Below are 72,089 nucleotides of genomic sequence, written 5' to 3'. Positions count from 1 at the left end.
TACATAAAGTAGTGGAGAATCACCAGGAAGCTGAATAAATCTCATAGGAGTTAGGATGAAGAAGCTATCCCACTTTCAAATCAGGTGATCCCAGTTTTCCTGTTTGGGAATATGACAGCTTCTTTGTCATTCTAATCAAACCAGGATGAATCGCGATGTAAGAAGCTTGATTTTGATACATAAAGTAGTGGAGAATCACCAGGAAGCTGAATAAATCTCATAGGAGTTAGGATGAAGAAGCTATCCCACTTTCAAATCAGGTGATCCCAGTTTTCCTGTTTGGGAATATGACAGCTTCTTTGTCATTCTAATCAAACCAGGATGAATCGCGATGTAAGAAGCTTGATTTTGATACATAAAGTAGTGGAGAATCACCAGGAAGCTGAATAAATCTCATAGGAGTTAGGATGAAGAAGCTATCCCACTTTCAAATCAGGTGATCCCAGTTTTCCTGTTTGGGAATATGACAGCTTCTTTGTCATTCTAATCAAAACAGGATGAATCGCGATGTAAGAAGCTTGATTTTGATACATAAAGTAGTGGAGAATCACCAGGAAGCTGAATAAATCTCATAGGAGTTAGGATGAAGAAGCTATCCCACTTTCAAATCAGGTGATCCCAGTTTTCCTGTTTGGGAATATGACAGCTTCTTTGTCATTCTAATCAAACCAGGATGAATCGCGATGTAAGAAGCTTGATTTTGATACATAAAGTAGTGGAGAATCACCAGGAAGCTGAATAAATCTCATAGGAGTTAGGATGAAGAAGCTATCCCACTTTCAAATCAGGTGATCCCAGTTTTCCTGTTTGGAATATGACAGCTTCTTTGTCATTCTAATCAAACCAGGATGAATCGCGATGTAAGAAGCTTGATTTTGATACATAAAGTAGTGGAGAATCACCAGGAAGTCGAATAAATCTCATAGGAGTTAGGATGAAGAAGCTATCCCACTTTCAAATCAGGTGATCCCAGTTTTCCTGTTTGGGAATATGACAGCTTCTTTGTCATTCTAATCAAACCAGGATGAATCGCGATGTAAGAAGCTTGATTTTGATACATAAAGTAGTGGAGAATCACCAGGAAGTGAATAAATCTCATAGGAGTTAGGATGAAGAAGCTATCCCACTTTCAAATCAGGTGATCCCAGTTTTCCTGTTTGGGAATATGACAGCTTCTTTGTCATTCTAATCAAACCAGGATGAATCGCGATGTAAGAAGCTTGATTTTGATAGATAAAGTAGTGGAGAATCACCAGAAAGTCGAATAAATCTCATAGGAGTTAGGATGAAGACGCTATCCCACTTTCAAATCAGGTGATCTCAGTTTTCCCTGCTTGGGAATATGACAGCTTCTTTGTCATTCTAATCAAACCAGGATGAATCGCGATGTAAGAAGCTTGATTTTGATACATAAAATAGTGGGGAATCACCAGGAAGCTGAATAAATCTCATAGGAGTTAGGATGAAGAAGCTATCCCACTTTCAAATAAGGTGATCCCAGTTTTCCTGTTTGGGAATATGACAGCTTCTTTGTCATTCTAATCAAACCAGGATGAATCGCGATGTAAGAAGCTTGATTTTGATACATAAAATAGTGGGGAATCACCAGGAAGCTGAATAAATCTCATAGGAGTTAGGATGAAGAAGCTATCCCACTTTCAAATAAGGTGATCCCAGTTTTCCTGTTTGGGAATATGACAGCTTCTTTGTCATTCTAATCAAACCAGGATGAATCGCGATGTAAGAAGCTTGATTTTGATACATAAAGTAGTGGAGAATCATCAGGAAGCTGAATAAATCTCATAGGAGTTAGGATGAAGAAGCTATCCCACTTTCAAATCAGGTGATCCCAGTTTTCCTGTTTGGGAATATGACAGCTTCTTTGTCATTCTAATCAAACCAGGATGAATCGCGATGTAAGAAGCTTGATTTTGATACATAAAGTAGTGGAGAATCACCAGGAAGCTGAATAAATCTCATAGGAGTTAGGATGAAGAAGCTATCCCACTTTCAAATCAGGTGATCCCAGTTTTCCTGTTTGGGAATATGACAGCTTCTTTGTCATTCTAATCAAACCAGGATGAATCGCGATGTAAGAAGCTTGATTTTGATACATAAAGTAGTGGAGAATCACCAGGAAGCTGAATAATCTCATAGGAGTTAGGATGAAGAAGCTATCCCACTTTCAAATCAGGTGATCCCAGTTTTCCGGTTTGGGAATATGACAGCTTCTTTGTCATTCTAATCAAACCAGGATGAATCGCGATGTAAGAAGCTTGATTTTGATACATAAAGTAGTGGAGAATCACCAGGAAGTCGAATAAATCTCATAGGAGTTAGGATGAAGAAGTTATCCCACTTTCAAATCAGGTGATCCCAGTTTTCCTGTTTGGGAATATGACAGCTTCTTTGTCATTCTAATCAAACCAGGATGAATCGCGATGTAAGAAGCTTGATTTTGATACATAAAGTAGTGGAGAATCACCAGGAAGCTGAATAAATCTCATAGGAGTTAGGATGAAGAAGCTATCCCACTTTCAAATCAGGTGATCCCAGTTTTCCTGTTTGGGAATATGACAGCTTCTTTGTCATTCTAATCAAACCAGGATGAATCGCGATGTAAGAAGCTTGATTTTGAAACATAAAGTAGTGGAGAATCACCAGGAAGCGAATAAATCTCATAGGAGTTAGGATGAAGAAGCTATCCCACTTTCAAATCAGGTGATCCCAGTTTTCCTGTTTGGGAATATGACAGCTTCTTTGTCATTCTAATCAAACCAGGATGAATCGCGATGTAAGAAGCTTGATTTTGATACATAAAGTAGTGGAGAATCACCAGGAAGCTGAATAAATCTCATAGGAGTTAGGATGAAGAAGCTATCCCACTTTCAAATCAGGTGATCCCAGTTTTCCTGTTTGGGAATATGACAGCTTCTTTGTCATTCTAATCAAACCAGGATGAATCGCGATGTAAGAAGCTTGATTTTGATACATAAAGTAGTGGAGAATCACCAGGAAGCTGAATAAATCTCATAGGAGTTAGGATGAAGAAGCTATCCCACTTTCAAATCAGGTGATCCCAGTTTTCCTGTTTGGGAATATGACAGCTTCTTTGTCATTCTAATCAAACCAGGATGAATCGCGATGTAAGAAGCTTGATTTTGATACATAAAGTAGTGGAGAATCACCAGGAAGCTGAATAAATCTCATAGGAGTTAGGATGAAGAAGCTATCCCACTTTCAAATCAGGTGATCCCAGTTTTCCTGTTTGGGAATATGACAGCTTCTTTGTCATTCTAATCAAACCAGGATGAATCGCGATGTAAGAAGCTTGATTTTGATACATAAAGTAGTGGAGAATCACCAGGAAGCTGAATAAATCTCATAGGAGTTAGGATGAAGAAGCTATCCCACTTTCAAATCAGGTGATCCCAGTTTTCCTGTTTGGGAATATGACAGCTTCTTTGTCATTCTAATCAAACCAGGATGAATCGCGATGTAAGAAGCTTGATTTTGATACATAAAGTAGTGGAGAATCACCAGGAAGTGAATAAATCTCATAGGAGTTAGGATGATGAAGAAGCTATCCCACTTTCAAATCAGGTGATCCCAGTTTTCCTGTTTGGGAATATGACAGCTTCTTTGTCATTCTAATCAAACCAGGATGAATCGCGATGTAAGAAGCTTGATTTTGATACATAAAGTAGTGGAGAATCACCAGGAAGCTGAATAAATCTCATAGGAGTTAGGATGAAGAAGCTATCCCACTTTCAAATCAGGTGATCCCAGTTTTCCTGTTTGGGAATATGACAGCTTCTTTGTCATTCTAATCAAACGAGGATGAATCGCGATGTAAGAAGCTTGATTTTGATACATAAAGTAGTGGAGAATCACCAGGAAGTCGAATAAATCTCATAGGAGTTAGGATGAAGAAGCTATCCCACTTTCAAATCAGGTGATCCCAGTTTTCCTCTTTGGGAATATGACAGCTTCTTTGTCATTCTAATCAAATCAGGATTAATCGCGATGTAAGAAGCTTGATTTTGATACATAAAGTAGTGGAGAATCACCAGGAAGCTGAATAAATCTCATAGGAGTTAGGATGAAGAGGCTATCCCACTTTCAAATCAGGTGATCCCAGTTTTTCTGTTTGGGAATATGACAGCTTCTTTGTCATTCTAATCAAACCAAGATGAATCGCGTTGTAAGAAGCTTGATTTTGATACATAAAGTAGTGGAGAATCATCAGGAAGCTGAATAAATCTCATAGGAGTTAGGATGAAGAAGCTATCCCACTTTCAAATCAGGTGATCCCAGTTGTCCTGTTTGGGAATATGACAGCTTCTTTGTCATTCTAATCAAACCAGGATGAATCGCGATGTAAGAAGCTTGATTTTGATACATAAAGTAGTGGAGAATCATCAGGAAGTCGAATAAATCTCATAGGAGTTAGGATGAAGAAGCTATCCCACTTTCAAATCAGGTGATCCCAGTTTTCCTGTTTGGGAATATGACAGCTTCTTTGTCATTCTAATCAAACCAGGATGAATCGCGATGTAAGAAGCTTGATTTTGATACATAAAGTAGTGGAGAATCACCAGGAAGTCGCTGAATAAATCTCATAGGAGTTAGGATGAAGAAGCTATCCCACTTTCAAATCAGGTGATCCCAGTTTTCCTGTTTGGGAATATGACAGCTTCTTTGTCATTCTAATCAAACCAGGATGAATCGCGATGTAAGAAGCTTGATTTTGATACATAAAGTAGTGGAGAATCACCAGGAAGTCGAATAAATCTCATAGGAGTTAGGATGAAGAAGCTATCCCACTTTCAAATCAGGTGATCCCAGTTTTCCTGTTTGGGAATATGACAGCTTCTTTGTCATTCTAATCAAACCAGGATGAATCGCGATGTAAGAAGCTTGATTTTGATACATAAAGTAGTGGAGAATCACCAGGAAGCTGAATAAATCTCATAGGAGTTAGGATGAAGAAGCTATCCCACTTTCAAATCAGGTGATCCCAGTTTTCCTGTTTGGGAATATGACAGCTTCTTTGTCATTCTAATCAAACCAGGATGAATCGCGATGTAAGAAGCTTGATTTTGACAAAATAGTAGTGGAGAATCACCAGGAAGCTGAATAAATCTCATAGGAGTTAGGATGAAGAAGCTATCCCACTTTCAAATCAGGTGATCCCAGTTTTCCTGTTTGGGAATATGACAGCTTCTTTGTCATTCTAATCAAACCAGGATGAATCGCGATGTAAGAAGCTTGATTTTGAACATAAAGTAGTGGAGAATCACCAGGAAGCTGAATAAATCTCATAGGAGTTAGGATGAAGAAGCTATCCCACTTTCAAATCAGGTGATCCCAGTTTTCCTGTTTGGGAATATGACAGCTTCTTTGTCATTCTAATCAAACCAGGATGAATCGCGATGTAAGAAGCTTGATTTTGATACATAAAGTAGTGGAGAATCACCAGGAAGCTGAATAAATCTCATAGGAGTTAGGATGAAGAAGCTATCCCACTTTCAAATCAGGTGATCCCAGTTTTCCTGTTTGGGAATATGACAGCTTCTTTGTCATTCTAATCAAACCAGGATGAATCGCGATGTAAGAAGCTTGATTTTGATACATAAAGTAGTGGAGAATCACCAGGAAGCTGAATAAATCTCATAGGAGTTAGGATGAAGAAGCTATCCCACTTTCAAATCAGGTGATCCCAGTTTTCCTGTTTGGGAATATGACAGCTTCTTTGTCATTCTAATCAAACCAGGATGAATCGCGATGTAAGAAGCTTGATTTTGATACATAAAGTAGTGGAGAATCACCAGGAAGCTGAATAAATCTCATAGGAGTTAGGATGAAGAAGCTATCCCACTTTCAAATCAGGTGATCCCAGTTTTCCTGTTTGGGAATATGACAGCTTCTTTGTCATTCTAATCAAACCAGGATGAATCGCGATGTAAGAAGCTTGATTTTGATACATAAAGTAGTGGAGAATCACCAGGAAGTGAATAAATCTCATAGGAGTTAGGATGAAGAAGCTATCCCACTTTCAAATCAGGTGATCCCAGTTTTCCTGTTTGGGAATATGACAGCTTCTTTGTCATTCTAATCAAACCAGGATGAATCGCGATGTAAGAAGCTTGATTTTGATACATAAAGTAGTGGAGAATCACCAGGAAGTCGAATAAATCTCATAGGAGTTAGGATGAAGAAGCTATCCCACTTTCAAATCAGGTGATCCCAGTTTTCCTGTTTGGGAATATGACAGCTTCTTTGTCATTCTAATCAAACCAGGATGAATCGCGATGTAAGAAGCTTGATTTTGATACATAAAGTAGTGGAGAATCACCAGGAAGCTGAATAAATCTCATAGGAGTTAGGATGAAGAAGCTATCCCACTTTCAAATCAGGTGATCCCAGTTTTCCTGTTTGGGAATATGACAGCTTCTTTGTCATTCTAATCAAACCAGGATGAATCGCGATGTAAGAAGCTTGATTTTGATACATAAAGTAGTGGAGAATCACCAGGAAGTGAATAAATCTCATAGGAGTTAGGATGAAGAAGCTATCCCACTTTCAAATCAGGTGATCCCAGTTTTCCTGTTTGGGAATATGACAGCTTCTTTGTCATTCTAATCAAACCAGGATGAATCGCGATGTAAGAAGCTTGATTTTGATACATAAAGTAGTGGAGAATCACCAGGAAGTGAATAAATCTCATAGGAGTTAGGATGAAGAAGCTATCCCACTTTCAAATCAGGTGATCCCAGTTTTCCTGTTTGGGAATATGACAGCTTCTTTGTCATTCTAATCAAACCAGGATGAATCGCGATGTAAGAAGCTTGATTTTGATACATAAAGTAGTGGAGAATCACCAGGAAGCTGAATAAATCTCATAGGAGTTAGGATGAAGAAGCTATCCCACTTTCAAATCAGGTGATCCCAGTTTTCCTGTTTGGGAATATGACAGCTTCTTTGTCATTCTAATCAAACCAGGATGAATCGCGATGTAAGAAGCTTGATTTTGATACATAAAGTAGTGGAGAATCACCAGGAAGCTGAATAAATCTCATAGGAGTTAGGATGAAGAAGCTATCCCACTTTCAAATCAGGTGATCCCAGTTTTCCTGTTTGGGAATATGACAGCTTCTTTGTCATTCTAATCAAACCAGGATGAATCGCGATGTAAGAAGCTTGATTTTGAAACATAAAGTAGTGGAGAATCACCAGGAAGCTGAATAAATCTCATAGGAGTTAGGATGAAGAAGCTATCCCACTTTCAAATCAGGTGATCCCAGTTTTCCTGTTTGGGAATATGACAGCTTCTTTGTCATTCTAATCAAACCAGGATGAATCGCGATGTAAGAAGCTTGATTTTGATACATAAAGTAGTGGAGAATCACCAGGAAGTGAATAAATCTCATAGGAGTTAGGATGAAGAAGCTATCCCACTTTCAAATCAGGTGATCCCAGTTTTCCTGTTTGGGAATATGACAGCTTCTTTGTCATTCTAATCAAACCAGGATGAATCGCGATGTAAGAAGCTTGATTTTGAAACATAAAGTAGTGGAGAATCACCAGGAAGCTGAATAAATCTCATAGGAGTTAGGATGAAGAAGCTATCCCACTTTCAAATCAGGTGATCCCAGTTTTCCTGTTTGGGAATATGACAGCTTCTTTGTCATTCTAATCAAACCAGGATGAATCGCGATGTAAGAAGCTTGATTTTGATACATAAAGTAGTGGAGAATCACCAGGAAGTGAATAAATCTCATAGGAGTTAGGATGAAGAAGCTATCCCACTTTCAAATCAGGTGATCCCAGTTTTCCTGTTTGGGAATATGACAGCTTCTTTGTCATTCTAATCAAACCAGGATGAATCGCGATGTAAGAAGCTTGATTTTGATACATAAAGTAGTGGAGAATCACCAGGAAGCTGAATAAATCTCATAGGAGTTAGGATGAAGAAGCTATCCCACTTTCAAATCAGGTGATCCCAGTTTTCCTGTTTGGGAATATGACAGCTTCTTTGTCATTCTAATCAAACCAGGATGAATCGCGATGTAAGAAGCTTGATTTTGATACATAAAGTAGTGGAGAATCACCAGGAAGCTGAATAAATCTCATAGGAGTTAGGATGAAGAAGCTATCCCACTTTCAAATCAGGTGATCCCAGTTTTCCTGTTTGGGAATATGACAGCTTCTTTGTCATTCTAATCAAACCAGGATGAATCGCGATGTAAGAAGCTTGATTTTGATACATAAAGTAGTGGAGAATCACCAGGAAGCTGAATAAATCTCATAGGAGTTAGGATGAAGAAGCTATCCCACTTTCAAATCAGGTGATCCCAGTTTTCCTGTTTGGGAATATGACAGCTTCTTTGTCATTCTAATCAAACCAGGATGAATCGCGATGTAAGAAGCTTGATTTTGATACATAAAGTAGTGGAGAATCACCAGGAAGCTGAATAAATCTCATAGGAGTTAGGATGAAGAAGCTATCCCACTTTCAAATCAGGTGATCCCAGTTTTCCTGTTTGGGAATATGACAGCTTCTTTGTCATTCTAATCAAACCAGGATGAATCGCGATGTAAGAAGCTTGATTTTGATACATAAAGTAGTGGAGAATCACCAGGAAGCTGAATAAATCTCATAGGAGTTAGGATGAAGAAGCTATCCCACTTTCAAATCAGGTGATCCCAGTTTTCCTGTTTGGGAATATGACAGCTTCTTTGTCATTCTAATCAAACCAGGATGAATCGCGATGTAAGAAGCTTGATTTTGATACATAAAGTAGTGGAGAATCACCAGGAAGCTGAATAAATCTCATAGGAGTTAGGATGAAGAAGCTATCCCACTTTCAAATCAGGTGATCCCAGTTTTCCTGTTTGGGAATATGACAGCTTCTTTGTCATTCTAATCAAACCAGGATGAATCGCGATGTAAGAAGCTTGATTTTGATACATAAAGTAGTGGAGAATCACCAGGAAGCTGAATAAATCTCATAGGAGTTAGGATGAAGAAGCTATCCCACTTTCAAATCAGGTGATCCCAGTTTTCCTGTTTGGGAATATGACAGCTTCTTTGTCATTCTAATCAAACCAGGATGAATCGCGATGTAAGAAGCTTGATTTTGAAACATAAAGTAGTGGAGAATCACCAGGAAGCTGAATAAATCTCATAGGAGTTAGGATGAAGAAGCTATCCCACTTTCAAATCAGGTGATCCCAGTTTTCCTGTTTGGGAATATGACAGCTTCTTTGTCATTCTAATCAAACCAGGATGAATCGCGATGTAAGAAGCTTGATTTTGAAACATAAAGTAGTGGAGAATCACCAGGAAGCGAATAAATCTCATAGGAGTTAGGATGAAGAAGCTATCCCACTTTCAAATCAGGTGATCCCAGTTTTCCTGTTTGGGAATATGACAGCTTCTTTGTCATTCTAATCAAACCAGGATGAATCGCGATGTAAGAAGCTTGATTTTGATACATAAAGTAGTGGAGAATCACCAGGAAGTCGAATAAATCTCATAGGAGTTAGGATGAAGAAGCTATCCCACTTTCAAATCAGGTGATCCCAGTTTTCCTGTTTGGGAATATGACAGCTTCTTTGTCATTCTAATCAAACCAGGATGAATCGCGATGTAAGAAGCTTGATTTTGAAACATAAAGTAGTGGAGAATCACCAGGAAGCTGAATAAATCTCATAGGAGTTAGGATGAAGAAGCTATCCCACTTTCAAATCAGGTGATCCCAGTTTTCCTGTTTGGGAATATGACAGCTTCTTTGTCATTCTAATCAAACCAGGATGAATCGCGATGTAAGAAGCTTGATTTTGATACATAAAGTAGTGGAGAATCACCAGGAAGCTGAATAAATCTCATAGGAGTTAGGATGAAGAAGCTATCCCACTTTCAAATCAGGTGATCCCAGTTTTCCTGTTTGGGAATATGACAGCTTCTTTGTCATTCTAATCAAACCAGGATGAATCGCGATGTAAGAAGCTTGATTTTGATACATAAAGTAGTGGAGAATCACCAGGAAGCTGAATAAATCTCATAGGAGTTAGGATGAAGAAGCTATCCCACTTTCAAATCAGGTGATCCCAGTTTTCCTGTTTGGGAATATGACAGCTTCTTTGTCATTCTAATCAAACCAGGATGAATCGCGATGTAAGAAGCTTGATTTTGAAACATAAAGTAATGGAGAATCACCAGAAGCTGAATAAATCTCATAGGAGTTAGGATGAAGAAGCTATCCCACTTTCAAATCAGGTGATCCCAGTTTTCCTGTTTGGGAATATGACAGCTTCTTTGTCATTCTAATCAAACCAGGATGAATCGCGATGTAAGAAGCTTAATTTTGAAACATAAAGTAGGGAGAATCACCAGGAAGCCGAATAAATCTCATAGGAGTTAGGATGAAGAAGCTATCCCACTTTCAAATCAGGTGATCCCAGTTTTCCTGTTTGGGAATATGACAGCTTCTTTGTCATTCTAATCAAACCAGGATGAATCGCGATGTAAGAAGCTTGATTTTGATACATAAAGTAGTGGAGAATCACCAGGAAGTCGAATAAATCTCATAGGAGTTAGGATGAAGAAGCTATCCCACTTTCAAATCAGGTGATCCCAGTTTTCCTGTTTGGGAATATGACAGCTTCTTTGTCATTCTAATCAAACCAGGATGAATCGCGATGTAAGAAGCTTGATTTTGATACATAAAGTAGTGGAGAATCATCAGGAAGCTGAATAAATCTCATAGGAGTTAGGATGAAGAAGCTATCCCACTTTCAAATCAGGTGATCCCAGTTTTCCTGTTTGGGAATATGACAGCTTCTTTGTCATTCTAATCAAACCAGGATGAATCGCGATGTAAGAAGATTGATTTTGATACATAAAGTAGTGGAGAATCACCAGGAAGTCGAATAAATCTCATAGGAGTTAGGATGAAGAAGTTATCCCACTTTCAAATCAGGTGATCCCAGTTTTCCTGTTTGGGAATATGACAGCTTCTTTGTCATTCTAATGAAACCAGGATGAATCGCGATGTAAGAAGCTTGATTTTGATACATAAAGTAGTGGAGAATCACCAGGAAGCTGAATAAATCTCATAGGAGTTAGGATGAAGAAGCTATCCCACTTTCAAATCAGGTGATCCCAGTTTTCCTGTTTGGGAATATGACAGCTTCTTTGTCATTCTAATCAAACCAGGATGAATCGCGATGTAAGAAGCTTGATTTTGATACATAAAGTAGTGGAGAATCACAAGGAAGCTGAATAAATCTCATAGGAGTTAGGATGAAGAAGCTATCCCACTTTCAAATCAGGTGATCCCAGTTTTCCTGTTTGGGAATATGACAGCTTCTTTGTCATTCTAATCAAACCAGGATGAATCGCGATGTAAGAAGCTTCATTTTGAAACATAAAGTAGTGGAGAATCACCAGGTGTTGAGTTGAGCTGAGTATATGTATGAAGAGCTAAGGAGTTGAAGAGGAAAGGAGATGAGGAAGCTTAAGGGAGTTTAGGGAGAGCATGGTACGGACGCCGTACTGTTGAGTTGAGCTGAGTATATGTATGAAGAGCTAAGGAGTTGAAGAGGAAAGGAGATGAGGAAGCTTAAGGGAGTTTAGGGAGAGCATGGTACGGACGTCCGTACAAGGCCGTACAAGCCGTACAGTCCGTACCATCCAAGCCTCAACCAAAGTTACCTTGCACAAGTGAAACGGTAACTATGGAAGAGTTACTCAAGAGGAGAAGGATCAGACCGTTTAAGGGATAAGGGACGCGCATTGCCAGGCTGGGACAGGCTGGAAAGCTAAAGCAACTTAGTCCAAGATGCCATAAGCGTGTGATGCTTATTAGTGGTTGATTTGAATCCTTAACCTTGACCTCACATGCTTTCTCTTTACCTTTGCGATTTGTAAACCCTAGTAGCTCTCCTATATATTGTAACTCATCAACACTAATAAAGATTATGCAGTTTGAGTCTCTCTAATCTCTTAGACACTATGGTTTTCTCTTAGACTCTAAACGGCTCTATCTAGTATCTTAATCTCTCACAAACTTCTCTTAATCACTTCTTAAACACTCTCTTTATTCTGATTACTCTAAAGATCTCTTAATCTCATATGGTATCAGAGCCAGGTTCATTTGAATCTGGGGTTTGATCTTTAGAGAGTTACAAGCTAACATCTTTGAAGCTACACGCGAGTAGTCTTGGAGGTGTTGAAGCTGTGGTACGTTCTAGTGAAGCTGTGCTACGTTCTGTGGGTTTGCGTGATTCTAGACTCAAGGTTGGTGTGTACAAGATCCAAGATTCAAGTTTTCAAGTCAAGCAAAGATGGAACATGGGATGAACATGAGGATGAAGGTAGCGGTTACTTTCAAAGGTAGCAACTACCTTGTGTGGTCTCGGATGGTGAAGACTGCGGTGGGAAGTAAGGGTTTGTGGGGGCACATCACAACAGGGGAGGCTCCGAAACTCATTACTCAGGGAGGAGATCAAGAAGAGGTCTCCAATGAAGCGGCTGTGGAGAAATGGCAACAAGAAGACATGCTGGTGATGACGGTTCTACACGCATCCTTGGACCCAGCTATCTTGGATGCTTACAGCTACTGTGAATCAGCCAAAGAGCTGTGGGACACGCTGAAGAAGGTGCATGGGAACACTTCCAACCTCAGCCGTGTGTTTGAAGTGAAGCTAGCGATCAACCGTCTTGCACAAGAGGACATGGAGTTCACTAAGCACTTGGGGAGGTTCAGGTCCTTATGGTCAGAGCTGGAGATGCTGAGGCCGAGCACAACTGATCCAGATCAGCTGAATGAAAGGCGCGAGCAAGACAAGGTCTTTGGGTTGCTTCTCACACTGAACCCGGCCTACACTCAACTCATTCAGCACATGTTGAGGTCAGACAAGCTTCCGGACCTTGAGGAGGTGTGTGCGCAAATCCAAAGGGAGCAGGGATCTATGGGGTTGTTTGGAGGAAAGGGGGAGCTCTCTCTTGCCAATCAAGCAGCTCATGAGGACTCGACCGAGGCTCCACAAGCAAACAAGGCATCTCACGGGAAGTATGAGGACAGGAAGTTCAATGGCAACTGTGATCATTGCAAGAAGCATGGTCATAAGAAGAGCCAATGCTGGATACTACACCCACACCTCAAGCCGGCCAAGTTCATGAAGGAGCGTGAGGGAAGGGCAAATGTGACTGAAGGTTCAAGTGGAGCTAGCACCAGCAAGATGAGTGAAGTGGATGGGCTTGGAGGCAATGATGGGAATGGGAAGTCTCTTGTGGCTTACACTGGCGCCTCAAGCTCACGCAGCAATGATGACTACATCAAGAGATCAGACCTTGATGCACTCTTCAAAATGCTAAAGGAAAACGGTAACACTTATGGTTATTCCTTTGGAGCTTCTATGATTGCATATAAGGATGATCACTTGATTAGAGAGCTAGTAAAACGGTTAGAAACTAGGAATGAGTATAGAAATGCCCACATTGCTAGAACTGATAGGATGCATCCATTACTTAGTAATCTATGTCATAATGCTAAACGAGTAGGTAAACCATTGATTGTTGATTCTGGTGCATCACATCATATGATAAGTGATGAGAACTTGATTAAGGATATAGAACCTACGCATGGGCATGTGATGATAGCAAATGGGGATAAGATACCTATTAGAGGAATAGGAAAGCTTAAGTTGTTTAACAAAGAATCTAGAGCTTTTTACATGCCTGAATTCACATCAAACCTATTATCTGTGAAGAAATGTACTAATGATTTACAATGCAATGTTATCTTTAGTCCTAATGATGTGAAGTTTCAGGATATTGAGAGCAGCAGATTGATTGGGAAAGGGGTGACTAAGGGAGATCTCTATATGCTTGAAGAACTCACTTCTGTTCCTGATTATAGTTGCTCGTTTACTTCTGCTTTGTTGAATAAAAATGCATTGTGGCATGCTAGAGTAGGACACCCTCATGTTATTGAGATGAAGACCAAGGAGAGACAGTAACTTTAGAGTTTTACTGTGGTAACTTTATTTTAACCACAGTAACTACTTGGGAAGTTATCTGATGAGATGAGAAGGTAACTTAGTGAAGAGAAGAAGGTAAACTCGACCAAAGAGGATAAGGAAGGATAAGGGAGCACTTTGACAGCCTGTATGATGCTGGAAAGGAGAGAATGCTTTTTCACTAGTGCAAGCATGTGAGAAAGCACAGCCAAGTGATTCAAAAGGAGTTCCAGCCTGTCCTTTGACTACACATGCTTATACATTTCGAAATTCCTTGTTGCTCTCTCTTTATATACTTGTAAACCCTCATCAGTTATTAATTAATGGAGTTTTGAGTCTCTCTCTCTTTATTCTCTCTCTAATCTCTTAATCTCTTTAATCTTCTCATCTGATTATCCCTGATTAGTTGAATCATGCTCTAATACACAAAAGTGTATATGGTATCAGAGCCAGGTTGCGCAAAGTGGGAGAGTGTGATTCCTTTTTCTTAAAAATCTTGAGTGTTCTTGAGTGTTCTTGGTGTTCTTAACTTCTGGGTTTCATTATCTTGGTGGCGTGAGAGGTTCTGGTGAATCCAAATCATCTCAACATGGATATGGAGCACAGACCTGAGTCAACTGTGAAGACTGAAGAGGAGAGGCATGGCGAGTGGTCAAGGTGGGCCAAAAGAGCTTTGGAAAGCTGTGGGTTATGGAGTAGTCATGGAAAGGGGAAACCTTTCATGGAAATGGCTACTGAAGAAGGTCAGACAAGAGGTCTGAAGCTGGGAAATGAAGTTGTTCAAGGAAACACTACAAAGAGTGAGATTGAAGCAACTTTAGGCAAGTCCAAGCTTGTAAGAGCCGTTGAGGACAGAGGGGTGATCCGCGGCTTGAGACAAGGAAAGGATGAGTGTTATCAGCTTGTGGGAAGGCTGAGAGAAGTATGGTCAGAGTTAGATGTGGTGAAGGCACACACATCAAATCCGAGATGTTGTCAAGAAAGGAGGAAGCAAGATGTGATCTTCAGCTTTCTTATGGAAGAGGTATGTGAGCTTGTTAAATATACTTGTGATGTGTGGGAAATGAACAGGAAGCCAGAAAGATGGAAGGGAGGTATAAGCTGTAAACCCTCATCAGTTATTAATTAATGGAGTTTTGAGTCTCTCTCTCTTTATTCTCTCTCTAATCTCTTAATCTCTTTAATCTTCTCATCTGATTATCCCTGATTAGTTGAATCATGCTCTAATACACAAAAGTGTATATGGTATCAGAGCCAGGTTGCGCAAAGTGGGAGAGTGTGATTCCTTTTTCTTAAAAATCTTGAGTGTTCTTGAGTGTTCTTGGTGTTCTTAACTTCTGGGTTTCATTATCTTGGTGGCGTGAGAGGTTCTGGTGAATCCAAATCATCTCAACATGGATATGGAGCACAGACCTGAGTCAACTGTGAAGACTGAAGAGGAGAGGCATGGCGAGTGGTCAAGGTGGGCCAAAAGAGCTTTGGAAAGCTGTGGGTTATGGAGTAGTCATGGAAAGGGGAAACCTTTCATGGAAATGGCTACTGAAGAAGGTCAGACAAGAGGTCTGAAGCTGGGAAATGAAGTTGTTCAAGGAAACACTACAAAGAGTGAGATTGAAGCAACTTTAGGCAAGTCCAAGCTTGTAAGAGCCGTTGAGGACAGAGGGGTGATCCGCGGCTTGAGACAAGGAAAGGATGAGTGTTATCAGCTTGTGGGAAGGCTGAGAGAAGTATGGTCAGAGTTAGATGTGGTGAAGGCACACACATCAAATCCGAGATGTTGTCAAGAAAGGAGGAAGCAAGATGTGATCTTCAGCTTTCTTATGGAAGAGGTATGTGAGCTTGTTAAATATACTTGTGATGTGTGGGAAATGAACAGGAAGCCAGAAAGATGGAAGGGAGGTACAAGCTGTAAGAAGGGAAGGTTGAGAAAACTTTCTAAGGAGTGGTTAATGAAGAGAAGGGCATGGAGAAAGGATAGCAAGTCTGAACACTTAAGTGACAGGATGAGTGTGATCTTGAAGAGAATCAAGGATGTACTTCAGCAGATGGTTATAGGAGAGTGTTCATACTCAGCTTACATGGGAGAAACAGTAGGAGACAGTGCGGGTATGAGAGGAATGGATACCAAGAGGCAGATGAGTGTGTGACAAAGAAGGAATGGGATGAGTTGGTTAAGCATGTGTATGCTTTGGCTACGACCCGGAGTCTGGGTGCTCCTGCCAAAGCATCCACATCTAAACCCATCATCATTGACTCTGGAGCAACACACCACATGATCAGTGACAAGAGACTAATCAGTGAGGTTAAAGCAGCAACAGGGAGTGTCATGATAGCCAATGGTACCAGGATCCCAATAGAAGGAGTGGGAAACCTCAAGCTGTTTGAGAAGAACTCCACTGCCTTCTACCTACCTCAGTTTACATCCAATCTAATCTCAGTTAAGAAGGCTACAGTTGATCTGGATTGTCAAGTGGTTTTCAGACCAAATGAAGTTGAGTTCCAGGATTTGAAGACTGGAAGGGTTATTGGCAGAGGAGACAGCAAGCATCAGCTCTATCATCTCCAAACAACTGAGGCGCCTAGTCCTGTGGAGTCTGTGTGTTTAAGCAGCACAACGGATAGGTGTGATAATCTCACATGGCATGCAAGGCTGGGACATCCTCATGCCAAGGCAATTGAACTGATTCTACCAAGTATGGCGTTCAATCACTTGGAGTGTGAAGCTTGTATACTTGGAAAGCACTGTAGGACTGTCTTCCCAACATCAGAAACCAGATATGAGAATTGCTTTGATCTGGTGCATTCAGACGTGTGGACAGCTCCCTGTATGTCTAGAGACAGCCATAAGTACTTTGTGACTTTCATTGATGAGAAGTCAAAGTACACATGGATCACCATGATTCCCTCCAAAGACAGAGTCCTAGAAGCCTTCATGAACTTCCAAGCATATGTTACTAATCAGTACAATGCCACTGTGAAGATTCTGAGGTCTGATAATGGAGGAGAATACACTAGCAATGCTTTCAAGAGTCATCTTGCAAAGCATGGGATTGTGCAACAAACTAGCTGTCCTTACACACCACAACAAAATGGGGTGGCTGAGAGGAAGAACAGACATTTGATGGAGGTTGCGAGATCAATAATGTTCCACATGAATGTCCCTAAGAGGTTTTGGAGTGATGCTGTTCAGACTGCTTGCTATCTCATCAATAGAGTGCCAACCCGTGTCTTGAAGAAACTGTCTCCCTTTGAAGTATTGAACAAGACCAAGCCACACATTGATCATTTGAGAGTCTTTGGGTGCTTATGTTATGTGATGATTCCCGGAGAAAGAAGGAACAAGCTAGAAGCAAAGAGTACTAAAGCTATGTTCATTGGGTACTCAATCACTCAGAAAGGCTACAAATGTTATGATCCAATAACTAGGAGGGTTATGGTATCTAGAGAAGTGAAGTTTGTTGAGTCTAAAGGGTATTATGAGGAGAAGAAATGGGAAGACCTAGAGGATCTGTCCAGAGCTCCATCAGAGAAGGCAACAACATTGAGAGTGTTGTTGGAGAGGCTAGGGATAGGATTATCCCAAGATCAGGAACCAGGAAGAACAGGACCTTCTAATCAAGCTGGAGAAGCTGGAGGAACAACCCCTCTTGATCATGAGAGGGGGAATGGATCTGAATCAGGGGAGCAGGAGCATAACCAAGAGGATTCAGGTCAGCATGATCAGGAGGAGACACAAGAAGTAGAGAGTGAAGCTCAGTCAGGTGGAAATGAGCAGGGAGAACCTACTGGTTTAAGAGAGGAAGCACAAGAGAATGTTCAGGCTGAAGAACAGGTTGAGACCTTGCGGAGGAGCACAAGGATAAGGAGGGATCCTTCCAACTGGGTAAACACGAGAGTGTACTACAATGCCCAGGCTGTGGAGCATCCCTCTCAAGCCGTGTGTTCCTTTGCTGAGTTTCCAGAAGAGCACATGGTGTTTATGTGTAACTTGGATGAGAATGAGATACCAAGATCTTATGAAGAAGCTATGAAGCACAAGGTTTGGAGAGATTCAGTAGGAGATGAAAGGGATGCAATGATCAGGAATGATACTTGGTATGAGAGTGAGTTACCTAAAGGGAAGAAGGCAGTTTCAAGCAGATGGATCTTCACCATCAAGTACCTTGCAAATGGAGAGATAGATAGGCGCAAGACTAGGCTGGTTGCAAGAGGATTTACACAGACTTATGGGGAAGATTACATTGATACTTTTGCACCAGTGGCCAAGCTTCACACAATTCGAATTGTGTTATCTATTGCAACAAACTTGGAGTGGGATTTGTGGCAAATGGATGTGAAGAATGCTTTCTTGCAAGGTGAACTTGAAGATGAAGTATACATGCATCCACCTCCTGGTCTTGAGCATCTAGTAAAGCCAGGGAATGTTTTGAGATTGAAGAAAGCAATATATGGGTTGAAACAGTCACCTAGAGCTTGGTACAGGAAGCTGAGTACAACACTCAATGGGAGAGGCTTTAGGAAGTCTGAACTAGATCACACTCTCTTCACCTTGACAGGACCTTCAGGGAGCATTGTGATTCTAGTGTATGTGGATGATTTGATTATCACAGGAAGTGATAAGGCAGGGATTCAGGCTACTAAGGAGTTTCTCAAATCTGTGTTTGACATCAAGGATTTGGGAGAGATGAAGTATTTTTTGGGGATTGAGATATGCAGATCTAAGGAGGGTTTGTTTATGTCTCAAAGGAAGTACACTATGGATATGCTGAAGGAGACTGATGTGCTTGGAGGAAAGATAGCTAAGACACCTCTTGAGGAAGGGTATAAGGTCTTGCGTGAGGGGGAGGTTGAAGAGAACCAGTTGTTTGAGGATGCTAAGCTGTATAGGAGGATGGTGGGTAAGCTGATCTACTTGACTATCACCAGACCTGATATATACTTTGCTGTGAATCAAGTGAGCCAACATATGCAGGCGCCAAAGGTACATCACTGGAAGATGGTTGATAGGATACTAAGGTATTTGAGTGGCTCGCATGGACAAGGAGTTTGGATGGGTTGCAATGGCAGTACAGAAGTGGTTGGGTATTGTGATGCTGATTGGGCAGGAGATAGAGTGGACAGGAGATCAACTACTGGGTATTGTACATTCATTGGAGGGAATCTGGTTACTTGGAAGAGTAAGAAGCAGAAGGTCATCTCCTGTTCAAGTGCTGAAGCTGAGTATAGAGCTATGTTGAAGCTTACAAATGAGTTAGTGTGGATCAAGGGTATTTTGAAGCACTTGGAGATCGAGCAGACCACACCTATGACAATGCATTGTGACAATCAAGCAGCTATCCACATTGCTTCCAATTCAGTGTTTCATGAGAGAACAAAGCACATAGAAGTGGATTGTCATAAGGTGAGGCAGATGATTATCTTGGGAGTGATTCTGCCATGCTATACAAGAAGTGAAGATCAGCTTGCAGATGTGTTTACTAAGGCAGCGAGATTAAAGACAATGGAGTCCATACTATCAAGGCTTGGACTCATTGATCTTACTCCCAGGAGCTGAGCCCCTTAACCATGGAGTCTCCACTCTTTTTCCCTCATCAAGGTTTTATCCCAATGGGTTTTACTTGGTGAGGTTTTTAATGAGGGAGGTCTTCATGGTTTCCAAGCTTGACTTGTTCTATATGGTCAAGCTTGAGGGGGAGTATTGAGATGAAGACCAAGGAGAGACAGTAACTTTAGAGTTTTACTGTGGTAACTTTATTTTAACCACAGTAACTACTTGGGAAGTTATCTGATGAGATGAGAAGGTAACTTAGTGAAGAGAAGAAGGTAAACTCGACCAAAGAGGATAAGGAAGGATAAGGGAGCACTTTGACAGCCTGTATGATGCTGGAAAGGAGAGAATGCTTTTTCACTAGTGCAAGCATGTGAGAAAGCACAGCCAAGTGATTCAAAAGGAGTTCCAGCCTGTCCTTTGACTACACATGCTTATACATTTCGAAATTCCTTGTTGCTCTCTCTTTATATACTTGTAAACCCTCATCAGTTATTAATTAATGGAGTTTTGAGTCTCTCTCTCTTTATTCTCTCTCTAATCTCTTAATCTCTTTAATCTTCTCATCTGATTATCCCTGATTAGTTGAATCATGCTCTAATACACAAAAGTGTATACATGTTAAAGCTTTGAACTTAATGGTACCAGGTGTTGTGTTTGAGAACAAAGATTGTGAAGCTTGTATTTTAGGCAAGCATTGTAGAACTGTGTTTCAAAAGTCTACTACTATCTATGATAATTGCTTTGATCTAATTCATTCTGATGTGTGGACTGCCCCTTGCTTATCTAGAGATAGTTATAAGTACTTTGTCACATTCATTGATGAAAAATCCAAATACACCTGGTTAACCTTAATTCAGACCAAAGATAGGGTACTTGATGCATTTAGGAACTTTCAAACTTATGTAACTAACCATTATCATGCTAAGATTAAAATTTTGAGATCAGATAATGGAGGAGAGTACACGAGTCATGCATTCAAGCAACACTTATCACAACATGGGATCCTACATCAAACAAGCTGTCCGTATACTCCACAGCAAAATGGAGTGGCTGAGAGGAAGAATAGGCACCTCATGGAAGTGGCAAGGTCTCTTATGTTTCAGAGTAATGTTCCAAAGAGATTCTGGAGTGATGCGGTTGTTGAACTGAAGAGAAGATAGAGCTTGTACAATAATAGGGCAAGCTCTAGAAGATGTCTAGAAGAGTTCAATCAAGCTTCAGAAGTGTTCTGAAGGAGTTATCTTGTGAAGTTAAGTCTAGGAAAGACTTAGACTGATCATGTGAAGGCTGTGGAGGAGTTAGAGAGAAGATGGAAGGTTGGTGCAAAGATAGGGCGTTCAGTACGGCCTTGTACGGTCTAGGGTGATCCATGAAGGTGTTTGGGATGTCAAGAAGGAGATAAGGCAATGTGCATAGTTAGGGATAGTGGTACGGACAGGAGGTCCGTACCATCAGCCGTACAGGCCACTCCACACGCCCAAGTCATCCGGTTCAGCCCAAATCAAGATGTGCAATGTGTGGGCGGTTCAATCTGATCTTAAGTGACCGTTTAGGAGTGTGAGAGGGAAAGGGAATATACCAAAGGGATCAGAGTGAGCTGTATGTGCAAGCTGGAAAGGTAAAGGTGCTTTACCTTTACAGCAAGACCAATCTCCTCCCTTCATTCAAATGAATCAATCTGAGCTCTCCATTCAGTCAAATGTCGCCAGCTAGCTCCAGCCACATCAAGACCAGTCTTCTCTCATCCTTACCATCCATTTTATCTTTTAATTATAGCCTTAGGATCTAGGTTTGTGATATGAGTTGTGTAAAGGCATATATAAGCCTCTTATGATCACTTTGTAAACCCTTAAGCTGAGAGAGTCTCTCTTCTTCATAAACTTGTTCTTTGTTCTTATTCTCTGGTTACTAAGTCACTTAAACTTGTCACTAAGTCTCTCTAAATCTCCCATACTCTCTTTGATTCTCTTAAACTCATTTCTATTCTTCATACTTCATCATACAACAATCTCTCATCTGTTCTTACATCACTCAAGTACTGGTACTCTGAAAACCTCATATGGTATCAGAGCCAGGTTGCTCAGACTCCTGGTGAAGACTTCCGCAACAAACACAAGCTCCAGCTCATAGGAGTTAGGATGAAGAAGCTATCCCACTTTCAAATCAGGTGATCCCAGTTTTCCTGTTTGGGAATATGACAGCTTCTTTGTCATTCTAATCAAACCAGGATGAATCGCGATGTAAGAAGCTTGATTTTGATACATAAAGTAGTGGAGAATCACCAGGAAGTCGAATAAATCTCATAGGAGTTAGGATGAAGAAGCTATCCCACTTTCAAATCAGGTGATCCCAGTTTCCTGTTTGGGAATATGACAGCTTCTTTGTCATTCTAATCAAACCAGGATGAATCGCGATGTAAGAAGCTTCATTTTGAAACATAGAGTAGTGGAGAATCACCAGGAAGCTGAATAAATCTCATATGAGTTAGGATGAAGAAGCTATCCCACTTTCAAATCAGGTGATCCCAGTTTTCCTGTTTGGGAATATGACAGCTTCTTTGTCATTCTAATCAAACCAGGATGAATCGCGATGTAAGAAGCTTCATTTTGAAACATAGAGTAGTGGAGAATCACCAGGAAGCTGAATAAATCTCATATGAGTTAGGATGAAGAAGCTATCCCACTTTCAAATCAGGTGATCCTAGTTTTCCTGTTTGGGAATATGACAGCTTCTTTGTCATTCTAATCAAACCAGGATGAATCGCGATGTAAGAAGCTTGATTTTGATACATAAAGTAGTGGAGAATCACCAGGAAGCTGAATAAATCTCATATGAGTTAGGATGAAGAAGCTATCCCACTTTCAAATCAGGTGATCCCAGTTTTCCTGTTTGGGAATATGACAGCTTCTTTGTCATTCTAATCAAACCAGGATGAATCGCGATGTAAGAAGCTTGATTTTGATACATAAAGTAGTGGAGAATCACCAGGAAGCTGAATAAATCTCATATGAGTTAGGATGAAGAAGCTATCCCACTTTCAAATCAGGTGATCCCAGTTTTCCTGTTTGGGAATATGACAGCTTCTTTGTCATTCTAATCAAACCAGGATGAATCGCGATGTAAGAAGCTTAATTTTGAAACATAAAGTAGAGGAGAATCACCAGGAAGCCGAATAAATCTCATAGGAGTTAGGATGAAGAAGCTATCCCACTTTCAAATCAGGTGATCCCAGTTTTCCTGTTTGGGAATATGACAGCTTCTTTGTCATTCTAATCAAACCAGGATGAATCGCGATGTAAGAAGCTTGATTTTGAAACATAAAGTAATGGAGAATCACCAAGAAGCTGAATAAATCTCATAAGAGTTAGGATGAAGAAGCTATCCCACTTTCAAATCAGGTGATCCCAGTTTTCCTGTTTGGGAATATGACAGCTTCTTTGTCATTCTAATCAAACCAGGATGAATCGCGATGTAAGAAGCTTAATTTTGAAACATAAAGTAGAGGAGAATCACCAGGAAGCCGAATAAATCTCATAGGAGTTAGGATGAAGAAGCTATCCCACTTTCAAAACAGGTGATCCCAGTTTTCCTGTTTGGGAATATGACAGCTTCTTTGTCATTCTAATCAAACCAGGATGAATCGCGATGTAAGAAGCTTGATTTTGATACATAAAGTAGTGGAGAATCACCAGGAAGTCGAATAAATCTCATATGAGTTAGGATGAAGAAGCTATCCCACTTTCAAATCAGGTGATCCCAGTTTTCCTGTTTGGGAATATGACAGCTTCTTTGTCATTCTAATCAAACCAGGATGAATCGCGATGTAAGAAGCTTCATTTTGAAACATAGAGTAGTGGAGAATCACCAGGAAGCTGAATAAATCTCATATGAGTTAGGATGAAGAAGCTATCCCACTTTCAAATCAGGTGATCCTAGTTTTCCTGTTTGGGAATATGACAGCTTCTTTGTCATTCTAATCAAACCAGGATGAATCGCGATGTAAGAAGCTTGATTTTGATACATAAAGTAGTGGAGAATCACCAGGAAGCTGAATAAATCTCATATGAGTTAGGATGAAGAAGCTATCCCACTTTCAAATCAGGTGATCCCAGTTTTCCTGTTTGGGAATATGACAGCTTCTTTGTCATTCTAATCAAACCAGGATGAATCGCGATGTAAGAAGCTTGATTTTGATACATAAAGTAGTGGAGAATCATCAGGAAGCTGAATAAATCTCATAGGAGTTAGGATGAAGAAGCTATCCCACTTTCAAATCAGGTGATCCCAGTTTTCCTGTTTGGGAATATGACAGCTTCTTTGTCATTCTAATCAAACCAGGATGAATCGCAATGTAAGAAGCTTGATTTTGAAACATAAAGTAATGGAGAATCACCAAGAAGCTGAATAAATCTCATAAGAGTTAGGATGAAGAAGCTATCCCACTTTCAAATCAGGTGATCCCAGTTTTCCTGTTTGGGAATATGACAGCTTCTTTGTCATTCTAATCAAACCAGGATGAATCGCGATGTAAGAAGCTTAATTTTGAAACATAAAGTAGAGGAGAATCACCAGGAAGCCGAATAAATCTCATAGGAGTTAGGATGAAGAAGCTATCCCACTTTCAAATCAGGTGATCCCAGTTTTCCTGTTTGGGAATATGACAGCTTCTTTGTCATTCTAATCAAACCAGGATGAATCGCGATGTAAGAAGCTTGATTTTGATACATAAAGTAGTGGAGAATCACCAGGAAGTCGAATAAATCTCATAGGAGTTAGGATGAAGAAGCTATCCCACTTTCAAATCAGGTGATCCCAGTTTTCCTGTTTGGGAATATGACAGCTTCTTTGTCATTCTAATCAAACCAGGATGAATCGCGATGTAAGAAGCTTGATTTTGATACATAAAGTACTGGAGAATCATCAGGAAGCTGAATAAATCTCATAGGAGTTAGGATGAAGAAGCTATCCCACTTTCAAATCAGGTGATCCCAGTTTTCCTGTTTGGGAATATGACAGCTTCTTTGTCATTCTAATCAAACCAGGATGAATCGCGATGTAAGAAGATTGATTTTGATACATAAAGTAGTGGAGAATCACCAGGAAGTCGAATAAATCTCATAGGAGTTAGGATGAAGAAGTTATCCCACTTTCAAATCAGGTGATCCCAGTTTTCCTGTTTGGGAATATGACAGCTTCTTTGTCATTCTAATGAAACCAGGATGAATCGCGATGTAAGAAGCTTGATTTTGATACATAAAGTAGTGGAGAATCACCAGGAAGCTGAATAAATCTCATAGGAGTTAGGATGAAGAAGCTATCCCACTTTCAAATCAGGTGATCCCAGTTTTCCTGTTTGGGAATATGACAGCTTCTTTGTCATTCTAATCAAACCAGGATGAATCGCGATGTAAGAAGCTTGATTTTGATACATAAAGTAGTGGAGAATCACCAGGAAGCTGAATAAATCTCATAGGAGTTAGGATGAAGAAGCTATCCCACTTTCAAATCAGGTGATCCCAGTTTTCCTGTTTGGGAATATGACAGCTTCTTTGTCATTCTAATCAAACCAGGATGAATCGCGATGTAAGAAGCTTCATTTTGAAACATAAAGTAGTGGAGAATCACCAGGAAGCTGAATAAATCTCATAGGAGTTAGGATGAAGAAGCTATCCCACTTTCAAATCAGGTGATCCCAGTTTTCCTGTTTGGGAATATGACAGCTTCTTTGTCATTCTAATCAAACCAGGATGAATCGCGATGTAAGAAGCTTGATTTTGATACATAAAGTAGTGGAGAATCACCAGGAAGTCGAATAAATCTCATAGGAGTTAGGATGAAGAAGCTATCCCACTTTCAAATCAGGTGATCCCAGTTTTCCTGTTTGGGAATATGACAGCTTCTTTGTCATTCTAATCAAACCAGGATGAATCGCGATGTAAGAAGCTTGATTTTGATACATAAAGTACTGGAGAATCATCAGGAAGCTGAATAAATCTCATAGGAGTTAGGATGAAGAAGCTATCCCACTTTCAAATCAGGTGATCCCAGTTTTCCTGTTTGGGAATATGACAGCTTCTTTGTCATTCTAATCAAACCAGGATGAATCGCGATGTAAGAAGATTGATTTTGATACATAAAGTAGTGGAGAATCACCAGGAAGTCGAATAAATCTCATAGGAGTTAGGATGAAGAAGTTATCCCACTTTCAAATCAGGTGATCCCAGTTTTCCTGTTTGGGAATATGACAGCTTCTTTGTCATTCTAATGAAACCAGGATGAATCGCGATGTAAGAAGCTTGATTTTGATACATAAAGTAGTGGAGAATCACCAGGAAGCTGAATAAATGATATGATCATGGACCAGCCAGCTGATGGAGATAGAGATGGCGAGTTTAGAGATGAACCAGCTAAAGAAGATGAGGTCTTATCCATTCCTAAAGGTCCCATGACTCGAGCCAGAGCTAGGAAACTCAAAGAAGCTATTGGAGGACTAATCAGGAAGTCCTTGGAGCAAGAAGAATGTCTTGGAGGAAGCTTGATACTTCAAGATACGCTTATCACCATTCAAGCCATCTTACCATCAAGTTGAGTATCATCTAGGCTAGCAAGCTATGTGTGCTCTTTTCCTATCATTGTTTTTGTCCCATTGGGTTTTGCAATGATAGGTTTTTAACGAGGCCATAGTCTTGCTATCTTATCACCTAGTTGATACTCTCGGACCAAACCACATGAAGAACCTTATGCTATCTTTACTTCTAAGTATTTATGTCTTTCATTTTCGAAAACTCTATCTAAGTTGTGTCTTTACTTCTACATTAATTGGAGGAGCCTGTTCCTTTAATTTCGAAATGCTTGGAGCCTGTTCCAAGCCTTTCACTATATATATGTGTAACTCGGCAACCCTAGCATCTATCAAGTTTTCTTTCATTTAAACCTTTGTGTTTTCTTCTCCCTTGCTTTCACGAGTTAAGAGAGTGTCTGGTGAGTAGTATCCAGTCTGTTGGTGTGTAATATCCAACGCCCAAGGGCTTTAGAAAGGTGTGTCATATCCGATCTAAGCCTAGGAGTATCAAGGAGCCTTTCCGCAGCCTCTTGTGTCACCATTCGATCCACAACCTTGATAAACTTGAGTCTTTGATTCGTTTATGCAAGGATCTATCCAAACCATCCAGAGAAGGGTCCTAGGATCTCATTAAGTGGTATCAGAGCACTCTGGAAGGGGAGTTTCGATTTCTCTTTTGCGATTTCTTAAGATCTACTCTTTGTCGATTCATATTTTGTTGATCAATCGGTTCTTGTGTGTTTATTCTCATTTGATCTGCTTGTTTCATTATCAGGATTGCTAGATCTGATTGTTTCGTATCTCATATTGATAGATCTAAGAATTTCGATCAAGTTTTGAACAAAAACCTTTTCACATTCTTGTCGATTACGTTATCGTTTTACTTGATCCGAAAGTTTCTTGTGATTGTGTGACTCGATCTGTTGTTAAGATCATAGATCAGGATTTGATTACCTCATTTCATCATCCGTTGAATCTGATCTGTTAGTGTTTCAATTTCGAAAGATAGAATTCAAATCGTCGCGTGTTGATCAAGTATCTTCATTTGCCGCTTTGTTTGAAAAACCTTGTTTCCTTATTTGAATCTTGAGTTCTGAATTCTTTTGAACTACTTACTGGTTCAAGTTTTTCGTGTATCAGGAAGCAATGGGGTCTGAGGAAGATGATGAAACCTTTGTGCGAAGGAATAGGTTGCTGCAAGAAGCAATCACCAAACAAGTGATGGAAGCGATGGTGAAGTTACTGGAAGAGAAATATGATCAGAGACCGCATGATGGGCAAGGACAAGCATCTGGTTCAAGACATGAGCCAAGAAGAAACAGACAAGGTCAGCGTGAGCATGCTGGATCAGAAGAGACTGATAACTTCTATGAGAGAAGTAGCCATAGCTCCGGTTCAAGACGTAGCAGTAGAAGATCTCGACGTGATCATGAGGGCCGGAGGCATAGACGCAATGAGCTATCAGGATTAAAGCTTAAGATCCCTCCTTTCCATGGTAAAGCTGATCCAGATGCCTATCTTGAGTGGGAGAAGAAGATCGAACTCGTGTTCAACTGTCAGCATTACTCAGAGACTAAGAAGATTCAAGTAGCTGCTACCGAGTTCAATGACTATGCATTGAGCTGGTGGGATCAGTTGGTTACAAACAAGAGGCGCAATGGTGAATTTCCCATTGAAACATGGGCAGAGATGAAAGCTGTGATGCGCAAGAGGTTTGTACCAAGCCATTATCACCGTGATCTTCATCAAAAGCTGAGACTACTCACACAAGGATCAAAGTCTGTAGAGGAATACTTTCAAGAGATGGAGTTGCTTATGCTAAGAGCTTGTGTATCTGAGGACAGTGAAGCAACCATGGCACGATTTCTTGGTGGACTCAACCGTGAGATACAAGATAGAGTGGAGATGCAACACTACTTGGAAATAGAGGAGATGCTACACAAAGCTATCTTGGTGGAACAACAAGTTAAGAGAAGAAGTCATGCGCGTGGCAGCTATGGTTCCAATAGATACCAGACCTCTAAGGAAGATAAGCCGAGCTATCAAAAGGAGAGCAAGCCACAGCCAAAAGAAGAAGCCAAGTCTAGTAGCATCTACAACAAAGATAAGGGGAAAGTGGAAGCTACAAGCTCGCGTGCAAGAGATGTGAAGTGTTTTAAGTGCCAAGGACGTGGTCACTATGCTAATGAGTGTACCAATAAACGTGTGATGATCCTTCATGCTAATGGAGAGTATGAATCTGCTGATGAGGAGACAGAGGCCGAAGAAGATCACAGTTCAGAAGAGGAGTATGTTGCCAATCCGGTCGCTGGAAGGTTGCTAGTTGCTAGAAGAACCTTGAGTCTTCAAAGCAAGACCGAAGAAATGGAGCAAAGAGAGAATCTCTTCTATACTAGATGTCTAGTGCAAGGAAAGGTCTGTAGTCTTATTGTGGATGGAGGCAGTTGTGTCAACGTTGCGAGTGAGACTATGGTTAAAAAGTTGGGTTTAAGGGTCCAAAAGCATCCTAAACCATATAGACTCCAATGGCTCAATGAAGAGGGCGAGATGAGAGTATCTACTCAGGTTATGGTTCCCTTAGCCATTGGTAAATATGAAGATGAGATTCTTTGTGATGTGTTGCCTATGGAAGCTGGACACATTCTCCTTGGAAGGCCGTGGCAATCAGATAGACGTGTGATACATGATGGGTATGCCAACAAGCACACCTTTGAGTTTAAAGGGAGAAAGACAGTTCTTGTGCCTATGACTCCTAAGGAAGTTCAGATTGATCAGCTTCAGCTACAAAAGAAGAAAGAGATAGATCTTCCCGCTGAATCAACAAAGCAACTAAACTTCTATGCCAAGTCTGGTGATGTTAAAAGATCTCTCTGCTCTAATCTTCCTATCCTTTTGTTTATCTATAAGGAATCCCTCTTGACTACTACTAACATTGCACCGGAGTATCCGAGTGAACTTGTCAATCTCTTACAGGAATATCAAGATGTTTTTCCAGAAGATAGTCCCAATGGACTACCACCAGTGCGAGGGATTGAGCACCAAATTGATTTTGTGCCCGGTTCTACACTTCCCAATAGGCCAGCATACAGAACCAATCCGGTGGAGACCAAAGAACTACAAAGGCAAGTGGAGGAACTGATGGAGAAAGGGCATATCCGAGAGAGCATGAGTCCTTGTGCTGTGCCAGTGCTACTTGTGCCCAAGAAAGATGGAAGCTGGCGCATGTGTGTTGACTGCAGAGCCATCAACAATATCACTGTAAAGTATCGCCATCCTATTCCTAGATTAGATGATATGCTTGATGAATTGCATGGTTCTTGCATATTTTCTAAGATTGATTTGAAAAGTGGATACCATCAGATTAGGATGAAAGAAGGAGATGAATGGAAAACTGCATTCAAAACTAAACATGGTCTATATGAGTGGTTAGTCATGCCATTTGGATTAACCAATGCACCTAGTACATTCATGAGATTAATGAATCATGTTCTTAGATCATTCATTGGCATATTTGTTGTGGTATACTTTGATGACATCCTTGTATACAGTAAGAGCTTTAATGATCATATAGAACATCTTAGAGCTGTTCTTGATGTGCTTAGAAAGGAATCTCTTTTTGCTAACCTTAAGAAGTGTACTTTTGGAACGGATCACTTGGTCTTTTTAGGCTTTATTGTGGGTGCAGATGGGGTTAAAGTTGATCCGGAGAAAGTGAGAGCAATTCAAGAATGGCCAATTCCAAAAACTATAAGTGAAGTAAGGAGCTTCCACGGCCTTGCTGGCTTCTACCGACGGTTTGTGAAAGACTTTAGCACCATAGCAGCCCCATTGACTGAGGTGATCAAGAAAGAAGTTGGATTCAAATGGGGAGAAGCACAAGAACTTGCCTTTCAATGCCTAAAAGAGAAGCTTACTAATGCCCCTCTTCTTATACTTCCTGATTTCAATAAAACGTTTGAAATTGAATGTGATGCCTCAGGAATTGGAATTGGTGCTGTTCTTATGCAGGAGAAGAGACCCATAGCTTATTTCAGTGAGAAGCTTGGAGGCGCCACTCTCAACTATGCAACTTATGATAAGGAATTGTATGCCTTGGTGAGAGCCTTGCAGACTTGGCAGCATTACTTGTGGCCCAAGGAGTTTGTGATACACACGGATCATGAGTCTCTCAAGTACTTGAAAGGACAGAACAAGCTCAGCAAGAGACACGCAAGATGGGTAGAATTCATAGAAACCTTTCCTTATGTCATCAAGTACAAACAAGGTAAAGAAAACATAGTTGCTGATGCACTATCTCGAAGGTATGTTCTCTTGAACACTCTTGATGCTAAGCTATTAGGTTTCGAGCAGATTAAAGAAATGTATGAATCTGATCCAGATTTTAAAGAAGCTTATAACTCTTGTGAGAAATTTGCTGTTGGACATTATTTTAGACATGATGGATTCCTCTTTTATGATAATAGACTGTGTGTGCCTAATTGTTCTTTGAGAGACTTGTTTGTTAGGGAATCTCATGGAGGAAGTCTCATGGGTCACTTTGGTATTGCAAAGACTCTTAAAACTTTGCAGGATCATTTCTTTTGGCCTCGGATGAAAAGAGATGTGGAGAAACTATGTGAGAGATGTGCAACTTGCAAACAAGCCAAGTCTAAGGTTCAGTCTCACGGTTTGTATACTCCTCTCCCTATACCTTATCATCCTTGGAATGACATATCTATGGATTTCATTGTTGGATTGCCTAGAACTAGGACTGGGAAGGATTCTATCTTTGTTGTTGTTGACAGGTTCTCAAAAATGGCACATTTCATAGCATGTCACAAAACTGATGATGCATTGCATGTAGCTAATCTGTTCTTTAAGGAGATTGTGCGTTTACATGGCATGCCTAGAACCATAGTTTCTGATAGAGATACTAAGTTTCTTAGTTATTTTTGGAAAACTCTTTGGTCTAAGCTAGGCACTAAGTTGTTGTTCTCCACTACTTGTCATCCGCAAACTGATGGACAGACTGAAGTAGTTAATAGAACTCTAGGAACACTCTTGCGTGCATTCATTAAAAAGAATCTGAAATCTTGGGAAGACTATCTGCCACATTGTGAATTTGCATATAATCATGCTGTGCATTCTGCTTCTAAGTTTTCACCCTTTGAAATTGTTTATGGGTTCAATCCCACCTCTCCTTTGGATTTAATTCCTTTACCTGAGTGTGAAAGGGTCAGTTTGGATGGCAAAAAGAAGGCAGAGATGGTGAAACAACTCCACGAGCAAGCTAGGCTCAACATTGAAGAGAAAACTAAGCAGTATGTCAAGCATGCCAACAAAGGAAGGCGTGAGATGGTCTTTAAGGAGGGTGATAAAGTTTGGGTTCATTTGAGAAAAGAGAGGTTTCCTAATGAGAGGAAGTCAAAGCTTATGCCAAGAATTGATGGACCTTTTGAGATCACAAAGAAGATCAGCAACAATGCCTACAAGATTGATCTCCAAGGTAAGTATGATGTAAGTAATAGCTTCAATGTTACTGACTTGATCCCTTTTATTGCAGATGAACCTGATTTGAGGTCAAATCCTTTTCAAGAGGGAGGGGATGATATGATCATGGACCAGCCAGCTGATGGAGATAGAGATGGCGAGTTTAGAGATGAACCAGCTAAAGAAGATGAGGTCTTATCCATTCCTAAAGGTCCCATGACTCGAGCCAGAGCTAGGAAACTCAAAGAAGCTATTGGAGGACTAATCAGGAAGTCCTTGGAGCAAGAAGAATGTCTTGGAGGAAGCTTGATACTTCAAGATACGCTTATCACCATTCAAGCCATCTTACCATCAAGTTGAGTATCATCTAGGCTAGCAAGCTATGTGTGCTCTTTTCCTATCATTGTTTTTGTCCCATTGGGTTTTGCAATGATAGGTTTTTAACGAGGCCATAGTCTTGCTATCTTATCACCTAGTTGATACTCTCGGACCAAACCACATGAAGAACCTTATGCTATCTTTACTTCTAAGTATTTATGTCTTTCATTTTCGAAAACTCTATCTAAGTTGTGTCTTTACTTCTACATTAATTGGAGGAGCCTGTTCCTTTAATTTCGAAATGCTTGGAGCCTGTTCCAAGCCTTTCACTATATATATGTGTAACTCGGCAACCCTAGCATCTATCAAGTTTTCTTTCATTTAAACCTTTGTGTTTTCTTCTCCCTTGCTTTCACGAGTTAAGAGAGTGTCTGGTGAGTAGTATCCAGTCTGTTGGTGTGTAATATCCAACGCCCAAGGGCTTTAGAAAGGTGTGTCATATCCGATCTAAGCCTAGGAGTATCAAGGAGCCTTTCCGCAGCCTCTTGTGTCACCATTCGATCCACAACCTTGATAAACTTGAGTCTTTGATTCGTTTATGCAAGGATCTATCCAAACCATCCAGAGAAGGGTCCTAGGATCTCATTAATAAATCTCATAGGAGTTAGGATGAAGAAGCTATCCCACTTTCAAATCAGGTGATCCCAGTTTTCCTGTTTGGGAATATGACAGCTTCTTTGTCATTCTAATCAAACCAGGATGAATCGCGATGTAAGAAGCTTGATTTTGATACATAAAGTAGTGGAGAATCACCAGGAAGCTGAATAAATCTCATAGGAGTTAGGATGAAGAAGCTATCCCACTTTCAAATCAGGTGATCCCAGTTTTCCTGTTTGGGAATATGACAGCTTCTTTGTCATTCTAATCAAACCAGGATGAATCGCGATGTAAGAAGCTTCATTTTGAAACATAAAGTAGTGGAGAATCACCAGGAAGCTGAATAAATATCATAGGAGTTAGGATGAAGAAGCTATCCCACTTTCAAATCAGGTGATCCCAGTTTTCCTGTTTGGGAATATGACAGCTTCTTTGTCATTCTAATCAAACCAGGATGAATCGCGATGTAAGAAGCTTGATTTTGATACATAAAGTAGTGGAGAATCACCAGGAAGTCGAATAAATCTCATAGGAGTTAGGATGAAGAAGCTATCCCACTTTCAAATCAGGTGATCCCAGTTTTCCTGTTTGGGAATATGACAGCTTCTTTGTCATTCTAATCAAACCAGGATGAATCGCGATGTAAGAAGCTTCATTTTGAAACATAGAGTAGTGGAGAATCACCAGGAAGCTGAATAAATCTCATATGAGTTAGGATGAAGAAGCTATCCCACTTTCAAATCAGGTGATCCCAGTTTTCCTGTTTGGGAATATGACAGCTTCTTTGTCATTCTAATCAAACCAGGATGAATCGCGATGTAAGAAGCTTGATTTTGATACATAAAGTAGTGGAGAATCATCAGGAAGCTGAATAAATCTCATAGGAGTTAGGATGAAGAAGCTATCCCACTTTCAAATCAGGTGATCCCAGTTTTCCTGTTTGGGAATATGACAGCTTCTTTGTCATTCTAATCAAACCAGGATGAATCGCGATGTAAGAAGCTTGATTTTGATACATAAAGTAGTGGAGAATCACCAGGAAGCTGAATAAATCTCATAGGAGTTAGGATGAAGAAGCTATCCCACTTTCAAATCAGGTGATCCCAGTTTTCCTGTTTGGGAATATGACAGCTTCTTTGTCATTCTAATCAAACCAGGATGAATCGCGATGTAAGAAGCTTCATTTTGAAACATAAAGTAGTGGAGAATCACCAGGAAGCTGAATAAATCTCATAGGAGTTAGGATGAAGAAGCTATCCCACTTTCAAATCAGGTGATCCCAGTTTTCCTGTTTGGGAATATGACAGCTTCTTTGTCATTCTAATCAAACCAGGATGAATCGCGATGTAAGAAGCTTCATTTTGAAACATAAAGTAGTGGAGAATCATCAGGAAGCTGAATAAATCTCATAGGAGTTAGGATGAAGAAGCTATCCCACTTTCAAATCAGGTGATCCCAGTTTTCCTGTTTGGGAATATGACAGCTTCTTTGTCATTCTAATCAAACCAGGATGAATCGCGATGTAAGAAGCTTCATTTTGAAACATAAAGTAGTGGAGAATCATCAGGAAGCTGAATAAATCTCATAGGAGTTAGGATGAAGAAGCTATCCCACTTTCAAATCAGGTGATCCCAGTTTTCCTGTTTGGGAATATGACAGCTTCTTTGTCATTCTAATCAAACCAGGATGAATCGCGATGTAAGAAGCTTGATTTTGAAACATAAAGTAATGGAGAATCACCAAGAAGCTGAATAAATCTCATAAGAGTTAGGATGAAGAAGCTATCCCACTTTCAAATCAGGTGATCCCAGTTTTCCTGTTTGGGAATATGACAGCTTCTTTGTCATTCTAATCAAACCAGGATGAATCGCGATGTAAGAAGCTTAATTTTGAAACATAAAGTAGAGGAGAATCACCAGGAAGCCGAATAAATCTCATAGGAGTTAGGATGAAGAAGCTATCCCACTTTCAAATCAGGTGATCCCAGTTTTCCTGTTTGGGAATATGACAGCTTCTTTGTCATTCTAATCAAACCAGGATGAATCGCGATGTAAGAAGCTTGATTTTGATACATAAAGTAGTGGAGAATCACCAGGAAGTCGAATAAATCTCATATGAGTTAGGATGAAGAAGCTATCCCACTTTCAAATCAGGTGATCCCAGTTTTCCTGTTTGGGAATATGACAGCTTCTTTGTCATTCTAATCAAACCAGGATGAATCGCGATGTAAGAAGCTTCATTTTGAAACATAAAGTAGTGGAGAATCACCAGGAAGCTGAATAAATCTCATATGAGTTAGGATGAAGAAGCTATCCCACTTTCAAATCAGGTGATCCTAGTTTTCCTGTTTGGGAATATGACAGCTTCTTTGTCATTCTAATCAAACCAGGATGAATCGCGATGTAAGAAGCTTGATTTTGATACATAAAGTAGTGGAGAATCACCAGGAAGCTGAATAAATCTCATATGAGTTAGGATGAAGAAGCTATCCCACTTTCAAATCAGGTGATCCCAGTTTTCCTGTTTGGGAATATGACAGCTTCTTTGTCATTCTAATCAAACCAGGATGAATCGCGATGTAAGAAGCTTGATTTTGATACATAAAGTAGTGGAGAATCATCAGGAAGCTGAATAAATCTCATAGGAGTTAGGATGAAGAAGCTATCCCACTTTCAAATCAGGTGATCCCAGTTTTCCTGTTTGGGAATATGACAGCTTCTTTGTCATTCTAATCAAACCAGGATGAATCGCGATGTAAGAAGCTTGATTTTGAAACATAAAGTAATGGAGAATCACCAGGAAGCTGAATAAATCTCATAGGAGTTAGGATGAAGAAGCTATCCCACTTTCAAATCAGGTGATCCCAGTTTTCCTGTTTGGGAATATGACAGCTTCTTTGTCATTCTAATCAAACCAGGATGAATCGCGATGTAAGAAGCTTGATTTTGATACATAAAGTAGTGGAGAATCATCAGGAAGCTGAATAAATCTCATAGGAGTTAGGATGAAGAAGCTATCCCACTTTCAAATCAGGTGATCCCAGTTTTCCTGTTTGGGAATATGACAGCTTCTTTGTCATTCTAATCAAACCAGGATGAATCGCGATGTAAGAAGCTTGATTTTGAAACATAAAGTAATGGAGAATCACCAGAAGCTGAATAAATCTCATAGAGTTAGGATGAAGAAGCTATCCCACTTTCAAATCAGGTGATCCCAGTTTTCCTGTTTGGGAATATGACAGCTTCTTTGTCATTCTAATCAAACCAGGATGAATCGCGATGTAAGAAGCTTGATTTTGAAACATAAAGTAGAGGAGAATCACCAGGAAGCCGAATAAATCTCATAGGAGTTAGGATGAAGAAGCTATCCCACTTTCAAATCAGGTGATCCCAGTTTTCCTGTTTGGGAATATGACAGCTTCTTTGTCATTCTAATCAAACCAGGATGAATCGCGATGTAAGAAGCTTGATTTTGATACATAAAGTAGTGGAGAATCACCAGGAAGCTGAATAAATCTCATAGGAGTTAGGATGAAGAAGCTATCCCACTTTCAAATCAGGTGATCCCAGTTTTCCTGTTTGGGAATATGACAGCTTCTTTGTCATTCTAATCAAACCAGGATGAATCGCGATGTAAGAAGCTTCATTTTGAAACATAAAGTAGTGGAGAATCACCAGGAAGCTGAATAAATCTCATAGGAGTTAGGATGAAGAAGCTATCCCACTTTCAAATCAGGTGATCCCAGTTTTCCTGTTTGGGAATATGACAGCTTCTTTGTCATTCTAATCAAACCAGGATGAATCGCGATGTAAGAAGCTTCATTTTGAAACATAAAGTAGTGGAGAATCATCAGGAAGCTGAATAAATCTCATAGGAGTTAGGATGAAGAAGCTATCCCACTTTCAAATCAGGTGATCCCAGTTTTCCTGTTTGGGAATATGACAGCTTCTTTGTCATTCTAATCAAACCAGGATGAATCGCGATGTAAGAAGCTTGATTTTGAAACATAAAGTAATGGAGAATCACCAAGAAGCTGAATAAATCTCATAAGAGTTAGGATGAAGAAGCTATCCCACTTTCAAATCAGGTGATCCCAGTTTTCCTGTTTGGGAATATGACAGCTTCTTTGTCATTCTAATCAAACCAGGATGAATCGCGATGTAAGAAGCTTAATTTTGAAACATAAAGTAGAGGAGAATCACCAGGAAGCCGAATAAATCTCATAGGAGTTAGGATGAAGAAGCTATCCCACTTTCAAATCAGGTGATCCCAGTTTTCCTGTTTGGGAATATGACAGCTTCTTTGTCATTCTAATCAAACCAGGATGAATCGCGATGTAAGAAGCTTGATTTTGATACATAAAGTAGTGGAGAATCACCAGGAAGTCGAATAAATCTCATATGAGTTAGGATGAAGAAGCTATCCCACTTTCAAATCAGGTGATCCCAGTTTTCCTGTTTGGGAATATGACAGCTTCTTTGTCATTCTAATCAAACCAGGATGAATCGCGATGTAAGAAGCTTCATTTTGAAACATAGAGTAGTGGAGAATCACCAGGAAGCTGAATAAATCTCATATGAGTTAGGATGAAGAAGCTATCCCACTTTCAAATCAGGTGATCCTAGTTTTCCTGTTTGGGAATATGACAGCTTCTTTGTCATTCTAATCAAACCAGGATGAATCGCGATGTAAGAAGCTTGATTTTGATACATAAAGTAGTGGAGAATCACCAGGAAGCTGAATAAATCTCATATGAGTTAGGATGAAGAAGCTATCCCACTTTCAAATCAGGTGATCCCAGTTTTCCTGTTTGGGAATATGACAGCTTCTTTGTCATTCTAATCAAACCAGGATGAATCGCGATGTAAGAAGCTTGATTTTGATACATAAAGTAGTGGAGAATCATCAGGAAGCTGAATAAATCTCATAGGAGTTAGGATGAAGAAGCTATCCCACTTTCAAATCAGGTGATCCCAGTTTTCCTGTTTGGGAATATGACAGCTTCTTTGTCATTCTAATCAAACCAGGATGAATCGCGATGTAAGAAGCTTGATTTTGAAACATAAAGTAATGGAGAATCACCAGGAAGCTGAATAAATCTCATATGAGTTAGGATGAAGAAGCTATCCCACTTTCAAATCAGGTGATCCCAGTTTTCCTGTTTGGGAATATGACAGCTTCTTTGTCATTCTAATCAAACCAGGATGAATCGCGATGTAAGAAGCTTGATTTTGATACATAAAGTAGTGGAGAATCATCAGGAAGCTGAATAAATCTCATAGGAGTTAGGATGAAGAAGCTATCCCACTTTCAAATCAGGTGATCCCAGTTTTCCTGTTTGGGAATATGACAGCTTCTTTGTCATTCTAATCAAACCAGGATGAATCGCGATGTAAGAAGCTTGATTTTGAAACATAAAGTAATGGAGAATCACCAAGAAGCTGAATAAATCTCATAAGAGTTAGGATGAAGAAGCTATCCCACTTTCAAATCAGGTGATCCCAGTTTTCCTGTTTGGGAATATGACAGCTTCTTTGTCATTCTAATCAAACCAGGATGAATCGCGATGTAAGAAGCTTAATTTTGAAACATAAAGTAGAGGAGAATCACCAGGAAGCCGAATAAATCTCATAGGAGTTAGGATGAAGAAGCTATCCCACTTTCAAATCAGGTGATCCCAGTTTTCCTGTTTGGGAATATGACAGCTTCTTTGTCATTCTAATCAAACCAGGATGAATCGCGATGTAAGAAGCTTGATTTTGATACATAAAGTAGTGGAGAATCACCAGGAAGTCGAATAAATCTCATAGGAGTTAGGATGAAGAAGCTATCCCACTTTCAAATCAGGTGATCCCAGTTTTCCTGTTTGGGAATATGACAGCTTCTTTGTCATTCTAATCAAACCAGGATGAATCGCGATGTAAGAAGCTTGATTTTGATACATAAAGTAGTGGAGAATCATCAGGAAGCTGAATAAATCTCATAGGAGTTAGGATGAAGAAGCTATCCCACTTTCAAATCAGGTGATCCCAGTTTTCCTGTTTGGGAATATGACAGCTTCTTTGTCATTCTAATCAAACCAGGATGAATCGCGATGTAAGAAGATTGATTTTGATACATAAAGTAGTGGAGAATCACCAGGAAGTCGAATAAATCTCATAGGAGTTAGGATGAAGAAGTTATCCCACTTTCAAATCAGGTGATCCCAGTTTTCCTGTTTGGGAATATGACAGCTTCTTTGTCATTCTAATGAAACCAGGATGAATCGCGATGTAAGAAGCTTGATTTTGATACATAAAGTAGTGGAGAATCACCAGGAAGCTGAATAAATCTCATAGGAGTTAGGATGAAGAAGCTATCCCACTTTCAAATCAGGTGATCCCAGTTTTCCTGTTTGGGAATATGACAGCTTCTTTGTCATTCTAATCAAACCAGGATGAATCGCGATGTAAGAAGCTTGATTTTGATACATAAAGTAGTGGAGAATCACAAGGAAGCTGAATAAATCTCATAGGAGTTAGGATGAAGAAGCTATCCCACTTTCAAATCAGGTGATCCCAGTTTTCCTGTTTGGGAATATGACAGTTTCTTTGTCATTCTAATCAAACCAGGATGAATCGCGATGTAAGAAGCTTCATTTTGAAACATAAAGTAGTGGAGAATCACCAGGTGTTGAACTGAAGAGAAGATAGAGCTTGTACAATAATAGGGCAAGCTCTAGAAGATGTCCAGAAGAGTTCAATCAAGCTTCAGAGGTGTTCTGAAGTAGTTATCTTGTGAAGTTAAGTCTAGGAAAGACTTAGACTGATCATGTGAAGGCTGTGAAGGAGTTAGAGAGAAGATGGAAGTATGGTGCAAAGATAGGGCGTTCAGTACGGCCTTGTACGGTCTAGGGTGAGCCATGAAGATGTCTAGTGCAACCAAGAAGGAAGATAGGGCAATGTACAAAGATAGGGCGAGTGGTACGGACAGGAGGTCCGTACCATCGACCGTACAGTCCACTCCTCACGCCCATGTCATCCGGTTAACCCCAAATCTTGATGTGCAATGTGTGGGCGGTTCAATCTGATCTTAAGTGACCGTTTGGGATACTTGGAGGGAAAGGAAGATTCAAATGGATAAGGTGAGCTGTTGGTATGAGCTGGAAAGGTAAAGGTGCTTTACCTTTACAGCCTTGACTCATCTTATCCATCCAATTCAAATGAAGCAATCTGAGCCCTTTACCTTGAGTCAAATCGCCAGCTAGCTCCAGCAACATCAAGACCAGTCTTCTCTCATCCTCACCATCCATTTTATCTTGTATTTACAGCATTAGGATCTAGGTTTGTGATCTGAGTGTGTAAAGGCATATATAAGCCTCTTATCATCATTTTGTAAACTCTTAAGGGAGTAAGGGGGTTTTCCCCTCTCCACTTCATGAATGATAAACTTGTTCTTGAATCTAAAACCCTAATCTCTAATCTCTTATTCTCCTAATCTCTCAGTCTCTTAATCTTTGTTCCTAAGTCTCTTATTCACTCATAAACACTCTCATCAATCTCTCCTTCTAAATCACCTAGAGCAAGCTCTCATCTTTCTCCATTGGAGTATACACACACACATACAACAAGAGAAGAGAACTCTACAAATCTCACATGGTATCAGAGCCAGGTTCATCAGAACCTGAGCTGAAGCTTCCGCAAGTCCACAGCTCACGCCTCAGCTCAAAACCAAACCATTGAAGCTTTTCCATCCAGTTCAGTCCCTTGTGAAGAAGAAGGCTGAAGCTTGGCGAGTTCCCTTGGTCCCTCATCCTGTTCTCTACCTGCTCAGATGGAGATTATCCTTGGAGGCAAAGGTGTATGGAGAGGCCTAACTAACCTGACTCCAAAGCTCCTTGTCCAAGAGAAGTTTCACATCAGGCTACAAGAGTATGGTGTCAAGAGCTTGGCGCCTAGATGTTCTGAAGAAAGGAGGGGTCTTTTGAGTTGATGGTACAAGATGGTGGCCATGAACTGAAGGAGAAGGAGGTGGGTGATGATCTAGACTCTCAGTTCCAACAACAGTCATGGCCGGTTTCACAAAATGCAAAAGGAATCAACCTGGTTCCTTGTTGTAAGCGATTCTATAAACCATCTTGATAATGAGCTTGTGTTGTTGACTGGTTGTGATGTTGTGATGTGATTGAAAACCGGAGGACTGTTTAAAAGATTATTAAATGAAATAAAATGAATTTAGAATCTGTCCCAGGATGCTTAAAGAGCTTGGTTCCCTAGTAATCCTTTCATCGTACTAGTTATACTAAGTTTACTAGCAGTTGTGTAAGTGCTTTAAAAAGACTAGTAATTTAAAAGTATTACTAGGATTACTAGGTATGTTAATATGCTTATCTCTGGTTCATAATGATGCTTGTTGTGATTAATTGAATCTGCTTGCATACATGGATTGAAACCGAATTGAAAGCTGTTGCATATAGTCTTGTGGCTGTCTTACATTGAAGCATTAGATTCATGTCTAAATGCTGAGTAAAGAAGCTTTAAAAAAAAAAAAAATGCCTAAGTAGCTTGCATAAACTGAAAAAGAAAATGCTTGTGCTTAGAGAGATTGCTTGCAAAGATAGAACTTGAAAATGACTTGTTTTAATCTGTTGCAATGCTTGTGAGATTGGGAATCAAACTTGATGATTAATCAAGGATTGATCCCAATACTCTTGTGTCTTATCCTTGCTGGAGTTTGAGTGGTGTTTCAGGTTCACAAGAAGTGTTCTTTGCTCACCACCTATCCAAGACAAGAGGAAGACTGGAACCATTGTGTGGAGCAATGGGAAGATACTTGTGTGTAGAAGCTGGTTTAAGAAGCGCAGGCCACGATGTTGTTGAGCTCCTGGTTCAAGACATACAAGCGGAAGACCAACCATTGTGTGGAGCAATGGGAAGGTTCTTGTGTGTAGAAGCCGGTTTAAGAAGCGCAGGCCACGAGGTTGTTGAGCTCCTGGTTCAAGACACACAAGAAGAAGAAGGTCACCACCTAAGCCATGAGGAAGGCCGGTGATCTGAGGGTACTTGAAGCTGAAGGCAAAAGGGTGGATCAGTGATTTAAGCGCAGCTGTTAGGGTGATGTGCTCCTGGTCTTGAAGTTCATTGAGGCTCATTTCAAGCTTGGATCTTCCCCATTCTCGGTCTCAAGCTTGCAGTGGGAATTCAAATGACCAACCTGAAGAGCCAAAGTTCAAGACATGTTTCCTCCTTATCACTACAAGAGAATGATAAAATGAAGCCTGTTGCCAACATTCTGTGGGAAGTCCACAGCCTGCTCCAAAGAGGGTAGAGAGGATGTTGTGACAATGGAGAGATGACTTGTGGTTCTGTCCATGGTGGTTTAGTCACCATAGCCTACACATCAGATGAGTGTAGAGAGGACAGTCGACATACAAAGAAGAGCATCACCAGGAGGGTGATGCAATTTAAACCAAGACCATTGCAAGCTGATCATGGAGTGATACAGCCGAAGTAGAGGAAAGAAGAAAGCTACTCAATAAGCCTCTGGTGTGAGATGCTTGGAGAGTGAGCATTGCAAGAAGTATGGGCACACCAAGGAGAGGTGTTGGATACTGAATCCAAGCCTCAAACCTGCCAAGTTCAAGTGAACCGTGCCCATGGAGGTTCAAGAGATCAGCTCGGATCTCTTGTTTGTAAGCAAACCTCCTAACCCTTAATAAGAGCTTGTGTCTTTATTTATTGTGTAGAATTGAGTAGAATGTCTATACTGCTTGCATCATGTTTGAAAATCTGTTTTGCATACATAAGCATGTCTCATATTGTCTAAGTTCAATCCGAGTGTGTACTGTTGCTAATGTTTATGTTTAATCCATCAATGAAAGTCTAGCATCAATTAAAAATTGTTTAAGTTGCTTGCATCATTGGTCTTGATTGAAACTGGTGTGCATAGTTTTAATATGTCTCATGGATTGAACCTGTTGCATTCATGTAGTTAATGCTTTAAGATTGTGCATTCATGTATTGATGCATTTAAAAATGAGCCTAAATTGTCAATGTATTGTATAAAGCTTGCATTGTCATTTTAGAGATTGAAAACTGCTTGTTCTTGCCTTGATTGATTGGCTTGTTTCAAGGTTTATATATTGCTGTGGCATTGGTGATCAAACAGGATAACTTATCTTGGTTTGATCCCAATGAGATGATCTGATCTTGCATTGAGTTGTGGTGGTGTTAGGTACACAAGGAAAGTGATACATGTAACTCACCAACAGCCAAGAATGTAGAGACAAAGGTCTTGTGCCATTGCATATCATCACTAGGACATGTTAGTCCATAATCTACAGGAAGTGTAGTGTGATTGATTATGCAATGAGAGATGGCCATTGCATAATACCATTGGACATATACAGTCCAAAGACTACAGGAAGTGTAGCATGGGTCATTATGCAATGAGAAGTGTGTCTTGTGAGTCTCTCTATGGTGATTCAAACACCCTAGTTCCTGGTTAAGGAAGAGAGTTAACTCACAAGAAGAAAGCTATCATGAAAGACTGATAGTTATAAGACCATGGGGATGCATATGATCATCACAAGCTTAGCTCATTCTAGTCTCGGTTCTAAGCTTGAGGGGGAGTCTTAATGCATATGATCCATGGTCAGTAACAAGTCTTTGCAAAGGCTCCTACACAGGATCATCAGCCAGAGTTATTCTAGGCAGTCTAAGGGTGAAGGTGAACTGATCAAAGCGGCTTCTATGGTGAAGTGATTGATGAGAAGCTGATGAATCCATTATGCCTTTCCAAGAAGCAGATGATGCCATGAAGATGGTACAATGGGAACTCATCTAAACAAAAGGGAAGTGTCCTAAGCTCAATTCAATTCAATACATTCATCATTTCAATTAGGGAAGTGTCCTAAGCTCAATTCAATTCAATACATTCATCATTTCAATTCCAAAGTCTAGAAATGATACTTAAAATGATTGAATGGATTGTGTGATGTTTCTTGATAAGTACTGATGCACCTTTGGAATAATGTATCAGGTACAAGTGCTTGAGCCTCATCAAAGAAGAACCTGGTCATTTCCTAGCTTCTCTAAGAAGGCTGTGAAGTCGGTTGAGAGGGGGAGATCCAAAACAGTTCTATGAAGAGGGCAAGCCGTGTGTGAAGTGTTGATCAGCCTCACTAGTGTTGTGAAGATGATCTGGTCGTGTCCTAGCTTCTCTAAGAAGGCTGTGAAGTCAGTTGAGAGGGGGAGACTTCAAACCAGTTCCATGAAGAGGTGAAGCTGAGTTGTTGAGTGCGCAAAGTCTTGAGGAGTTGCTGCACCAGTTTAGGCCATGATCCAGAACTTCTTGTGTCCAACCACACTGGTTCTTGTTGAGTTGAGTTGATTATATTGGTATGGAGAGAAGAGGAGTTGAAGAGGAAAAGAGATGGAGAAGCTTGGGGAGTTTTGGTATGAATGGTACGGACGGCCGTACAAGGCCGTACATGGCCGTACCGTCCGTACCAAAGGCCTCGACCAAAACTTACCCAACTCGACCAAGTGAAACGGTAACAAGGAAATGTTACCTTGGGGGCTTAAGGAGAAGGGATCAGACCGTTGAGTGGATAAGGGAAGAGCATGCCAGGCTGGAACAGGCTGTAAAGAGGCAAAGCGTGTGAGCCTTATCATCCAATCATCCGGAAAGCAACCTTGACTCTACATGCTTCAATAGTGCTCATTTCGCCTCTTGTAAACCCTTGTGCTTTCCATATAAATATGTAACCTCACTCATTAATAAGATTATGCAGTTTGAGTCTCTCTAATCTCTTAGACACTATGGTTCTCTCTTAGACTCTAAACGGCTCTATCTAGTCTCTTAATCTTTCACAAACTTCTCTTAATCTCTTCTTAAACACTCTCTCTATTCTGATTACTCTAAGGATCTCTTAATCTCATATGGTATCAGAGCCAGGTTCATTTGAATCTGGGGTTTGATCTTTAGAGAGTTACAAGCTAACGGCTTTGAAGCTACATGCGAGTAGTCTTGAAGGTGTTGAAGCTGTGATACGTTCTAGTTGAAGCTGTGCTACGTTCTGTGGGTTTGCGTGATTCTAGACTCAAGGTTGGTGTGTACGAGATCCAAGATTCAAGTTTTCAAGTCAAGCAAAGATGGAACATGGGATGAACATGAGGATGAAGGTAGCGGTTACTTTCAAAGGTAGCAACTACCTTGTGTGGTCTCGGATGGTGAAGACTGCGGTGGGAAGTAAGGGTTTGTGGGGGCACATCACAACAGGGGAGGCTCCGAAACTCATTACTCAGGGAGGAGATCAAGAAGAGGTCTCCAATGAAGCGGCTGTGGAGAAATGGCAACAAGAAGACATGCTGGTGATGACGGTTCTACACGCATCCTTGGACCCAGCTATCTTGGATGCCTACAGCTACTGTGAATCAGCCAAGGAGCTGTGGGACACGCTGAAGAAGGTGTATGGGAACACTTCCAACCTCAGCCGTGTGTTTGAAGTGAAGCTAGCGATCAACCGTCTTGCACAAGAGGACATGGAGTTCACTAAGCACTTGGGGAGGTTCAGGTCCTTATGGTCAGAGTTGGAGATGCTGAGGCCGAGCACAACTGATCCAGATCAGTTGAATGAGAGGCGCGAGCAAGACAAGGTCTTTGGGCTGCTTCTCACACTGAACCCGGCCTACACTCAACTCATCCAGCACATGCTAAGGTCAGACAAGCTTCCGGACCTTGAGGAGGTGTGTGCGCAAATCCAAAGGGAGCAGGGATCTATGGGGCTGTTTGGAGGAAAGGGGGAGCTCTCTCTTGCCAATCAAGCAGCTCATGAGGACTCAACCGAGACTCCACAGGCAAACAAGGCATCTCACGGGAAGTACGAAGACAGGAAGTTCAATGGCAACTGTGATCATTGCAAGAAGCATGGTCATAAGAAGAGCCAATGCTGGATACTCCACCCACACCTCAAGCCGGCCAAGTTCATGAAGGAGCGTGAGGGAAGGGCAAATGTGACTGAAGGTTCAAGTGGAGCTGGCACCAGCAAGGCGAGTGAAGCGGATGGGCTTGGAGGCAATGATGGGAATGGGAAGTCTCTGGTGGCTTACACAGGCGCCTCAAGCTCACGCAGCAATGATGACTACATCAAGAGATCAGACCTTGATGCTCTCTTCAAAATGCTAAAGGAAAACGGTAACACCTATGGTTATTCCTTTGGAGCTTCTATGATTGCATATAAGGATGATCACTTGATTAGAGAACTAGTAGAACGGATAGAAGCTAGGAATGAATATAGAAATGCTCACATTGCTAGGATGCATCCATTGCTTAGTAATCTATGTCATAATGCTAAACGAGTAGATAAACCATTGATTGTTGATTCTGGTGCATCACATCATATGATAAGTGATGAGAACTGATTAAGGATATAGAACCTACGCATGGGCATGTGATGATAGCAAATGGGGATAAGATACCTATTAGAGGAATAGGAAAGCTTAAGTTGTTTAACAAAGAATCTAGAGCTTTTTACATGCCTGAATTCACATCAAACCTATTATCTGTGAAGAAATGTACTAATGATTTACAATGCAATGTTATCTTTAGTCCTAATGATGTGAAGTTTCAGGATATTGAGAGCAGCAGATTGATTGGGAAAGGGGTGACTAAGGGAGATCTCTATATGCTTGAAGAACTCACTTCTGTTCCTGATTATAGTTGCTCGTTTACTTCTGCTTCTTTGTTGAATAAAAATGCATTGTGGCATGCTAGAGTAGGACACCCTCATGTTAAAGCTTTGAACTTAATGGTACCAGGTGTTGTGTTTGAGAACAAAGATTGTGAAGCTTGTATTTTAGGCAAGCATTGTAGAACTGTGTTTCAAAAGTCTACTACCGTTTATGATAATTGCTTTGATCTAATTCATTCGGATGTGTGGACTGCTCCTTGCTTATCTAGAGATAGTTATAAGTACTTTGTCACATTCATTGATGAAAAATCCAAATACACCTGGTTAACCTTAATTCAAACCAAAGATAGGGTACTTGATGCATTTAGGAACTTTCAAACTTATGTAACTAACCATTATCATGCTAAGATTAAAATTTTGAGATCAGATAATGGAGGAGAGTACACAAGTCATGCATTCAAGCAACACTTATCACAGCATGGGATCCTACATCAAACAAGCTGTCCGTATACTCCACAGCAAAATGGAGTGGCTGAGAGGAAGAATAGGCACCTCATGGAAGTGGCAAGGTCTCTTATGTTTCAGAGTAATGTTCCAAAGAGATTTTGGAGTGATGCGGTTGCCACTGCTTGTTACTTGATCAACAGAACTCCAACCAAGGTTCTGAATGAGAAGGCTCCATTTGAAGTTCTGAACAGGTACAAACCAGCACTTGATTACTTGCGAGTCTTTGGATGCCTATGCTTTGTGCTCAAACCAGGAGAAATGATCAACAAGCTAGAAGCAAGAAGTACTAAGGCTGTGTTCATAGGATACTCAGCTACACAGAAAGGATACAAATGCTATGATCCTATAGCAAGGAGAGTACTTGTATCTAGAGATGTGAAGTTCTTGGAAGATAGAGGATACTATGAAGAAAAGAATCAAGAAGACCTGAAGGACTTAACATCAGACAAGGCCACCACCTTGCGGATCATCCTTGAAGGTCTTGGAATCAGTACATCCCAGGATCCAAGGAATCACGCAACTACACCTCCTGAAGATAGTTCACCATCCCACCTTGATCATGAGGGAGGAGAGGAGCATGAGGAACCTATGCAAGAGGCTAATCAGGATGAAGGAGGAGTAGAGAATGAAGGAGAAGAGAGCATAGGCTCTGATGGTCATGGTCATGATCATGGTGTGAGGCAAACACCTTCTCAAGATGAAGTGGTAGAAGAACAACAGGAAGAAGAACCGGTTGTGCAGCCACTAAGAAGGAGCACAAGGATAAGGAAGGATCCTTCTAGCTGGGTAAACACGAGAGTGTACTACAATGCCCAAGCTGTGGAGCATCCTTCTCAAGCCGTGTGCTCCTTTGCTCAATATCCAGAAGAGCATTGTGCCTTCATGGTTAACTTGGATGAGAACTACATCCCTAGAAGCTATGAAGAAGCAATCATGGATAAAGAATGGAAGGAATCAGTTGGAGCTGAGGCAGGAGCTATGATCAAGAATGATACATGGTACGAGAGTGAGTTACCAAAAGGGAAGAAGGCTGTGACCAGTAGATGGATATTCACAATCAAGTACAAAGCGGATGGAAAGATTGAGAGGAAGAAGTCAAGGCTAGTTGCAAGGGGTTTCACTCAAACTTATGGAGAGGATTACATAGAAACCTTTGCACCAGTAGCTAAACTACACACAATCCGGATTGTACTAAGCTTGGCTGTGAATCTTGGATGGGGGTTATGGCAAATGGATGTGAAGAATGCGTTTCTACAAGGTGAACTTGAGGATGAAGTGTATATGCATCCACCTCCAGGCCTTGAACACTTAGTGAAGAGAGGGAATGTGTTGAGGCTGAAGAAAGCTATCTATGGGCTGAAGCAATCACCAAGAGCTTGGTACAACAAGTTGAGCACTACTCTGAATGGCCGAGGCTTCAAGAAGTCTGAACTAGATCACACCCTCTTCACACTCACTACTCCCTCAGGTATGATTGCACTCCTTGTGTATGTTGATGATATCATTATCACAGGGAGTGATAAGGAAGGTATCATAGCAACCAAGGAGTTTCTTAAATCCATGTTTGAGATTAAAGACTTGGGAGAAATGAAATACTTTCTTGGAATTGAGATATGTAGATCCAAGGAAGGTTTGTTCATGTCCCAAAGGAAGTATACACTTGATCTTTTGAAAGGTGCAGGTGCTTATGGAGGCAAGACAGCAAGGATGCCTATGGAGGATGGCTACAAAGTCCCACGAGAGGGGGAGATTGAAGACAGCAAACCTTATCAGGATCCTAAACTCTATAGAAAACTAGTTGGCAAATTGATTTATCTTACCATAACTAGACCTGACATTTGCTTTGCTGTGAATCAGGTGAGTCAACACATGCAAGTACCTAAGGAGCATCACTGGCGCATGGTAGAGAGGATCTTGATGTATCTCAACGGCTCACCTGATCAAGGAGTATGGATGGGCTGCAATGGAAGCACTGAAGTGGTGGGATACTGTGATGCGGATTGGGCTGGTGATAGAGCAGACAGGAGATCAACCACAGGCTATTGCACATTCATTGGAGGCAACTTGGTGACTTGGAAGAGTAAGAAGCAGAAGGTGGTGTCTTGCTCAAGTGCCGAAGCTGAGTATAGAGCTATGCTGAAGCTCACCAACGAGTTAGTATGGATCAAAGGCATCTTGAAGCATTTGGAGATTGATCAAGCCACGCCAATGACCATGCATTGTGACAACCAAGCAGCTATCCACATTGCATCCAACTCGGTGTTTCATGAGAGGACCAAGCACATTGAAGTTGATTGCCACAAGGTGAGACAGATGATTGTGCTAGGGGTGATCTTGCCATGCTACACAAGGAGTGAAGATCAGCTAGCGGATGTGTTCACCAAGGCTGCAAGGCAAAAGACTATGGAGTCCATTCACATCAGATTGGGACTCATAGATCTTGGGAAGAGAAGGAGCTAATCCCCTTAGCTGCAAGGTCTTTACTCTTTTTCCCTCATCAAAGTTTTATCCCATTGGGTTTTCTTTGGTGAGGTTTTTAATGAGGAAGATCTTGTAGCTTTCCAAGCTTAGGCTTTCACAAAGCTAAGCTTGAGGGGGAGTGTTGAGTTGAGTTGATTATATTGGTATGGAGAGAAGAGGAGTTGAAGAGGAAAAGAGATGGAGAAGCTTGGGGAGTTTTGGTATGAATGGTACGGACGGCCGTACAAGGCCGTACATGGCCGTACCGTCCGTACCAAAGGCCTCGACCAAAACTTACCCAACTCGACCAAGTGAAACGGTAACAAGGAAATGTTACCTTGGGGGCTTAAGGAGAAGGGATCAGACCGTTGAGTGGATAAGGGAAGAGCGTGCCAGGCTGGAACAGGCTGTAAAGAGGCAAAGCGTGTGAGCCTTATCATCCAATCATCCGGAAAGCAACCTTGACTCTACATGCTTCAATAGTGCTCATTTCGCCTCTTGTAAACCCTTGTGCTTTCCATATAAATATGTAACCTCACTCATTAATAAGATTATGCAGTTTGAGTCTCTCTAATCTCTTAGACACTATGGTTCTCTCTTAGACTCTAAACGGCTCTATCTAGTCTCTTAATCTTTCACAAACTTCTCTTAATCTCTTCTTAAACACTCTCTCTATTCTGATTACTCTAAGGATCTCTTAATCTCATAGTTCTAAGGCACAAGAGTTCACTGGCTAATCCCTAGGCTTTGGAGAGCTCTACTCTTTTTCCCTTGCAAGGTTTTGTCCCAATGGGTTTTCCTTGTAAGGTTTTTAATGAGGGAGACTCTTCAGAGTTCCAAGCTTGGCTTAGGATCTCCTAAAGTCAAGCTTGAGGGGGAGTGTTGAACTGAAGAGAAGATAGAGCTTGTACAATAATAGGGCAAGCTCTAGAAGATGTCCAGAAGAGTTCAATCAAGCTTCAGAGGTGTTCTGAAGTAGTTATCTTGTGAAGTTAAGTCTAGGAAAGACTTAGACTGATCATGTGAAGGCTGTGAAGGAGTTAGAGAGAAGATGGAAGTATGGTGCAAAGATAGGGCGTTCAGTACGGCCTTGTACGGTCTAGGGTGAGCCATGAAGATGTCTAGTGCAACCAAGAAGGAAGATAGGGCAATGTACAAAGATAGAGCGAGTGGTACGGACAGGAGGTCCGTACCATCGACCGTACAGTCCACTCCTCACGCCCATGTCATCCGGTTAACCCCAAATCTTGATGTGCAATGTGTGGGCGGTTCAATCTGATCTTAAGTGACCGTTTGGGATACTTGGAGGGAAAGGAAGATTCAAATGGATAAGGTGAGCTGTTGGTATGAGCTGGAAAGGTAAAGGTGCTTTACCTTTACGGCCTTGACTCATCTTATCCATCCAATTCAAATGAAGCAATCTGAGCCCTTTACCTTGAGTCAAATCGCCAGCTAGCTCCAGCAACATCAAGACCAGTCTTCTCTCATCCTCACCATCCATTTTATCTTGTATTTACAGCCTTAGGATCTAGGTTTGTGATCTGAGTGTGCAAAGGCATATATAAGCCTCTTATCATCATTTTGTAAACTCTTAAGGGAGTAAGGGGGTTTTCCCCTCTCCACTTCATGAATGATAAACTTGTTCTTGAATCTAAAACCCTAATCTCTAATCTCTTATTCTCCTAATCTCTCAGTCTCTTAATCTTTGTTCCTAAGTCTCTTATTCACTCATAAACACTCTCATCAATCTCTCCTTCTAAATCACCTAGAGCAAGCTCTCATCTTTATCCATTGGAGTATACACACACACATACAACAAGAGAAGAGAACTCTACAAATCTCACACCAGGAAGCTGAATAAATCTCATAGGAGTTAGGATGAAGAAGCTATCCCACTTTCAAATCAGGTGATCCCAGTTTTCCTGTTTGGGAATATGACAGCTTCTTTGTCATTCTAATCAAACCAGGATGAATCGCGATGTAAGAAGGTTCATTTTGAAACATAAAGTAGTGGAGAATTACCAGGAAGCTGAATAAATCTCATAGGAGTTAGGATGAAGAAGCTATCCCACTTTCAAATCAGGTGATCCCAGTTTTCCTGTTTGGGAATATGACAGCTTCTTTGTCATTCTAATCAAACCAGGATGAATCGCGATGTAAGAAGCTTGATTTTGATACATAAAGTAGTGGAGAATCACCAGGAAGTCGAATAAATCTCATAGGAGTTAGGATGAAGAAGCTATCCCACTTTCAAATCAGGTGATCCCAGTTTTCCTGTTTGGGAATATGACAGCTTCTTTGTCATTCTAATCAAACCAGGATGAATCGCGATGTAAGAAGCTTCATTTTGAAACATAGAGTGGAGAATCACCAGGAAGCTGAATAAATCTCATAGGATTTAGGATGAAGAAGCTATCCCACTTTCAAATTACGTGATCCCAGTTTTCCTGTTTGGGAATATGACAGCTTCTTTGTCATTCTAATCAAACCAGGATGAATCGCGATGTAAGAAGCTTGATTTTGATACATAAAGTAGTGGAGAATCATCAGGAAGCTGAATAAATCTCATAGGAGTTAGGATGAAGAAGCTATCCCACTTTCAAATCAGGTGATCCCAGTTTTCCTGTTTGGGAATATGACAGCTTCTTTGTCATTCTAATCAAACCAGGATGAATCGCGATGTAAGAAGCTTCATTTTGAAACATAAAGTAGTGGAGAATTACCAGGAAGCTGAATAAATCTCATAGGAATTAGGATGAAGAAGCTATCCCACTTTCAAATCAGGTGATCCCAGTTTTCCTGTTTGGGAATATGACAGCTTCTTTGTCATTCTAATCAAACCAGGATGAATCGCGATGTAAGAAGCTTGATTTTGATACATAAAGTAGTGGAGAATCACCAGGAAGTCGAATAAATCTCATAGGAGTTAGGATGAAGAAGCTATCCCACTTTCAAATCAGGTGATCCCAGTTTTCCTGTTTGGGAATATGACAGCTTCTTTGTCATTCTAATCAAACCAGGATGAATCGCGATGTAAGAAGCTTGATTTTGATACATAAAGTAGTGGAGAATCACCAGGAAGTCGAATAAATCTCATAGGAGTTAGGATGAAGAAGCTATCCCACTTTCAAATCAGGTGATCCCAGTTTTCCTGTTTGGGAATATGACAGCTTCTTTGTCATTCTAATCAAACCAGGATGAATCGCGATGTAAGAAGCTTGATTTTGATACATAAAGTAGTGGAGAATCAGCAGGAAGCTGAATAAATCTCATAGGAGTTAGGATGAAGAAGCTATCCCACTTTCAAATCAGGTGATCCCAGTTTTCCTGTTTGGGAATATGACAGCTTCTTTGTCATTCTAATCAAACCAAGATGAATCGTGCTGTAAGAACCTTGATTTTGATACATAAACTAGTGGAGAATCACCAGGAAGTCGAATAAATCTCATAGAAGTTAGGATGAAGAAGCTATCCCACTTTCAAATCAAGTGATCCTAGTTTTTCTGTTTGGGAATATGACAGCTTCTTTGTCATTCTAATCATACCAGGATGAATTGCGATGTAAGAAGCTTGATTTTGATACATAAAATAGTGGGGAATCACCAGAAGTCGAATAAATCTCATAGGAGTTAGGATGAAGAAGCTATCCCACTTTCAAATCAGGTGATCCCAGTTTTCCTGTTTGGGAATATGACAGCTTCTTTGTCATTCTAATCAAACCAGGATGAATTGCGATGTAAGAAGCTTGATTTTGATACATAAAGTAGTGGAGAATCACCAGGAAGCTGAATAAATCTCATAGGAGTTAGGATGAAGAAGCTATCCCACTTTCAAATCAGGTGATCCCAGTTTTCCTGTTTGGGAATATGACAGCTTCTTTGTCATTCTAATCAAACCAGGATGAATCGCGATGTAAGAAGCTTGATTTTGAAACATAAAGTAGTGGAGAATCACCAGGAAGCTGAATAAATCTCATAGGAGTTAGGATGAAGAAGCTATCCCACTTTCAAATCAGGTGATCCCAGTTTTCCTGTTTGGGAATATGACAGCTTCTTTGTCATTCTAATCAAACCAGGATGAATCGCGATGTAAGAAGCTTGATTTTGAAACATAAAGTAGTGGAGAATCACCAGGAAGCTGAATAAATCTCATAGGAGTTAGGATGAAGAAGCTATCCCACTTTCAAATCAGGTGATCCCAGTTTTCCTGTTTGGGAATATGACAGCTTCTTTGTCATTCTAATCAAACCAGGATGAATCGCGATGTAAGAAGCTTGATTTTGAACATAAAGTAGTGGAGAATCACCAGGAAGCTGAATAAATCTCATAGGAGTTAGGATGAAGAAGCTATCCCACTTTCAAATCAGGTGATCCCAGTTTTCCTGTTTGGGAATATGACAGCTTCTTTGTCATTCTAATCAAACCAGGATGAATCGCGATGTAAGAAGCTTGATTTTGATACATAAAGTAGTGGAGAATCATCAGGAAGCTGAATAAATCTCATAGGAGTTAGGATGAAGAAGCTATCCCACTTTCAAATCAGGTGATCCCAGTTTTCCTGTTTGGGAATATGACAGCTTCTTTGTCATTCTAATCAAACCAGGCTGAATCGCGATGTAAGAAGCTTGATTTGGTACATAAAGTAGTTGAGAATCACCAGGAAGCTGAATAAATCTCATAGGAGTTAGGATGAAGAAGCTATCCCACTTTCAAATCAGGTGATCCCAGTTTTCCTGTTTGGGAATATGACAGCTTCTTTGTCATTCTAATCAAACCAGGATGAATCGCGATGTAAGAAGCTTGATTTTGATACATAAAGTAGTGGAGAATCACCAGGAAGTCGAATAAATCTCATAGGAGTTAGGATGAAGAAGCTATCCCACTTTCAAATCAGGTGATCCCAGTTTTCCTGTTTGGGAATATGACAGCTTCTTTGTCATTCTAATCAAACCAGGATGAATCGCGATGTAAGAAGCTTGATTTTGATACATAAAGTAGTGGAGAATCACCAGGAAGTCGAATAAATCTCATAGGAGTTAGGATGAAGAAGCTATCCCACTTTCAAATCAGGTGATCCCAGTTTTCCTGTTTGGGAATATGACAGCTTCTTTGTCATTCTAATCAAACCAGGATGAATCGCGATGTAAGAAGCTTGATTTTGATACATAAAGTAGTGGAGAATCACCAGGAAGCTGAATAAATCTCATAGGAGTTAGGATGAAGAAGCTATCCCACTTTCAAATCAGGTGATCCCAGTTTTCCTGTTTGGGAATATGACAGCTTCTTTGTCATTCTAATCAAACCAGGATGAATCGCGATGTAAGAAGCTTGATTTTGATACATAAAGTAGTGGAGAATCACCAGGAAGTCGAATAAATCTCATAGGAGTTAGGATGAAGAAGCTATCCCACTTTCAAATCAGGTGATCCCAGTTTTCCTGTTTGGGAATATGACAGCTTCTTTGTCATTCTAATCAAACCAGGATGAATCGCGATGTAAGAAGCTTGATTTTGATACATAAAGTAGTGGAGAATCACCAGGAAGTCGAATAAATCTCATAGGAGTTAGGATGAAGAAGCTATCCCACTTTCAAATCAGGTGATCCCAGTTTTCCTGTTTGGGAATATGACAGCTTCTTTGTCATTCTAATCAAACCAGGATGAATCGCGATGTAAGAAGCTTGATTTTGATACATAAAGTAGTGGAGAATCACCAGGAAGCTGAATAAATCTCATAGGAGTTAGGATGAAGAAGCTATCCCACTTTCAAATCAGGTGATCCCAGTTTTCCTGTTTGGGAATATGACAGCTTCTTTGTCATTCTAATCAAACCAGGATGAATCGCGATGTAAGAAGCTTGATTTTGAACATAAAGTAGTGGAGAATCACCAGGAAGCTGAATAAATCTCATAGGAGTTAGGATGAAGAAGCTATCCCACTTTCAAATCAGGTGATCCCAGTTTTCCTGTTTGGGAATATGACAGCTTCTTTGTCATTCTAATCAAACCAGGATGAATCGCGATGTAAGAAGCTTGATTTTGAACATAAAGTAGTGGAGAATCACCAGGAAGCTGAATAAATCTCATAGGAGTTAGGATGAAGAAGCTATCCCACTTTCAAATCAGGTGATCCCAGTTTTCCTGTTTGGGAATATGACAGCTTCTTTGTCATTCTAATCAAACCAGGATGAATCGCGATGTAAGAAGCTTGATTTTGAAACATAAAGTAATGGAGAATCACCAGGAAGCTGAATAAATCTCATAGGAGTTAGGATGAAGAAGCTATCCCACTTTCAAATCAGGTGATCCCAGTTTTCCTGTTTGGGAATATGACAGCTTCTTTGTCATTCTAATCAAACCAGGATGAATCGCGATGTAAGAAGCTTAATTTTGAAACATAAAGTAGAGGAGAATCACCAGGAAGCCGAATAAATCTCATAGGAGTTAGGATGAAGAAGCTATCCCACTTTCAAATCAGGTGATCCCAGTTTTCCTGTTTGGGAATATGACAGCTTCTTTGTCATTCTAATCAAACCAGGATGAATCGCGATGTAAGAAGCTTGATTTTGATACATAAAGTAGTGGAGAATCACCAGGAAGTCGAATAAATCTCATAGGAGTTAGGATGAAGAAGCTATCCCACTTTCAAATCAGGTGATCCCAGTTTTCCTGTTTGGGAATATGACAGCTTCTTTGTCATTCTAATCAAACCAGGATGAATCGCGATGTAAGAAGCTTGATTTTGAACATAAAGTAGTGGAGAATCACCAGGAAGCTGAATAAATCTCATAGGAGTTAGGATGAAGAAGCTATCCCACTTTCAAATCAGGTGATCCCAGTTTTCCTGTTTGGGAATATGACAGCTTCTTTGTCATTCTAATCAAACCAGGATGAATCGCGATGTAAGAAGCTTGATTTTGATACATAAAGTAGTGGAGAATCACCAGGAAGCTGAATAAATCTCATAGGAGTTAGGATGAAGAAGCTATCCCACTTTCAAATCAGGTGATCCCAGTTTTCCTGTTTGGGAATATGACAGCTTCTTTGTCATTCTAATCAAACCAGGATGAATCGCGATGTAAGAAGCTTGATTTTGATACATAAAGTAGTGGAGAATCACCAGGAAGCTGAATAAATCTCATAGGAGTTAGGATGAAGAAGCTATCCCACTTTCAAATCAGGTGATCCCAGTTTTCCTGTTTGGGAATATGACAGCTTCTTTGTCATTCTAATCAAACCAGGATGAATCGCGATGTAAGAAGCTTGATTTTGAACATAAAGTAGTGGAGAATCACCAGGAAGCTGAATAAATCTCATAGGAGTTAGGATGAAGAAGCTATCCCACTTTCAAATCAGGTGATCCCAGTTTTCCTGTTTGGGAATATGACAGCTTCTTTGTCATTCTAATCAAACCAGGATGAATCGCGATGTAAGAAGCTTGATTTTGAAACATAAAGTAGTGGAGAATCACCAGGAAGCTGAATAAATCTCATAGGAGTTAGGATGAAGAAGCTATCCCACTTTCAAATCAGGTGATCCCAGTTTTCCTGTTTGGGAATATGACAGCTTCTTTGTCATTCTAATCAAACCAGGATGAATCGCGATGTAAGAAGCTTGATTTTGATACATAAAGTAGTGGAGAATCACCAGGAAGTCGAATAAATCTCATAGGAGTTAGGATGAAGAAGCTATCCCACTTTCAAATCAGGTGATCCCAGTTTTCCTGTTTGGGAATATGACAGCTTCTTTGTCATTCTAATCAAACCAGGATGAATCGCGATGTAAGAAGCTTGATTTTGATACATAAAGTAGTGGAGAATCACCAGGAAGCTGAATAAATCTCATAGGAGTTAGGATGAAGAAGCTATCCCACTTTCAAATCAGGTGATCCCAGTTTTCCTGTTTGGGAATATGACAGCTTCTTTGTCATTCTAATCAAACCAGGATGAATCGCGATGTAAGAAGCTTGATTTTGATACATAAAGTAGTGGAGAATCACCAGGAAGTCGAATAAATCTCATAGGAGTTAGGATGAAGAAGCTATCCCACTTTCAAATCAGGTGATCCCAGTTTTCCTGTTTGGGAATATGACAGCTTCTTTGTCATTCTAATCAAACCAGGATGAATCGCGATGTAAGAAGCTTGATTTTGATACATAAAGTAGTGGAGAATCACCAGGAAGCTGAATAAATCTCATAGGAGTTAGGATGAAGAAGCTATCCCACTTTCAAATCAGGTGATCCCAGTTTTCCTGTTTGGGAATATGACAGCTTCTTTGTCATTCTAATCAAACCAGGATGAATCGCGATGTAAGAAGCTTGATTTTGAAACATAAAGTAATGGAGAATCACCAGAAGCTGAATAAATCTCATAGGAGTTAGGATGAAGAAGCTATCCCACTTTCAAATCAGGTGATCCCAGTTTTCCTGTTTGGGAATATGACAGCTTCTTTGTCATTCTAATCAAACCAGGATGAATCGCGATGTAAGAAGCTTGATTTTGAAACATAAAGTAGTGGAGAATCACCAGGAAGCCGAATAAATCTCATAGGAGTTAGGATGAAGAAGCTATCCCACTTTCAAATCAGGTGATCCCAGTTTTCCTGTTTGGGAATATGACAGCTTCTTTGTCATTCTAATCAAACCAGGATGAATCGCGATGTAAGAAGCTTGATTTTGATACATAAAGTAGTGGAGAATCACCAGGAAGTCGAATAAATCTCATAGGAGTTAGGATGAAGAAGCTATCCCACTTTCAAATCAGGTGATCCCAGTTTTCCTGTTTGGGAATATGACAGCTTCTTTGTCATTCTAATCAAACCAGGATGAATCGCGATGTAAGAAGCTTGATTTTGAAACATAAAGTAGTGGAGAATCACCAGGAAGCTGAATAAATCTCATAGGAGTTAGGATGAAGAAGCTATCCCACTTTCAAATCAGGTGATCCCAGTTTTCCTGTTTGGGAATATGACAGCTTCTTTGTCATTCTAATCAAACCAGGATGAATCGCGATGTAAGAAGCTTGATTTTGATACATAAAGTAGTGGAGAATCACCAGGAAGCTGAATAAATCTCATAGGAGTTAGGATGAAGAAGCTATCCCACTTTCAAATCAGGTGATCCCAGTTTTCCTGTTTGGGAATATGACAGCTTCTTTGTCATTCTAATCAAACCAGGATGAATCGCGATGTAAGAAGCTTGATTTTGATACATAAAGTAGTGGAGAATCACCAGGAAGCTGAATAAATCTCATAGGAGTTAGGATGAAGAAGCTATCCCACTTTCAAATCAGGTGATCCCAGTTTTCCTGTTTGGGAATATGACAGCTTCTTTGTCATTCTAATCAAACCAGGATGAATCGCGATGTAAGAAGCTTGATTTTGATACATAAAGTATGGAGAATCACCAGGAAGCTGAATAAATCTCATAGGAGTTAGGATGAAGAAGCTATCCCACTTTCAAATCAGGTGATCCCAGTTTTCCTGTTTGGGAATATGACAGCTTCTTTGTCATTCTAATCAAACCAGGATGAATCGCGATGTAAGAAGCTTAATTTTGAAACATAAAGTAGAGGAGAATCACCAGGAAGCCGAATAAATCTCATAGGAGTTAGGATGAAGAAGCTATCCCACTTTCAAATCAGGTGATCCCAGTTTTCCTGTTTGGGAATATGACAGCTTCTTTGTCATTCTAATCAAACCAGGATGAATCGCGATGTAAGAAGCTTGATTTTGATACATAAAGTAGTGGAGAATCACCAGGAAGTCGAATAAATCTCATAGGAGTTAGGATGAAGAAGCTATCCCACTTTCAAATCAGGTGATCCCAGTTTTCCTGTTTGGGAATATGACAGCTTCTTTGTCATTCTAATCAAACCAGGATGAATCGCGATGTAAGAAGCTTGATTTTGATACATAAAGTAGTGGAGAATCATCAGGAAGCTGAATAAATCTCATAGGAGTTAGGATGAAGAAGCTATCCCACTTTCAAATCAGGTGATCCCAGTTTTCCTGTTTGGGAATATGACAGCTTCTTTGTCATTCTAATCAAACCAGGATGAATCGCGATGTAAGAAGATTGATTTTGATACATAAAGTAGTGGAGAATCACCAGGAAGTCGAATAAATCTCATAGGAGTTAGGATGAAGAAGTTATCCCACTTTCAAATCAGGTGATCCCAGTTTTCCTGTTTGGGAATATGACAGCTTCTTTGTCATTCTAATGAAACCAGGATGAATCGCGATGTAAGAAGCTTGATTTTGATACATAAAGTAGTGGAGAATCACCAGGAAGCTGAATAAATCTCATAGGAGTTAGGATGAAGAAGCTATCCCACTTTCAAATCAGGTGATCCCAGTTTTCCTGTTTGGGAATATGACAGCTTCTTTGTCATTCTAATCAAACCAGGATGAATCGCGATGTAAGAAGCTTGATTTTGATACATAAAGTAGTGGAGAATCACAAGGAAGCTGAATAAATCTCATAGGAGTTAGGATGAAGAAGCTATCCCACTTTCAAATCAGGTGATCCCAGTTTTCCTGTTTGGGAATATGACAGCTTCTTTGTCATTCTAATCAAACCAGGATGAATCGCGATGTAAGAAGCTTCATTTTGAAACATAAAGTAGTGGAGAATCACCAGGTGTTGAGTTGAGCTGAGTATATGTATGAAGAGCTAAGGAGTTGAAGAGGAAAGGAGATGAGGAAGCTTAAGGGAGTTTAGGGAGAGCATGGTACGGACGCCGTACTGTTGAGTTGAGCTGAGTATATGTATGAAGAGCTAAGGAGTTGAAGAGGAAAGGAGATGAGGAAGCTTAAGGGAGTTTAGGGAGAGCATGGTACGGACGTCCGTACAAGGCCGTACAAGCCGTACAGTCCGTACCATCCAAGCCTCAACCAAAGTTACCTTGCACAAGTGAAACGGTAACTATGGAAGAGTTACTCAAGAGGAGAAGGATCAGACCGTTTAAGGGATAAGGGACGCGCATTGCCAGGCTGGGACAGGCTGGAAAGCTAAAGCAACTTAGTCCAAGATGCCATAAGCGTGTGATGCTTATTAGTGGTTGATTTGAATCCTTAACCTTGACCTCACATGCTTTCTCTTTACCTTTGCGATTTGTAAACCCTAGTAGCTCTCCTATATATTGTAACTCATCAACACTAATAAAGATTATGCAGTTTGAGTCTCTCTAATCTCTTAGACACTATGGTTTTCTCTTAGACTCTAAACGGCTCTATCTAGTATCTTAATCTCTCACAAACTTCTCTTAATCACTTCTTAAACACTCTCTTTATTCTGATTACTCTAAAGATCTCTTAATCTCATATGGTATCAGAGCCAGGTTCATTTGAATCTGGGGTTTGATCTTTAGAGAGTTACAAGCTAACATCTTTGAAGCTACACGCGAGTAGTCTTGGAGGTGTTGAAGCTGTGGTACGTTCTAGTGAAGCTGTGCTACGTTCTGTGGGTTTGCGTGATTCTAGACTCAAGGTTGGTGTGTACAAGATCCAAGATTCAAGTTTTCAAGTCAAGCAAAGATGGAACATGGGATGAACATGAGGATGAAGGTAGCGGTTACTTTCAAAGGTAGCAACTACCTTGTGTGGTCTCGGATGGTGAAGACTGCGGTGGGAAGTAAGGGTTTGTGGGGGCACATCACAACAGGGGAGGCTCCGAAACTCATTACTCAGGGAGGAGATCAAGAAGAGGTCTCCAATGAAGCGGCTGTGGAGAAATGGCAACAAGAAGACATGCTGGTGATGACGGTTCTACACGCATCCTTGGACCCAGCTATCTTGGATGCTTACAGCTACTGTGAATCAGCCAAAGAGCTGTGGGACACGCTGAAGAAGGTGCATGGGAACACTTCCAACCTCAGCCGTGTGTTTGAAGTGAAGCTAGCGATCAACCGTCTTGCACAAGAGGACATGGAGTTCACTAAGCACTTGGGGAGGTTCAGGTCCTTATGGTCAGAGCTGGAGATGCTGAGGCCGAGCACAACTGATCCAGATCAGCTGAATGAAAGGCGCGAGCAAGACAAGGTCTTTGGGTTGCTTCTCACACTGAACCCGGCCTACACTCAACTCATTCAGCACATGTTGAGGTCAGACAAGCTTCCGGACCTTGAGGAGGTGTGTGCGCAAATCCAAAGGGAGCAGGGATCTATGGGGTTGTTTGGAGGAAAGGGGGAGCTCTCTCTTGCCAATCAAGCAGCTCATGAGGACTCGACCGAGGCTCCACAAGCAAACAAGGCATCTCACGGGAAGTATGAGGACAGGAAGTTCAATGGCAACTGTGATCATTGCAAGAAGCATGGTCATAAGAAGAGCCAATGCTGGATACTACACCCACACCTCAAGCCGGCCAAGTTCATGAAGGAGCGTGAGGGAAGGGCAAATGTGACTGAAGGTTCAAGTGGAGCTAGCACCAGCAAGATGAGTGAAGTGGATGGGCTTGGAGGCAATGATGGGAATGGGAAGTCTCTTGTGGCTTACACTGGCGCCTCAAGCTCACGCAGCAATGATGACTACATCAAGAGATCAGACCTTGATGCACTCTTCAAAATGCTAAAGGAAAACGGTAACACTTATGGTTATTCCTTTGGAGCTTCTATGATTGCATATAAGGATGATCACTTGATTAGAGAGCTAGTAAAACGGTTAGAAACTAGGAATGAGTATAGAAATGCCCACATTGCTAGAACTGATAGGATGCATCCATTACTTAGTAATCTATGTCATAATGCTAAACGAGTAGGTAAACCATTGATTGTTGATTCTGGTGCATCACATCATATGATAAGTGATGAGAACTTGATTAAGGATATAGAACCTACGCATGGGCATGTGATGATAGCAAATGGGGATAAGATACCTATTAGAGGAATAGGAAAGCTTAAGTTGTTTAACAAAGAATCTAGAGCTTTTTACATGCCTGAATTCACATCAAACCTATTATCTGTGAAGAAATGTACTAATGATTTACAATGCAATGTTATCTTTAGTCCTAATGATGTGAAGTTTCAGGATATTGAGAGCAGCAGATTGATTGGGAAAGGGGTGACTAAGGGAGATCTCTATATGCTTGAAGAACTCACTTCTGTTCCTGATTATAGTTGCTCGTTTACTTCTGCTTTGTTGAATAAAAATGCATTGTGGCATGCTAGAGTAGGACACCCTCATGTTATTGAGATGAAGACCAAGGAGAGACAGTAACTTTAGAGTTTTACTGTGGTAACTTTATTTTAACCACAGTAACTACTTGGGAAGTTATCTGATGAGATGAGAAGGTAACTTAGTGAAGAGAAGAAGGTAAACTCGACCAAAGAGGATAAGGAAGGATAAGGGAGCACTTTGACAGCCTGTATGATGCTGGAAAGGAGAGAATGCTTTTTCACTAGTGCAAGCATGTGAGAAAGCACAGCCAAGTGATTCAAAAGGAGTTCCAGCCTGTCCTTTGACTACACATGCTTATACATTTCGAAATTCCTTGTTGCTCTCTCTTTATATACTTGTAAACCCTCATCAGTTATTAATTAATGGAGTTTTGAGTCTCTCTCTCTTTATTCTCTCTCTAATCTCTTAATCTCTTTAATCTTCTCATCTGATTATCCCTGATTAGTTGAATCATGCTCTAATACACAAAAGTGTATATGGTATCAGAGCCAGGTTGCGCAAAGTGGGAGAGTGTGATTCCTTTTTCTTAAAAATCTTGAGTGTTCTTGAGTGTTCTTGGTGTTCTTAACTTCTGGGTTTCATTATCTTGGTGGCGTGAGAGGTTCTGGTGAATCCAAATCATCTCAACATGGATATGGAGCACAGACCTGAGTCAACTGTGAAGACTGAAGAGGAGAGGCATGGCGAGTGGTCAAGGTGGGCCAAAAGAGCTTTGGAAAGCTGTGGGTTATGGAGTAGTCATGGAAAGGGGAAACCTTTCATGGAAATGGCTACTGAAGAAGGTCAGACAAGAGGTCTGAAGCTGGGAAATGAAGTTGTTCAAGGAAACACTACAAAGAGTGAGATTGAAGCAACTTTAGGCAAGTCCAAGCTTGTAAGAGCCGTTGAGGACAGAGGGGTGATCCGCGGCTTGAGACAAGGAAAGGATGAGTGTTATCAGCTTGTGGGAAGGCTGAGAGAAGTATGGTCAGAGTTAGATGTGGTGAAGGCACACACATCAAATCCGAGATGTTGTCAAGAAAGGAGGAAGCAAGATGTGATCTTCAGCTTTCTTATGGAAGAGGTATGTGAGCTTGTTAAATATACTTGTGATGTGTGGGAAATGAACAGGAAGCCAGAAAGATGGAAGGGAGGTATAAGCTGTAAACCCTCATCAGTTATTAATTAATGGAGTTTTGAGTCTCTCTCTCTTTATTCTCTCTCTAATCTCTTAATCTCTTTAATCTTCTCATCTGATTATCCCTGATTAGTTGAATCATGCTCTAATACACAAAAGTGTATATGGTATCAGAGCCAGGTTGCGCAAAGTGGGAGAGTGTGATTCCTTTTTCTTAAAAATCTTGAGTGTTCTTGAGTGTTCTTGGTGTTCTTAACTTCTGGGTTTCATTATCTTGGTGGCGTGAGAGGTTCTGGTGAATCCAAATCATCTCAACATGGATATGGAGCACAGACCTGAGTCAACTGTGAAGACTGAAGAGGAGAGGCATGGCGAGTGGTCAAGGTGGGCCAAAAGAGCTTTGGAAAGCTGTGGGTTATGGAGTAGTCATGGAAAGGGGAAACCTTTCATGGAAATGGCTACTGAAGAAGGTCAGACAAGAGGTCTGAAGCTGGGAAATGAAGTTGTTCAAGGAAACACTACAAAGAGTGAGATTGAAGCAACTTTAGGCAAGTCCAAGCTTGTAAGAGCCGTTGAGGACAGAGGGGTGATCCGCGGCTTGAGACAAGGAAAGGATGAGTGTTATCAGCTTGTGGGAAGGCTGAGAGAAGTATGGTCAGAGTTAGATGTGGTGAAGGCACACACATCAAATCCGAGATGTTGTCAAGAAAGGAGGAAGCAAGATGTGATCTTCAGCTTTCTTATGGAAGAGGTATGTGAGCTTGTTAAATATACTTGTGATGTGTGGGAAATGAACAGGAAGCCAGAAAGATGGAAGGGAGGTATAAGCTGTAAGAAGGGAAGGTTGAGAAAACTTTCTAAGGAGTGGTTAATGAAGAGAAGGGCATGGAGAAAGGATAGCAAGTCTGAACACTTAAGTGACAGGATGAGTGTGATCTTGAAGAGAATCAAGGATGTACTTCAGCAGATGGTTATAGGAGAGTGTTCATACTCAGCTTACATGGGAGAAACAGTAGGAGACAGTGCGGGTATGAGAGGAATGGATACCAAGAGGACAGATGAGTGTGTGACAAAGAAGGAATGGGATGAGTTGGTTAAGCATGTGTATGCTTTGGCTACGACCCGGAGTCTGGGTGCTCCTGCCAAAGCATCCACATCTAAACCCATCATCATTGACTCTGGAGCAACACACCACATGATCAGTGACAAGAGACTAATCAGTGAGGTTAAAGCAGCAACAGGGAGTGTCATGATAGCCAATGGTACCAGGATCCCAATAGAAGGAGTGGGAAACCTCAAGCTGTTTGAGAAGAACTCCACTGCCTTCTACCTACCTCAGTTTACATCCAATCTAATCTCAGTTAAGAAGGCTACAGTTGATCTGGATTGTCAAGTAGTTTTCAGACCAAATGAAGTTGAGTTCCAGGATTTGAAGACTGGAAGGGTTATTGGCAGAGGAGACAGCAAGCATCAGCTCTATCATCTCCAAACAACTGAGGCGCCTAGTCCTGTGGAGTCTGTGTGTTTAAGCAGCACAACGGATAGGTGTGATAATCTCACATGGCATGCAAGGCTGGGACATCCTCATGCCAAGGCAATTGAACTGATTCTACCAAGTATGGCGTTCAATCACTTGGAGTGTGAAGCTTGTATACTTGGAAAGCACTGTAGGACTGTCTTCCCAACATCAGAAACCAGATATGAGAATTGCTTTGATCTGGTGCATTCAGACGTGTGGACAGCTCCCTGTATGTCTAGAGACAGCCATAAGTACTTTGTGACTTTCATTGATGAGAAGTCAAAGTACACATGGATCACCATGATTCCCTCCAAAGACAGAGTCCTAGAAGCCTTCATGAACTTCCAAGCATATGTTACTAATCAGTACAATGCCACTGTGAAGATTCTGAGGTCTGATAATGGAGGAGAATACACTAGCAATGCTTTCAAGAGTCATCTTGCAAAGCATGGGATTGTGCAACAAACTAGCTGTCCTTACACACCACAACAAAATGGGGTGGCTGAGAGGAAGAACAGACATTTGATGGAGGTTGCGAGATCAATAATGTTCCACATGAATGTCCCTAAGAGGTTTTGGAGTGATGCTGTTCAGACTGCTTGCTATCTCATCAATAGAGTGCCAACCCGTGTCTTGAAGAAACTGTCTCCCTTTGAAGTACTGAACAAGACCAAGCCACACATTGATCATTTGAGAGTCTTTGGGTGCTTATGTTATGTGATGATTCCCGGAGAAAGAAGGAACAAGCTAGAAGCAAAGAGTACTAAAGCTATGTTCATTGGGTACTCAATCACTCAGAAAGGCTACAAATGTTATGATCCAATAACTAGGAGGGTTATGGTATCTAGAGAAGTGAAGTTTGTTGAGTCTAAAGGGTATTATGAGGAGAAGAAATGGGAAGACCTAGAGGATCTGTCCAGAGCTCCATCAGAGAAGGCAACAACATTGAGAGTGTTGTTGGAGAGGCTAGGGATAGGATTATCCCAAGATCAGGAACCAGGAAGAACAGGACCTTCTAATCAAGCTGGAGAAGCTGGAGGAACAACCCCTCTTGATCATGAGAGGGGGAATGGATCTGAATCAGGGGAGCAGGAGCATAACCAAGAGGATTCAGGTCAGCATGATCAGGAGGAGACACAAGAAGTAGAGAGTGAAGCTCAGTCAGGTGGAAATGAGCAGGGAGAACCTACTGGTTTAAGAGAGGAAGCACAAGAGAATGTTCAGGCTGAAGAACAGGTTGAGACCTTGCGGAGGAGCACAAGGATAAGGAGGGATCCTTCCAACTGGGTAAACACGAGAGTGTACTACAATGCCCAGGCTGTGGAGCATCCCTCTCAAGCCGTGTGTTCCTTTGCTGAGTTTCCAGAAGAGCACATGGTGTTTATGTGTAACTTGGATGAGAATGAGATACCAAGATCTTATGAAGAAGCTATGAAGCACAAGGTTTGGAGAGATTCAGTAGGAGATGAAAGGGATGCAATGATCAGGAATGATACTTGGTATGAGAGTGAGTTACCTAAAGGGAAGAAGGCAGTTTCAAGCAGATGGATCTTCACCATCAAGTACCTTGCAAATGGAGAGATAGATAGGCGCAAGACTAGGCTGGTTGCAAGAGGATTTACACAGACTTATGGGGAAGATTACATTGATACTTTTGCACCAGTGGCCAAGCTTCACACAATTCGAATTGTGTTATCTATTGCAACAAACTTGGAGTGGGATTTGTGGCAAATGGATGTGAAGAATGCTTTCTTGCAAGGTGAACTTGAAGATGAAGTATACATGCATCCACCTCCTGGTCTTGAGCATCTAGTAAAGCCAGGGAATGTTTTGAGATTGAAGAAAGCAATATATGGGTTGAAACAGTCACCTAGAGCTTGGTACAGGAAGCTGAGTACAACACTCAATGGGAGAGGCTTTAGGAAGTCTGAACTAGATCACACTCTCTTCACCTTGACAGGACCTTCAGGGAGCATTGTGATTCTAGTGTATGTGGATGATTTGATTATCACAGGAAGTGATAAGGCAGGGATTCAGGCTACTAAGGAGTTTCTCAAATCTGTGTTTGACATCAAGGATTTGGGAGAGATGAAGTATTTTTTGGGGATTGAGATATGCAGATCTAAGGAGGGTTTGTTTATGTCTCAAAGGAAGTACACTATGGATATGCTGAAGGAGACTGATGTGCTTGGAGGAAAGATAGCTAAGACACCTCTTGAGGAAGGGTATAAGGTCTTGCGTGAGGGGGAGGTTGAAGAGAACCAGTTGTTTGAGGATGCTAAGCTGTATAGGAGGATGGTGGGTAAGCTGATCTACTTGACTATCACCAGACCTGATATATACTTTGCTGTGAATCAAGTGAGCCAACATATGCAGGCGCCAAAGGTACATCACTGGAAGATGGTTGATAGGATACTAAGGTATTTGAGTGGCTCGCATGGACAAGGAGTTTGGATGGGTTGCAATGGCAGTACAGAAGTGGTTGGGTATTGTGATGCTGATTGGGCAGGAGATAGAGTGGACAGGAGATCAACTACTGGGTATTGTACATTCATTGGAGGGAATCTGGTTACTTGGAAGAGTAAGAAGCAGAAGGTCATCTCCTGTTCAAGTGCTGAAGCTGAGTATAGAGCTATGTTGAAGCTTACAAATGAGTTAGTGTGGATCAAGGGTATTTTGAAGCACTTGGAGATCGAGCAGACCACACCTATGACAATGCATTGTGACAATCAAGCAGCTATCCACATTGCTTCCAATTCAGTGTTTCATGAGAGAACAAAGCACATAGAAGTGGATTGTCATAAGGTGAGGCAGATGATTATCTTGGGAGTGATTCTGCCATGCTATACAAGAAGTGAAGATCAGCTTGCAGATGTGTTTACTAAGGCAGCGAGATTAAAGACAATGGAGTCCATACTATCAAGGCTTGGACTCATTGATCTTACTCCCAGGAGCTGAGCCCCTTAACCATGGAGTCTCCACTCTTTTTCCCTCATCAAGGTTTTATCCCAATGGGTTTTACTTGGTGAGGTTTTTAATGAGGGAGGTCTTCATGGTTTCCAAGCTTGACTTGTTCTATATGGTCAAGCTTGAGGGGGAGTATTGAGATGAAGACCAAGGAGAGACAGTAACTTTAGAGTTTTACTGTGGTAACTTTATTTTAACCACAGTAACTACTTGGGAAGTTATCTGATGAGATGAGAAGGTAACTTAGTGAAGAGAAGAAGGTAAACTCGACCAAAGAGGATAAGGAAGGATAAGGGAGCACTTTGACAGCCTGTATGATGCTGGAAAGGAGAGAATGCTTTTTCACTAGTGCAAGCATGTGAGAAAGCACAGCCAAGTGATTCAAAAGGAGTTCCAGCCTGTCCTTTGACTACACATGCTTATACATTTCGAAATTCCTTGTTGCTCTCTCTTTATATACTTGTAAACCCTCATCAGTTATTAATTAATGGAGTTTTGAGTCTCTCTCTCTTTATTCTCTCTCTAATCTCTTAATCTCTTTAATCTTCTCATCTGATTATCCCTGATTAGTTGAATCATGCTCTAATACACAAAAGTGTATACATGTTAAAGCTTTGAACTTAATGGTACCAGGTGTTGTGTTTGAGAACAAAGATTGTGAAGCTTGTATTTTAGGCAAGCATTGTAGAACTGTGTTTCAAAAGTCTACTACTATCTATGATAATTGCTTTGATCTAATTCATTCTGATGTGTGGACTGCCCCTTGCTTATCTAGAGATAGTTATAAGTACTTTGTCACATTCATTGATGAAAAATCCAAATACACCTGGTTAACCTTAATTCAGACCAAAGATAGGGTACTTGATGCATTTAGGAACTTTCAAACTTATGTAACTAACCATTATCATGCTAAGATTAAAATTTTGAGATCAGATAATGGAGGAGAGTACACGAGTCATGCATTCAAGCAACACTTATCACAACATGGGATCCTACATCAAACAAGCTGTCCGTATACTCCACAGCAAAATGGAGTGGCTGAGAGGAAGAATAGGCACCTCATGGAAGTGGCAAGGTCTCTTATGTTTCAGAGTAATGTTCCAAAGAGATTCTGGAGTGATGCGGTTGTTGAACTGAAGAGAAGATAGAGCTTGTACAATAATAGGGCAAGCTCTAGAAGATGTCTAGAAGAGTTCAATCAAGCTTCAGAAGTGTTCTGAAGGAGTTATCTTGTGAAGTTAAGTCTAGGAAAGACTTAGACTGATCATGTGAAGGCTGTGGAGGAGTTAGAGAGAAGATGGAAGGTTGGTGCAAAGATAGGGCGTTCAGTACGGCCTTGTACGGTCTAGGGTGATCCATGAAGGTGTTTGGGATGTCAAGAAGGAGATAAGGCAATGTGCATAGTTAGGGATAGTGGTACGGACAGGAGGTCCGTACCATCAGCCGTACAGGCCACTCCACACGCCCAAGTCATCCGGTTCAGCCCAAATCAAGATGTGCAATGTGTGGGCGGTTCAATCTGATCTTAAGTGACCGTTTAGGAGTGTGAGAGGGAAAGGGAATATACCAAAGGGATCAGAGTGAGCTGTATGTGCAAGCTGGAAAGGTAAAGGTGCTTTACCTTTACAGCAAGACCAATCTCCTCCCTTCATTCAAATGAATCAATCTGAGCTCTCCATTCAGTCAAATGTCGCCAGCTAGCTCCAGCCACATCAAGACCAGTCTTCTCTCATCCTTACCATCCATTTTATCTTTTAATTATAGCCTTAGGATCTAGGTTTGTGATATGAGTTGTGTAAAGGCATATATAAGCCTCTTATGATCACTTTGTAAACCCTTAAGCTGAGAGAGTCTCTCTTCTTCATAAACTTGTTCTTTGTTCTTATTCTCTGGTTACTAAGTCACTTAAACTTGTCACTAAGTCTCTCTAAATCTCCCATACTCTCTTTGATTCTCTTAAACTCATTTCTATTCTTCATACTTCATCATACAACAATCTCTCATCTGTTCTTACATCACTCAAGTACTGGTACTCTGAAAACCTCATATGGTATCAGAGCCAGGTTGCTCAGACTCCTGGTGAAGACTTCCGCAACAAACACAAGCTCCAGCTCACGCCAGTTCAGCTCAGTTCACTCAGCCCCAAGCGCCAGCCTTTGAAGAAGTTCCTTGACAGTTTTGCTCTTTCCAGTCTCAAGATGGAGTCCAAAAGAGTCATTGTCATCCCAGTCACTCTCAAAGGCCCCAACTACCTTCTCTGGTCACGCCTAGCCAAGACAGCCATAGGAGGAAAGGGTTTATGGAGCCATTGCATCTCAGATGCTCCAAACCACTCCAAAGGTGTCGCCACACAAGCTGAAGGTGAAGCAAGTTCCAAACCGGTCTCTGAAGACAGATGGCTACAAGAAGACCTTACTGTCCTCTCCATACTCCACAGCTCCTTGGATCCATCCATTCTTGAAGCCTACTCCTACTGTGAGAGTGCTAAAGAGCTTTGGAGTACACTTAAGAAGATCTATGGAAACCTGTCCAACCTCAGCCGAGTCTTTGAGATCAAGAAGGCCATCAACAACATGTCCCAAGAAGAAGAGGAGTTCACTACTCATCTAGGAAGGTTCAGAGCCCTTTGGTCTGAGCTAGAGATGCTTAGACCTCAATCAGTTGAGCCGGACGTGTTGAATGAAAGAAGGGAGCAAGATAAAGTGTTTGGGCTGCTCCTAACTCTCAGTCCCGCCTTCAGCGACCTCACCAAACATCTACTGAGGTCTGAGAAGCTACCTACCCTTGAAGAAGTGTGTGCTCAAGTCCAAAAGGAGGAGGGCTCACACGGATTGTTTGGAGCAAAGGAACCACTTACCTTTGCTTCACACGCTGAAGGAAGCTCTCAGTCCATGAAGCCGGTGTACAAGAAGGGGGATAGAAGAGGCCTGAAGTGTGAGCATTGCAAAAGGGATGGACACACCAAGGAGAGGTGTTGGATACTGAATCCAAGCCTCAAACCTGCCAAGTTCAAGTGAACCGTGCCCATGGAGGTTCAAGAGATCAGCTCGGATCTCTTGTTTGTAAGCAAACCTCCTAACCCTTAATAAGAGCTTGTGTCTTTATTTATTGTGCTGTGAGTGGTGTCTAGAGTCCCAGAATCTCATGTCTTGTTATTGCATTGTCTTGTGTGTTGCCATAGCTTGAATCATCATGAATGTGTTGCAGAATTGAGTAGAATGTCTCTACTGCTTGCATCATGTTTGAAAAGCTGTTTTGCATACATAAGCATGTCTCATATTGTCTAAGTTCAATCCGAGTGTGTACTGATGCTAATGCCTATGTTTAATCCATCAATGAAAGTCTAGCATCAATTAGAAATTGTCTAAGTTGCTTGCATCATTGGTTTTGATTGAAACTGTTGTGCATAGCTTTTATATGGCTCATGGATTGAACCTGTTGCATTCATATAGTTAATGCTTTAGGATTGTGCATTCATGAATTGATGCATTTAAAAACTAGCCTAAAGTGTCAATGTATTGGTAAAGCTTGCATTGTCATTTTAGAGATTGAAATCTGCTTGTTCTTGCCTTGATTGATTGGCTTGTTTCAAGTTTATATATTGTTGTGGCATTGGTGATCAAACAGGATGAATTATCTTGGTTTGATCCCAATGGGATGATCTGATCTTGCATTGAGTTGTGGTGGTGTTAGGTACACAAGGAAAGTGATACATGTAACTCGCCAACAGCCAAGAATGTAGAGACAAAGGTCTAGTTGCCATTGCATATCATCACTAGGACATGTTAGTCCATAATCTACAGGAAGTGTAGTGTGATTGATTATGCAATGAGAGATGGCCATTGCATAATACCATTGGACATCCTCCGGTCCAAAGACTACAGGAAGTGTAGCATGGGTCATTATGCAATGAGAAGTGTGTCTTGTGGGTCTCTCTATGGTGATTCAAAACACCCTAGTTCCTGGTTAAGGAAGAGAGTAAACTCACAAGAAGAAGCTATCATGAAACTGATAGTTATAAGACCATGGGGATGCATATGATCATCACAAGCTTAGCTCCTTCTAGTCTCGGTTCTAGCTTGAGGGGG

At 40.8% G+C, this 72,089-nt stretch overlaps 1 protein-coding gene across 1 annotated transcript; it reads left to right on the top strand.

Moving 5' to 3' along the window:
* The first annotated feature begins 50,106 nt into the window (after positions 1-50,106).
* LOC117129970 lies at positions 50,107-71,740 on the top strand. Its single transcript, XM_033283157.1, has 2 exons — positions 50,107-50,759; positions 69,779-71,740. Exon 2 carries the CDS (start codon positions 70,200-70,202, stop codon positions 71,016-71,018), a length of 819 nt encoding a protein of 272 aa, XP_033139048.1. The 5' UTR covers positions 50,107-50,759; positions 69,779-70,199; the 3' UTR covers positions 71,019-71,740.
* Positions 71,741-72,089: the final 349 nt, after the last annotated feature.

This window comes from Brassica rapa, unplaced genomic scaffold, assembly GCF_000309985.2.
Source record: "Brassica rapa cultivar Chiifu-401-42 unplaced genomic scaffold, CAAS_Brap_v3.01 Scaffold0262, whole genome shotgun sequence".
In the NCBI taxonomy this organism is placed as follows: domain Eukaryota; kingdom Viridiplantae; phylum Streptophyta; class Magnoliopsida; order Brassicales; family Brassicaceae; genus Brassica; species Brassica rapa.
The sequence above is the reverse complement of the archived record's forward strand: the minus strand, read 5'-3'. Positions and strand labels throughout refer to the sequence as shown.

Excerpts from the sequence above, each read along its gene's own strand:
- LOC117129970 (XM_033283157.1), top strand. The coding sequence starts at position 70,200 with ATGGAGTCCAAAAGAGTCATTGTCATCCCAGTCACTCTCAAAGGCCCC.